General features: G+C 40.1%; 2 protein-coding genes and 3 pseudogenes across 2 annotated transcripts; 1 reads left to right on the top strand and 4 right to left on the bottom strand.

Moving 5' to 3' along the window:
* Positions 1–2,541: 2,541 nt before the first annotated feature.
* On the bottom strand, positions 2,542–3,012 carry LOC102864968 (polyubiquitin-C-like). Its single transcript, XM_006900498.1, has one exon. It carries the CDS (start codon positions 3,008–3,010, stop codon positions 2,549–2,551), a length of 462 nt encoding a protein of 153 aa, XP_006900560.1. The 5' UTR covers positions 3,011–3,012; the 3' UTR covers positions 2,542–2,548.
* A 4,652-nt stretch (positions 3,013–7,664) lies between these two features.
* LOC102850415 (zinc finger protein 18-like) lies at positions 7,665–21,345 on the bottom strand. The gene is made up of 6 exons (XM_006900515.1): positions 20,959–21,345; positions 20,325–20,514; positions 19,792–19,883; positions 16,632–16,716; positions 15,879–15,986; positions 7,665–8,611 (listed from the first exon to the last, which is right to left on the bottom strand). The coding sequence occupies exons 1-6, from the start codon at positions 21,343–21,345 to the stop codon at positions 7,665–7,667; spliced, it is 1,809 nt and encodes a 602-aa protein (XP_006900577.1).
* A 19,668-nt stretch (positions 21,346–41,013) lies between these two features.
* On the bottom strand, positions 41,014–57,074 carry LOC102850825 (annotated as a pseudogene).
* On the bottom strand, positions 46,656–47,097 carry LOC102865369 (annotated as a pseudogene).
* On the top strand, positions 50,055–51,548 carry LOC102874556 (annotated as a pseudogene).
* Positions 57,075–58,909: the final 1,835 nt, after the last annotated feature.

A 58,909-nucleotide genomic window follows, 5' to 3' on the forward strand; every position in this document is an offset into this window, starting at 1 on the left:
TCTCTCCCCAACCCCAAGGTCAGTCCTGTTTTACAACAGTGGCACCATGCAGTATTTGTCCTTTTGTGACTGAGATACTTCACTCAGCCTAATGTCCTCCACAGTCACCCATTTTGAATAATATTGTATGAGTTCCTTGTTTTTCAATGCAGCATAGTATTCCATTGTGTGAATATACCACAGCTTCTCTAGCCATTAGTTTGTTGATGGGCATTTAGGTTATTTCCAACTTCTTGCTATTGTGGACAAAGCCACAATAAACACAGGTGTGCATATATCTGCTTGGATGTCAGTTATGGTCTCTTGGGGTATATTCCCAGTAGTGGAATTGCTGGGTCGAATGGTATCTCTATTTGCAACTTTTTGAGAAAGTGCCATACCACCTTCTATAGTGGCTGCACCATTTTACACTCCCACCAACAGTGAATAAGGGTTCCAGTTTCTCCACAACCTCACCAGCATTTGTTGCTTGCTGTTCTGTTCAATTTTGCTCTTCTTACTGGGGTTAGATGATATCTCACAGTTGTTTTAATTTGCATCTCTCTTAGAGCTAGGGATTTTAAACATTTATTCATATGCTTGTTAGCCATCTGAATGCCTTCTTTGGTGAATTGTCTGTTCATATCCTGTGCCCATTTTTCAATTGGATTATTTACCTTTATCTTGTTGTGGTGGGATGATATTCTTTATATCATCCCACAACTCATCTGGTCTTCGATCATTGGTGTTCAATGCTTCAAACCTATTTGCAAGATGATCAAGAAATTCAGATGGAATTTTTAAAAAATAATATCTAGGTTCCTGCAGGCTTATTTTAATTTCCTTCAGCCTCAATTTGAACCTGCATGAGTAATTGATGATCTGACCCACAGTCCACTCTGGCCTAGTTTTGACTGCTGATATTGAACTTCTCCAATGATTTCTTCCACAAAATGTGAGATTCAAGTGTAAAGTTGTCATTTGTGTCTTTTAAAAAGGTATTTTCAAATTAAAGAATTTTTCTTTTACTTTTCAAAGATAGGAGTGAACTGGGGGGAGGGGTGGGCAGGGAGAAAAATGCAACAATGAATGAATAAATGGAAATCCAAAGTCTCTGTAAACGTTCATTAAAGTTAATAAAAAAGGTATTTTCAATTAATAAATACTTTTAATTACAAAATTCAGTCATTCTATTTCCAGTCTCATTTCTAGCCCATATTTTCTAACTACTATTCCTTCTTGACTGTTTCCTACTTTGGCATTCCAGTCACCAGTTATCATTAACGCATCTTGATTGCATGTGTGGTCAGTTTTGGAGAGTAAGATTTGGTAAAGCTCTCAATCTCTTCCTCTTTGGCTCTAGATATAGAAGAATATATTTGAATAATACTCATGTTAACAGGTCTTCCTTGTATGTTCAGAGATATTATCCTATCACTCACAACACTGTATTTCAAGATAAAACTTGAAATTGACTTTTTGACTATGAATGCAACACCATTCTCCTGTTTGTCATTCCATAATCCTAAATTTCTAAATTGTATTTCCAACTCATAGGTCATAGTGAAAGTAACTTCTTACCTAAGTATTAGTTGAAAAGCAAAAAGACCTGAATAAAATATTAGATGTCTTTTTTTTCCCTTTCTTTCTTTTGAGGATAAAATAGAGCAGTATCATTTGACATGAAGCAATCCAAATCCACTGACATGGTTTCTCACAGACACCCAATGACAGAGAATGGCCTTGTAAATTTCCTGGGACTGTAAATTTTATGGACACATCCATATCTTGACCCTCATAACAGCTGGTGTGTTCCACCCAGTGACCTTTAATAGCTGAGCACTTATGCTCTGTGCCAAAAGCCTGCTGATTTAGTTATAGTGTTAGAAAAGAGTTGTAGTGTTGTTGTATACAATAGTCAAAACCAACCCATAGCTGATCCTCTGGTGGGTTTCCAGTTGCACAAGAGGAGATTGCTCATCCTTCTCCAGTGGAGTGGCTGGTGGCTTCAAACCATGTGACTTCAAGATTACATTGCAGCTTCTTGCCACTAGGCCACCAGCACTCCTTTAGAGAAGAGTACTGAATACATTTCCAAAAGAACAAACAGAAGTGTCTTGGAGAAAGTGCAACCAGAAAGTTCCTTGGAGGCAAAGACGACAGATCTTGGGATGACATATTCTGAGCATGTTTCTTGTTGTTATGTGCCATCAAGTCGCTTGCAACTCATAGCAACCCTTTGTACAATAGCCCTAAACTCTGCTCTATCTCTTGCTAACCTTATGTTCTCTGACACACCTATCCCCATAACCCAGGTGACAGAATCAATCCATCTCATCGAGGGTCTTCCTCTCCTGTGCTGTCCCTCCAGCATCCCAAGCATGACGTACCTCTTCAAGGACTGATTCTGCCCTGCAACATGCCCAAAGTATGCATGTTGCTAGCAGAGGTTATGCCCAAAGTATGCATGTTGCTAGCAGAGGTTATTTCTTTTCTTTTCTTTTTGAATGCAACAATTTTATTGAAAGAAAGTGCAATGAAATTTCTTGATAGCGTAAGAGAGGGAAACTTAGACACCACCCCTCAAGAGCAGGACCAAGTGCAGAGTGGACTCCTTCTGGATGTTGTAGTCAGACAGGGTGTGCCCATCTTCCAGCTGCTTCCCAGCAAAGATCAGCCTCTGCTGGTCAGGGGGGATGCCTTCCTTGTCTTGGATCTTTGCCTTGACATTCTCAATGGTGTCGCTGGGCTCGACCTCAAGGGTGATGGTCTTACCAGTCAGGGTCTTGACAAAGATCTGCATGCCCCCTCTCAGGTGAAGCACCAGGTGCAGGGTGGACTCTTTCTGGATGTTGTAGTCAGACAGGGTGCGCCCATCTTCCAGCTGCTTCCCAGCAAAGATCAGCCTCTGCTGGTCAGGGGGGATGCCTTCCTTGTCTTGGATCTTCGCCTTGGCATTTTCAATGGTGTTACTGGGCTCGACCTTGAGGGCGATGGTCTTGCCAGTCAAAGTCTTCACAAAGATCTGCATTGTCCAAGCTCCTTGACAAAATGCTTTTTGGTTACAATTGAGGCTTTCGGGCTGGGCTGGGCTGGCACCGGGTGGTTGTTCTGAGGGGGCCTGGCGGAGGGATCAGCGCAGACGTGGACGCATCACTGCTGGGGGAGGGGAGGGCGGCAAGCAGGCGCCGATTGGGGGCATCCACGGGCGCAGCCCAGAGGTTATTTCTTGAGATAAGAGTATCAAGCTTGGAAAGATGGAGGATTACATGCTTTCAAAAGTGAATCAATAGGGACTGAACATTTTAGACAAAAATAAGATGAGGAGTCTACTGAGTTTACTTGAAGAAAGGGCACATCAAGTTCACATTGTACTAAGATATCAAAGAACACACTGAGCTCTCCAGTCCTCTATATTTGCTTACACTGCATCAGAAAGACATGCTCTGGAATCCTAGTAATAAAGGGCTGAGCTGATGTCATTCCTGTTAATAATTATAGCTGCTGTTAGAAGACATGAAACTCATTCCAAGGACCCAATCTCCAATCTAACTTCCAAGTTCGAAAACAATTGTAGGTTCTCCCTTTTCAATCTATTAAAATACACAGATAAAGAACAGATTTTAACAGATTAAAATACACGGATAAAGAATCCTTCTGCATAGGATTTCAAAAGTTCAACATTTGTCACTGGACTGACACACAGACAAGGGTTAAAAGATGGGATCTTTCCTGTCCATCAAAATTTGAGCTCTTGCTGAAATATTTCTCACAGCAGCAACATACTAACTTTCCTAATAATCCCCATAATGGTGAATGTGGTTCTGTGGGTAGCTTTTGCAATGGATTCACACCCTAGAGAACAGGAAGCCTGGTGTTGGAATTAGAAGCAGGTATAGGAGAATGGGGGAATATGTTGAGTCTCTTGGGAAATGTTTTTATGATCCAGAACACTTGATCGTTCTAATGTGAAACTTATACTTGGACCAGGAGGCAGGCATCAGAACAGAGCAAGGGAACACAGCATGGTTCAAAATTGGGAAGGGCGTATGCCAGAGATGCATCCTATCTCCATACCTTTTCAACCTATATGCAGAACAGATTATCCAGGAGGCTGGGCTCTATGAGGAGAAATGTGGGGTCAAGATTGGTTGACGATTTATCAACAAACCTGCGTTATGCGGATAACACAACCCTGCTTGCTGAAACTGAAGAGGACCTGAAGTGCCTGCTGCAGAGTGTCAAGGACTGCAGCCTACAATATGGATTGAGGCTCAATGTCAAGAAGACAAAGATTCTCACCACTGGACCAATTGGCAGCATCAGGATGGATGATGAAGAGATTGAGATTGTACACAGCTTTAGTTTACTTGGCTCTGTAGTCAAGAGTCTTGACACCAGCAGCCAGGAAATTAAAAGGCGCATTGCCATGGGAAAGTCTGCTGTTAGGGACCTCTCCAAAATACTGAAGAGCAATGGTGTCTCCCTGGAGACTAAGGTGTGTCTGATAGTCCTTGGAGAGGGACATCATGCTTGGGAGGGTGGAGGGACAGCACAGGAGAGGAAGGCCCTCTATGAGGTGGATTGATTGAGTGACTGGGATAATTGGGATGGGAGTGTCAGAGACAGTGCGATTGTCACAGGACAGAGCGGAGTTTAGGGCTTTTGTACATAGGGTTGCTATGAGTCGCAAGCGACTCGACAGCACATAACAACAACAACAGATACTGTTGATGGGGACACTTACCCATTATGGAGTTAATCGAAGTCAGAAATGGCTGTCTACCACACTTAAGGTTTCTTAGTGACCACATTTAGGCAGGAATCTGACTACAAGCTCACCAAGGAGCTCAACTCTCATTTGGAGTCTTCTGTGAGAAAACACATTTTCAATGTGAATTAACACTTCAGACACAAGTGAGATGAAGAGTGAATCTACTGAATTTATTTGAAGGGCACATCAAATTCACATTCTACCCACATCAGAAGAATGTCTATCTGTGTTTCATTGATTATGCAAAGGCATTTGACTGTGTGGATCATAACAAACTGTGGCTGACTCTGAGAAGAATGGGAATCCCAGAACATTTAATTGTGCTAATACGAAACCTATACTTGGACCAAGAGGCAGTAGTCAGAACAGAGCAGGGTAACACTGCATGGTTCAAAATTGGGAAGGATGTACGCCAGGGATGCATCCTGTCTCCATACCTTTTCAACATGTATGCAGAGCAGATTATCTGAGAGGCTGGGCTCTATGAGGAGAATTGTGGCATCAGGATTGGTGGAAGGTCTATTAACAATCTCCGTTATGCAGATGACACAACCCTGCTTGCTGAAACTGAGGAGGACCTCATGCACTTGCTGCGAAGGGTCAAGGACTGCAGCCTTCAGTATGGACTGAGGCTCAATGTCAAGAAGACAAAGATTCTCACCACTGGACCAATTGGCAGCGTCAGGATGGATGACGAAGAGATTGAGATTGTTCACAGCTTCAGTTTGCTCGGCTCCACAGTCAACACTCTTGGTACCAGCAGTCAGGAAATCAAAAAGCGTATCGCGATGGGAAAGTCTGCTGTTAGGGACCTCTCTAGAGTGCTCAGGAGCAACAGTGTCTCCCTGGAGACTAAGGTGTGTCTGATAGTCCTTGGAGAGGGACATCATGCTTGGGAGGGTTGAGGGACAACGCAGGAGGGGAAGACCCTCTATGAGATGGATTGATTCAGTGACTGGGGTAATCGGGATGGGTGTGTCAGAGGCGGTGCGGTTGGCGCAGGATAGAGCAGGGTTTAGGGCTGTTGTGCATAGGGTCGCTATGAGTCGGAAACGACTCGATGGCACATAACAACAACCCACATGTCAAAGAGGACACATGAACACCCTAGTCCTCTATATCTGCTTGTGCTCTATGTCAGCAAGACATGCTCAGGAATCCTAGAGATAAAGGGCTAATCTGATGTTATTCCTGTGAACGGTAATTACAGTTGCTCTGTCAGAAGACATAAATCACAAAGTTCACATCAAGAGCCCAATCTAAATTCCAAGCTCAAAAATAACTATAGATTCTCCCTTTTCAATTCATGAAAATAGAAATAGATACAACATGAAATTATGGAGGTTATTCCAAACATTCAATATTTGTCACTGCAGACACACAGATGAGGGCTAAGAGAGTCTGGCTATGGAGAAGACTTCCTCCTCAAATGAGATTCCTAATATCTGTCAAAACCTCAGCTCCTGTTGAAAATTTTCCCATAGCAGGAAGATTCCTAGAGTTTATCTATTATACAGGCTTTTGATGTCTAATAAAGATGTACTTATGAGATTTTTTTTTTTTGGTATATGTACTGTCAAATTGGATCTGACTGGTACAGGAGGAGATTGTTCCTCCTCCAGCAGAGCATCTGGTAGATTCAAACTGCACACCTCTGGGATTGCAGTGCAACTTCTTGTCACTAGGCCACCAGAGCTCCCTTGAAATTCTTTTTTTTTTTTACAGATGGGACATATATAGCTTTTCTGTCCTGTGTGGATCTAGTGGTGTCTAAAAAAGCCTGATTTCATTGATATGAAATGTTTCTCAGAGAGGACATTTGTAGGGTTTCTCTCCTGTGTGTGTCTGCTGGTGTCTATTAAAATCATACCTCTGAATGAAACTCTTTTTTTAAAAAAATACTTTTATTATTAATGATATTTTAATACAACATATATATTTTTACAGCATATTCTTTCCAATTTAATTTCCCCCCATTCATTCATTGTTGCACATTTTCCTCCCTGCTTAGCCTTCCCCCTCCTCAGTTCGTTTTTCTCTTTGAAGAAAAAAATATTCTTTCATTGTTATATAATCCCCCAGTCCACTTTAATAGGCAATTTTTTTCTGTAATTTTGTCATGAAAATAATACCTAACCCTATATTTCTTTTAAACAGTTCTCTCCCTTATCTGTTTCAATGCAGCATATATTATTTATCCCCTCTTTTCTTAGGTTACCCCCATCCCCGATGTCAGTCGCATTTTACAATAGTGGCACTATGCAATATTTGTCCTTTTGTGACTGAGATATTTCACTCAGTAGAATGTCCTCCAGGGTCACTCATTTTGTATGATATTTCATGAGTTCCTTGTTTTTCAATGCAGCATAGTATTCCATTATGTGAATATACCAGAGCTCCTCTATGCATTCATTTGTTGATGGGCACTTGGGTTGTTTCCAACTCTTTGCTATTGTGAACAAAACTGCAATAAACATGGGTGTGCATATATCTGCTTGGGTGGCAGTTCTGATTTCTTTAAGGTATATTCCCAGTAGTAGAATTGCTGGGTCAAATGTTAATTCTATTTCCAACTTTTTGAGAAAGCGCCATACCGCCTTTCACAGTGGTTGCACCATTTTACACTCCCACCAACAATAAGTAAAAGTTCCAGTTTCTTCACAACCTCTCCAGCATTTGTTATTTGCTGCTCTGTTGAATTTTGCTATTCTTACTGAGGTAAGATGATATCTTATAGTTGTTTCTATTTGCATCTCTCTTGGAGCTAGGGATTTTGAACATTTCTTCATGGGCTTGTTGGCCATCTGAATGTCTTCTTTGGTGAAGTGTCTGTTCATATCCTGTGCCCATTTTACAACTGGGTTGTTTACCTTTATCTTGTTGTAGTTGAAGCTCTTCACAGAGGGAACATTTACATGTTTTCTCCTTTGTGGACTTGCAGATGTCTATAAAATTTGGATCTCTCAATGAATCTCTTTTCACAGATGGGACATTTATAGGGTTTCTCTTCTGTGTGGACCCACTGGTGTCTATTAAAGTGGCCCATATGAGTAAAGCTCTTTTCACAGAGAGGACATTTATAGGGTTTCTCTCCTGTATGTACCCGCTGATGAATATTTAAGGTAGACATGTAGCTGAAACTTTCTTCACAAAGAGAACATTTATAGGGTTTCTTTCCTGTGTGTACACTGTGGTGTCTGTTTAAGGCACACTTGTTGCTAAACATCTTTTCACAGATGGGACATTTATACGATTTCTCTTCCATGTGGATCTTCTCATGGTGGTGTAATCCAGAAAAGTCACTGAAGCCTGTCCCACAATGATCAGATATGCAAGGTTTCTCTCTGGTGTGTATTCTCTGATGCTTCACAAAATCTGAACTCCATAGAAAGGCTTTCTTGCAGGTGGGGCACTGAAAATATTTCTTTCCAGTATGAGTTCTCTGGTGAACCACAAGCTGATAATTTCTACTGAAGGTTTTCCCACACTCTCTGCAGGTGAGAAGCTTCTGGGTCATCGGAGGTCTCAATTGGTCCTTCTGGGGGGTCTGTTGCTTCTGCTTGAACAACAGTGCAGTTAGGTATCTTGGGTGAGAATCAGGCAAATCCTGGTTGACCTGTTTAGCAGGAACCTTTTCCTGAGAAGACAGCTGTTTCCTTCTTTCCTCACTTTGGATGTGTCCCTGTACCTTAGTGAGATAATCTTCTGTAAAACATCTTTGTTCATTTTCACCAAAGAAGCCATTCAAAGAATCCTGAGAAGAGGCCTCTCCTGAGATGTAACAAAGAGCAGCTGGAGGCTTCTGATCCCAATAGGTTTCCAAGTTTACATTCTCTTTGCCATTCTCCTGTTTGTCTCCTAAAAGAAGAAAGAAGATCTGAAATACTGTAGTAAATTTTGTAAATTTTGTTTTCTTCTTCATATGCCAAGTAAAGAGTATCAGAATATCAGAATAGAACTCTTTTTACCAAGAAGACATTAATGAGCAAGGTGGTAAAAACCATCATGCATACTAAAGGCCTGGCACTAAATTCATATGTCTGCATTCTAGATTAAGGTTTCCACTCTTGAGAGGAAGGAAATTTCTGAGAAACACATCAGGGCCCATAGGAATTTACTTATCTCCTCCACAATTAAACAGCATGGACCTAATTATGAGGCAGAGAATGAAAATTGTATTATTAAACACATTGATACTGTTCTTATTAAATGGCTGGTATTACATGGTTAGACATTACAGAGAAATACCATTTAACAATTTTTGAAGAGTTATAAAACTATGCAGAAGATTCCAAAATCACCCACAATCACATTCTAAGGAAAAATGATTAGTAACATTTGCTTCCTGTCTCTTGTCAAAAGTCCACATCTGTTCTTTTTTCCAATGGTACTGGGATTGTAAATACAGTTCTTTTTAAAAAACAGATCAACAGAAAGTAAATATGTCATTCATAAGTTTTATAGACATTCTCCCATTCACATATAAACAAATAACTAAGCAAATGTAGCAATTTGTCATTTTACCAATAGGAAGCTTTATTATGGTGAAGTTATTGCATAAAAGTGAATACATTGCACTGTGGTTTAATCCAGCATTCATATCTATTATTAACTCTCAGAAAACATGAAATATATTTCTATCCTAACTCTGGTTTTGGTTAGTATCACTAGACAGTGATGTATACTCTAGATTTCTGTTTTTGTGGCACAAAGACTTTTGTCCATTCTATTACTCTTGGATATCTAAAGAAGCTGTTTACCTTTTTCTTCCATGTATCAGTGTCTTTCATGGCTAACATTAAGAACTAGGCCTGAATTTGTTAACCTAAACATTTCTTTTAAAAGGCAAAGGTATTTTCATTTTCATGTTTATAAATATCCTTTTGTAAAGATTGAATAAAGATCCATCATGGAAATGTACTATACATAATTGCTTATGAATTTTCTAACTGTAAAAAGTTAATTTCTTACATTTTTACTAGTATTAATAATGGTATTTTTCTTCATAAGTCTTTCTTTGCATTTCTAATTAACACCTTAAGGAAGGTTCCTATCACTGGTGTGACTATGTCCTCACACATGCATGGTAAGGCTCCGGATACCAACTACCAATTGATGTGCAGTTTACTCCCATCCACATTGTTCTACATGTGTTAGAGCAAACTACACTCCTCATGATTTTCAGTGGCTTAATTCTTCACAAGGAGATATCTAGGCATTTTTCAGAGGTACTGCTTAGTGGACTCCTATTTGACCTATCAGTTGCAGCTGAGTGTTCTCATAGTTCCCATCACTCAAGGCTTCAAGATCCACATACTTAGGGTCAGCCAGTTTCTGGAACAATTGGGCCATCTTTTGGTATAATGCTCACTATATAAGTATATAGGCGGCCTAGTGGCAAAAACTGTGCTGCAACCGTGAAGGTAGGCGGTTCGAGGCCATCAGCAGCTCCATGAGAGAAGGAAGAGCAATCTCCTCCCACGTGATTAACTAACTGCCTCTGAAAACCTACCAAAGGGTCAATTATGGGTTGGTTCTGACTCTATGGTAAACAACAACAACAAATAAAAGTACTGATTGTTTTAAATTCAAATATTTGTGATTCAGTTAGGTTAAAGCTTGTTTTGCATTGTTTTTAATATTAACTCCTTAAGTATTCAAGGATGAAACTACTGTTCATTTTTCATGCTTCAATGCTTCTATTTTTCTTCAAGTAATTTTTTAATCAACCTTACCTCTTTGCATATTAAATACAAATAAGCGATGACTGGTAGGATTCATGCAAAGCTTTCTACCAATTTCTGTAATTTTTAGGTTATATTTTATATGCAGAGAAGTTTGGGGTTTTTTTACAGTATTATTTTTGTTACGCACCATCTAGTCATATGTGCTTTGTAATGACCATCGTATAATAACTGTGCCCTATCATGAAACAATCTCATTGTCTCTGACACACCTACCCACATTAGCTCAGTTACTGAGTCAATCCATCTCAACCAGGGTCTTCATGTTCTGTACTGTCCTGTCCTTCCATGCTTCCAAGCATGATATCCTTCTCCAAGGACTGGTCCCTCCCAGCAACACACCCCAAGTATGTGAGACATGAAGAAAGAAATGAAGTCCATATACATTATAGAACATGGATCAACCCTAAAATCACTGCAGTGAGTGAAATAATTCAATCACAAAAGGATAAATACTGTATCTCAACTCAATGCTATCAAGATGAAACTGACACAGAGCTGATCTTCCAGGAAGTTTCCAAGGGTGTAAATCATATGAGAGGATATTGACTACCTTTCTCCTGAGGAGGCACTGGCAGATTCAAATCATCACAACTCCCTAGAGACAACACCACAAAAGCTCTAATATTACATAATCTCACTAATATGAACAATCTGTGGTGTTGTTCAATGCTGTTGAGTTGCATACGACTCATAGAACCCTGTAAACAACAGACTTGAATCCTGACCTATCATGTGTCATCCTCATCTCTGATACACTTGAGAACATTACAGCAGCCATGATGTAAAACCACATTGTTAGGATTCTTCCTCTCTTTTGCTGACTATCCACCTACCTTTCCAACATGATATTTCTTTCCAAAGAATGGCCTCTTCTAGCAACATGTCCAAACCACAAAGAGAAAGCTACGTCACCCTAGCTTTTAAGGAGCATTCTAGTTGCACTTTTTCTAAGACATAGCTGTTTGGTTTTTGGTAGTCTGCAGCTTTCAATATGGATTGAAGCTCAATATCAAGCAAACAAAGGTTCTCACCACTGGGCCAACTGGCAGCATCATGATGGATGGTGAACAAATTGAGACTATAAACAACTTTAGTTTGCTTGCTTCCACAATCATCATTCTTGGCACCAGCAGCCAGGAAATCAAGAGACGAATTGCTTTGGGAAAGTCTGCCATCAGAGAACTCTCCAAAGTACTGAAGAGCAATGATGTCAGTCTGGAGACTAAGGTGCACCTGATACAGGCCATTTGCTATGCACCAGAAAGGTGGATAATGACTAGGGATGACAGAAGGAGAATTGATGCCTTTGAGCTGTGGTGCTGAAGAAGAGTATTGAATATACCATGGACTTCTAAGAGAACAAACAGGTACATCCTGGAGAGGGTGAAACCAGGTTGCTGACATACTTTGGACATGTGGCAAGAAGGGACTAGTCTTTGGAGAGGGACATTGTGCTTGGGAAGGTGAGGGACAGCACAGGAGAGGAAGACCCTCGATGAGATGGATTGATTCAGTGACTGGGGTAATGGAGATAGGTGTAACAGAGACAGTGAGATTGGCACAGGATAGAGCAGGGTTTGGCACAGGATAGAGCAGGGTTTAGGGCTGTTGTGCATAGGGTTGCTATGAGTCACAGGTGATTCAATGGCACATAACAACAACAACATGGACTATTCAGTGGTAAGGAGTTGCACTGGACACTTAAAAGCACTTGAATTAATGAACTATTATTGTTGTTGTGTACCAACAGAAACAACCTGCAGTTGACCCTCCAGTGGGTTTTCAAACGCAGTAAATTACATGGCAGGAGAATGCTCATCTTTCTCCCATGAAGCATATATGGATTCAAACCCTGTACCTTTGGAACTATGGGAAAGTTTCTTATCACTATGCCAGTAGGGACAGAGAATTACATAGAGACCAAACTTTATGAGTGGTTTCCAAAGATAAGGAGAAGGCAGAGTAGTCATTTTTGCAAGCACACAATGCGATTGGCACAGGATAGAGCAGGGTTTAGGGCTGTTGTACATAGGGTCGCTATGAGTCGCAAATGACTCGACAGCACATAACAACAACAACAAGTTTCTCTTGATGGTGATGGGAAACATGGCAACAGATTTTGGTGACAATTGTGCAACAGCATTCATATAATGATGCTGCAAAATGTACAAATGAAAACTTTAAACTGGGAAAAGTTATATATTTTTTTACAAAAATAACAAAATACATTAACATTCAAATATTTATACACACATATATATGAAACTGAAATTTCCTAAAATATCCATAATATCTACCCTTACTGCTTTTTGTGGCATTTCCTTTTGCTATGCATCTGAGAGGTGGACAATGAATAAAGATGACAGAAGAAAAATTCATGCCTTTGAGCTGTGATGTTGGAGAAAATTACTGACAACCCCATGAACTGCCAAAAGAACAAACAAATATGTTTCAGAGAAAGTGCAGCCAGAGTGCTTCTTGGAAGCAAAGATGATAAAGTTTCATTCTCATGTACTTGAGGCATGTTGCTAGGACAGGCTATTCCTTGGGAAAGGACATGATGCTTGTCAAGGAAGAGGGTGAGTGAAAGAAAAGATACTCAACCAGATGGGTTGACATAGTAACTGCCACAATGGGCCCTAGTAAGTCAGGATGTGGGAGGATGGCACAAGATATGACAGGGCTCAGATCTGTTGTTTCTAGGGTTGTGATGAATCTTACTCAATTTGACAGCAACTAATAAAAACAACCACTGCTTTTGAGTTATTCTGGTATCTTCTTATGCATTTATTGTCTTATAAGATAAATCTGCCTCCACTAAATCTATTCCTTAGCCTCAATGGGAAGCTGAAATATACTCAAACGGAAGTTAGAAAAATACTCCTTTAAAGCTCTCAAAAAACCCCTCCTAATTGCTGTCAAGTTATCAATGGACAAAAAGTACAGTTTGTCATACAATTTCTAGCCATTGTTCTTTTTGTCATGGTATTAGGGTTTATGGTATATAACAAAAGGAATATTGCACGCATATGTTGTTTATGCTATATGACTACCAGTTCCAGTAGCAACAGAGTTGATTCTGATTCAGAGACACTCTAGGAGCATCAGGATAGCACTGTATTCTTTAGGATCTTAAACTGCTGATTTTTCTGAGGTAGACCACCAAGTTTTACCCTCAAGTATCTCTGGATAATCATATATTTTGGGCATGTTGCTAGGAAAGGCTATATGTTAGAGAGGGACATCATGCTTTAAAAGATCAATGAAAAGGTCAATGAAAGAAAGGAAGACCCTTAATGAGATATAATGACACAGTGACTACAGCAGGTGTATCAGGGATAATAAGGATGAACAGGAAAGGACAGGGCACAGATCTGTTATTTATAGGATGGTTATGAGTTGTACTTGACTCAAAGGCCCTAACAACAAGCTCCACCTCTGGAGAGACCCGAAGAAGTACCTGCTTGTTAGTAGCCAATAAACAGGTTGGACAGCTGTATGGTTCAGAACTGTAATGTTGTACAAAGTGTGCAGAAGGCAAAAGGTGTGATACTTTACAAAAGAACAAGTTCAAGTTTCTTATCCAGCATTAAAATGTTTGATTTATATGAAGAATTTCTTGTTGGTATTGCTTATTAGAAATAAAGTGATATTAGAGGGTCATATCACAATTGGAGAATAACCAGTCAACACCATGCATTATGTAGATTGCAAAGCCCTATTTGCAGAAAATGAAGAATACTTCAAGCACTTGTAGAAAATGTTGTTGTTATGTTGTTACGGCTATTGAATCATTTGCAACTCATAGGGACCATACGTACAACAGCCCTACACGCTGCTCTATCCTGTGCCAACCTTTTTTATCTCTGACATACCTACTCCAATTACCCCAGTCACTGAATCAATCCATCCCTCCTTGCACCATGCCCAAAGTATGTCAGATGATACTTCAGAATCCTTGCCTCCAAGGAGCAGACTGGTTGTAGAAGATACATATGGATTTAATATGGATTGGATCACAACATCACAATTTACAACTTTAATATGGATTGGATCACAACATCAAGAAAATAAAAATCTGGACAACCACAAAAGGATAACATTGATGATAACCTTCTAAAGATGTAGTCCTTGTGTACATCAAAAATTTATTCCAACTGAGAAAGATCAGATAATATATACTGCATTGAAACATGAGGGAGAGACTGTTTAAAAGGGATATGTGATTAGATATTATGTCATAACAGCAGTCCAGAATGAAGGCTGCACAGTGGAATGGACTTGGGAAGATGAATTGTATAATAATGAAAGGATTTTTCTTTTACTTTTCAAAGAGAAGAGCGAACTGGAGGGGGAGGGGGTAGGCAGGGAGAAAAGTGCAACAATTAATAAATGGAAATCCAAAGTCTCTGTAAATTTTCATTAAAATTAATAATACTTTTTTTAAGAAGTTAAAAAAAATTTATTCCAAAAGGGTGAAAAGAAAACCTACTGATTGGGAAAAAACATTTGGCAATGACATCTCAGACAAGAATCTCATCACAAAAATTTACAGAATACAACAGGGCTTCCACAAGAAAGAGACTGATAAACCAATTACAAAATGGGCAAAAGGTACAAAAAGACATTCCATAGAGGATGACACTTGGATGGCAAACAGACACTTAAAGAAATATTCAAAATCACTAACAATAAGAGATGCAAAGCTTAACCACAATGAGAGATCATCTCACCCCCAACTGCAGTAGCAAAGTTTAAATGACAGTAAGCAATAAATGTTGGAGATGATAAGGAGAGGTTGGAATTCTCATAGACTGTGGTGGGATTGTAAAATGGTAGAACCACTCTGGAAGGCAGGTTGACATTTTCTCAAAAAACTGAATGCAGAGATTCCATATGACCCAGCTATTCTACTTCTAGGCATGTACCTCAAGGAAAAAAAGAACTGAGACAGAAATGGAGATTTTTTTAAATATGCAAATGTACATAACAACATTATTTACAATAGCAAGAACATGGCATATCCTCCAAAGAGCAACATGACTTCACTCTTTCCAGGACAAACCTGAATAGAAGACTACTTTGAGCAATCTTGCCAGTAAGGAAAATGCCAGCTATTATATAACTTTTAATGGAAGTTTACTTTTTATAGAAAAGACTGAAGAGAAAAGATGCACATGAATGTACTGTTAAAACATGTGTCAACCGCTCTAGAAACAGTGATGAAGAGATCCACCATCAATATTAGAACTGAGCTGACCCATCCACGGCTAGTTATTACAAAGGAATAGAAACCAAAGGGTAACCATGTCAACCACCACATCAGCCTTAACAAGGGAAAGTCAGAAATGTCTCAGGACCAATAGAAGCTGACTCACCACTGTAGGTGGATGGTAGAATTTTCTCAGTGGCATCAAGGGGGAGTTCTGCCAGCTCTTCTCCATACTCTGCTGAATTAGCTGAGTCAGGTTTTGGACTGGAAGTACCTGGTACAAAAAGAGATCAGCTTGTGACACTGTAACCAGGGAGAGCATGCTGTGTCTTTCAAAGGATTCTCCTAACATGAAAGGAACCATGTAGGCCCTGGATAGGACACTCATCTGAAGGACATGGGCCTAGCAGACTAGTACTCACAAGATACCAGGAAATATGCTGAAAAGGAGGAAAAACAGAGTCTGAGATGGTAAGCAGAAGAGTCTGCAGACCACCTGTGAGGCTTGGCTAGGGTCATGACTGAAGCCCATGCTTATTTTCGAGAGGCAGTGTGGTCCAGATGAAAAGAATATGGACTGCAAGCCAGAAACTCTGAGTTCCAATCTGACTCAGCACTTAGGGGACACAAAGCTAGTAACTTGTCTTTACACTTTCATCATATTCAATATGGGACATATACACTTCATAGTCCTAATGAGGAGATACAGTGCACACACTAGAGCTCCAAGAATTGAATGCAAAGATGTTCTTGTTATATACTTCTGCTAGCTTCCCCTGACCTTAGCTCCCAATTGTGTTCCTAATGATTTCCCATCCTGAGTACTTCAAGGTGAACATGTGTCTATAAAAGAGTATAAACATCGCCTAAGAACTCTTGGCCCTTCCATCTCCTACCACTGGGTAATCTATGCCCTCACCTCCTGAGATCATTTTCCCATAGTTCTCCAGCATGAGGTTCCAAAAGTGCTCCTTCTGAATAGAATCCAGGTATCTCCATTGTTCCTGGAAAAAATACAGTTATGACCTTAAACATGGTTCCAAAGGAAGATACTTGACACTTTTCCAAGAGGAAAAGTGAGAAGGAATGAATGCGCCAAAAGAGGCTAAGTATCAGAAGATTTGAGAAACCCTGGAAGAGAGATGAACAGAGGAAGAGGCTGAGAGTAAAACTACAATCCCTGCTGCATTATTTCTTGTCCTGAGTAGAAAACATTGAGCTTTTGACTTCTGTATGTATGTTTTTAAATTGTATGACTTTAAGGATAAAAACTCTTTCTGCTGAATGTAAAACATACCAGAGGTATGTTTTTCAATCTCCTCACATCATTTTTTTTTTACTCTTTAAATCACTTAGTTTTAAAAGACTGACATTCCCAATATTGAAGTTAAATCTAGAAAGTCCAAAGTATAAAGAAATAAAAAAAGAAATTGTTGGCAGTGCAAATTTGCAAAACAGAGAGAATCATCAACACTGAAGTTGACTGTGTTTAATCCCCATCCAGAGAAAAGACTGGTATATTCAGAAAAAGGGCAATACACCTCTGTAATCTCTTAAGAATTCTGAGTTTAGGGTATAACACTCATTCAATGGATGAGTTGTCATGAATAAGGTAGCCTCACATGTCATCTAAAGGAAAGTTTCCTAATGGCTTAGTGGTAATGAATTGTACTGTCAAACCAAAGGCAAGCAGTTAAAATCTAATAGATGAGCAAGCCCTTCCCATTTGATTTACTGATGTTAAAACCCCATTGAAGGGTCAACTATGAGTTGGTTCCAACTAGACAGTTCATAACAACAATAAATGGAAGTAGAAGAAATTCTGGTGGCCTACTCTATACAGAACTGTGCTGCCAAGCCAGAGGTGGTGCCTCTTCGGTGGTTGAAATCCACAATCAGTTCCCTAAGACAAACATGGAGTCTCCTCTCATGCAATTTACATTTTCCAAAAACTTGCAGAGAGTTAACTATGAGTCAGTTCAGATTCAAGAACAATGACTTTGAGTTTGGAGCTGTGCAGAACTAAAGACTCAAAAGAGGAAGTCCTACTACCTTCTGGTTCTATGACCTTCGGCAAGTTGTTAAGATTTTCTGAGTCTTGGTCCTCACCTAAATTCTCATCAACTACAGGGAAAAATAAAAATCAAGTTTAAAGATCCTTCATGATACATCATCTGCTTTATGAAATACTGTATGTTTAATTCAAAGTAGTCATCAAGTTGTTGTTATCTGTAGAGCTCATCTCATAGCAATTCTATGAATCAGGAAGGAGTGGGGGAAATATAGGGAGTTAACAAATAAAGGCCAAAAATTTCTCCAAATCTCCTGAGAACTAAAATCTCACAACCAAGCTGAATGAATCCCAATCACAAAATGCTGCTCCAAGGTACACTGCAATCAATCTTTTAAAATCAGAGAGAAAGTGAGAAAATAAGTTAAAGACAGAAGGAAAACATTACATGCAGAAAAAAGAGAAAATATGGTCTGATTCCATTTTATATAAAATCCTAGAAAATGGAAACAAATCTATGACGACAGAAATCAGACCAGTAGCTGCCAGAATGGGAAGGAGAAGGGCAGAGAAAGGAAAGAAGGCATATAAATGCCTAAGAGGACAAGGTAGAGACGATGATTATGCTTATCATTGTTGTTGTTTGGCTTGGAGTCCAGCATGACTCTTAGCGACCCTATGTACAAAAGGCCTGAAGCCCCTCTACAACTGTCAACATCTATCAAAGTTCATTGAATTTATGGAGGAATGCTGTTTAGGAAGTGGATGCCACTATCATAGTTACAGTACAGACCAATGGATGACATTAAGAAAAAAGCCAGACGTCCGAATTCAGGACACAAGTGCCACAAGAAAGTTTCCCCATCAGCTCTGGGGAAAATTCCTTGTCTCTTCAATATGTGGGCCAGGCATTCCTGGGTGATGTGCCTGTGTCTGGGCCACTCTTTACCCTAGGTCTATGAGGTTCTCAGCACAGGATCCAGATCTAAGGTATGGTCTCCACTCCTGGCTCTTTGTTCTTGGTGTTAGTGAAGTTTCCATCTCTAACTTGCTTCCTTTTCCTTTTATCTCTCAAATGAGTATTGTGAATTCAAGATAAGACATGGGTTGTTGTTTTTTAATTTCATTTTACTAGTGTGTGTGTGTGTGTACTGTCAAATTGAATCTGACTGGTACGGGAGGAGATTGCTCCTCCTCTTCCAGCAGAGCATCTGGTGGATTTGAACCACACACCTCTGGGATTGCAGTGCAACTTCTTGTCACTAGGCTACCAGAGCTCCTGAGATAAGATGTGTTTTATCACAAATCTTTTCCATCCTTGTTCAGGATCTGGATTCCCTAATTCTAAATGGCAATTAGAATAACATTTTATCTGAGACAAATATTGAAATTCAAGTTTCTCTTCCTGTGTATGGTTCCTGTTATCATAGCGAGGCCCTCTCCTCCATTGCACATCGGAGAAGGCACTCATTTTAGTCCTTTTAACCAGCAGTCAGGAAATGAAAAGACAAACTGCAATGAAGAAACCTGTTGTCAGGGACCTCTCCAAAGTGCTAAAGAGTACTGATGTCAGTTTAAAGACTAAGGTGTGCCTGATCCAGGTCATGGTCTTTGCAATCACGTACTATGCATCACAGAGCTGGACAATGACAAAGGATGGCAGAAGAAGAATTGGTATCTTTGAGTTCTAGTGCTGGAGAAGAGTAACATGTTCATGGGCTGCCAGGAGAACAGATAGGTCTGTCTAAAAGAGGGAAAAACCAAGTTTCTCTTTGGAGGCAAGGATTTTGAAGCTCCAGCTCATACACTTTGGCATGTGTGCCAAAGGAACCAGGCCTTGGAGGACATCATGCTTAGAAGGGTGAAGGGACAGAGCAGGAGAGGAAGACTCCAGATTAGATAGATTGACAAGGTAACTGGGAGAATGGGATTAGGCGTGTTGGACTCAGTGAGAATGGCTTAGGATGGTCGGTGTGAGTCACAGGTGACTCAGGGCACATAACAACAATTACTGGTGAATGCTTAAAACTGGTTTGAGAGGCAAGAAAAGAGGAGAAACCAGGCTAACCTGAGATGATGCTTGGAGAAGGGAGCCTCTTGAGTCCTGGTTGCTGAAGAGCCTTTCCTCAGATTGGGCAAGAAGCTGGGGAGCAGTTATTACTGAAGTGAGAAACAGGAAGTTTTATGAATCTAAATGCCCTCCTCAGTCATTCCCCATAGGATATTAATTTTAAAACAAAACAAAACAAAACAAAAACTCACCTCAAACAAACAGAAAAGCATTGGCAAGTTAGAACTGATACTTCCATTCACAATTTCAAGATTTGTACTTGCATCACCAACAAAGTCCAAATCTGAAAGACCCTCACCCACCTATTCTCTCCTTTCCTTGTTCAAGTCCAAAATCCAAATGCTCTAATGCAGCTATAAAGTGGTTGAAAATGCAAACATGGAATCTCCTAAACAGAGTGACTTGTGCACATCAACCTTGTTCCCAAACATGGACACTGCTATCTGAACACACTTTTAACTCAGATAGCCAAGAGCCTAATTTTCTCCAAGAGGCCCCCAACACCACCATGAATAATAACTGGCTCTCACCGAATTCAGGCTCAGTGTCAGCTTCCTCTTTGATGATGTGGCTCAGTTGCTCTCCAGGCCCTGAGGTTGAATTCTCAAGTCCCAGCTCCTGAGGCACCACTTCAAGACTGGACTCTTCCTCCCTTACTTGGCAACTTGCAGATTCCACCTTCTCTGGTGAGCTTTCCTGTCCCAGTACCTGGCTGCTGATCTAAAGACAATTTATTACAAATTACTGTGGGATGCTGAGTTGGGATTCCTGAAATCAATGAACTGAATCTTTTACAACAGATTGTAAGACAGTCCTTAGGAACAGGTAACAAGGAAAAGATAGTCACCTTCATTTTCTCAGCCAGCCAGTATTTCCAGCCATTTATGGAAATATCACAAGAGAGGCCAACTGTTGGCACTGTCCCAGACCTCCAAGACCTTCAAGACAGGCCTCTAACATGGGGTTTCAACTGGACAGTCTGTCCCAATTAAAAATTTAACCAAATGGAAACGCTGGAGCATTAAGTTAGAATGGAACCACAGATTGGTTAGTAGTCAAGTACAAACCATTTATATCAATTATGGACCTGACAGGCACACAGAGCCATAGATGAGGCAAGAGGACACTCCAACAGGACCCTAGATCCCAACACCCTCTGCTTACCCACTGCCACAGTCTCTGTGGGTCACCCTTCAAGCTCTCCACTAGCGTCACAGCCTCCTCTCCACTGCTGGGACGCTGTGTGCGCACCCACATCTGGATCTCCCCAGGCAGGATGGTCAGGAACTGCTCCAACATGAGGAGCTCCAGGATCTGCTCTTTGCTGTGAACCTCTGGCTGCAGCCACTGGAAACAGAGCTTCCGAAGTTGCATTAAGGTCTCGTGAGGCCCAGACACCACCTGGTACTGAAAGTGTCTGAAAAGCTGCCGGGCAGCTTCAGGGCTGGACAGTTTCCCTGAAGGGACATCAGCTGCTCCAGTGAATAGAGCGTCCTTTGCCTTTCCCAGTGGTAGCACATGGACCAGTGCCTGTTCCAGCTCCAATGGCATTTTTGGGCTTTTCTAGCTCTTTTAAGTCAGCAAAGTCCTTCTGGATGGAACAGTTCTCTGAGGAAAACCAAGTCGTCACAAAGCCTCTTGCAGGTACACTGGGGAAGAAAGGAATTCCAGTGATGCAGAGAACAGCATGATTTTAGAAACAAACACATGCCATGCTAAGAAGCCTTGGACTCAACCATGATCTCTGAAACTTCCCAATGGATTTATAAAAAGAAAAAGAGTCAGTACTGAGACGGTTCCAACTCCTATGGATGCCATGTCTCTCAGAGTGGAGTTGTGCTCCACAGTGCTGTCCACAGCTGGCTGTTTACTCAGTGTTAATCACTGAATCTTTCTCTCAAGACATTTCTGGGTACTTCAACTTCTTCTTGTTCTTTTTGTTGTTGTTAAGTGCCATGGAGTCACAGGCGACTCATAGTGACCTCAATGCTTGGGTGTCTTTCATCCTCTCTCCAGGTTCATAGGGTTTCCGGAGGCAAGCTATTACGGAAGTGGATGCCACTCCTCCTTCCAAGCTTGTTTTAATCGGGGAGCTCCACCCCACACTGTCTACATTGGGTAACGAACCATTAATGAGTTTGACACACCAGTGTCACAGTGTTCAGCCTCACAGCAACCACAAGTTACCTCTGTATAGCAAGTGGCCTCACCAGGGATATACGATTTTTGGCTTACATTCAACTACCCACCTGTAATTCAACAGCAAAGGACTTAAAATATTTACACAACCCAGGGGTCCAAAGATGTATTCTTTATTTTGAAACAATGTAAGTTTGTAGCCACAGATCAAACCACCAACATCCTATCTAAACTGTCACCATCATCATATATACTTTATAACACTGTTGGTTGGTTGTTCTTCAAATGTCCACACCATCTAGAAAAGTGTCCTCCGTCTCAGGAAGCATTTTCACTATAACTCTTGCCCTTTGATACTGAAAATTAAAGCTGGACACATATACCAGTGCCCTATAAGTAAATCCCCATGATGCTTCTAGATAAACAAAGTTGAAGAGATAAAAACACTCTTTTCCAAAAGGTGCAATGAAATTCCTAGTGGCCTCCTTTCAGTGCCATGTTGGAAAGTGGGCTCTTTGGGAAGTGAAGTCACACAATTTTAACCTTGGGCTCAAAGGATATTTGGAACAAATACTGGCTCCCTAAAATCACATCTATTGTCTTGAACTAACTAACCACTACTTCATGGACAACATTAGCAAAATTCCCAAGGTTTCAGCCAAGGTATAGAAAATAAATATAAAATATTAAATTAAAATGATAGACCTTTTGATGATGTTTTAAGGAGTATTATCTCAAAATTTTAAAACCCTTCTCTCAGAACATGTAGATCTGAAAAGGAAAAAAAAATCAATTATGATATGGAAAACTTAAATAGCACAATTAACTGTCTTAATCTTAGTGAAATTTTCTAATTACTAAACACATTCAACCACACATAACACATTCAATAAGACAGATCAAATGCATATTAAATATAAAATCCTAGGGTAGTATAGCATATTTTCTTTGACTATAATGTAATTACATTTTAATTCAATAACACATTCCAATATATAAAAATTATTAACACTAATAATGCAGGCTCAAAAAGGAATCATAAAATAAAATGAATGCTTAAAAAGGAGTTGTAAAGTAAAACCAAAACTGAAAAAAAATATTATTGTGAAAAATAGCCGAAGCTTTGTTTAGAGGGATTGCTGTTGTGTGCCCAGCAGTTGGAACACACCCATGGCTGACCCTTCAGCAGGTTTTCAGAGGCTGTAAATCACAGTTCAAATCCCTCTTTCCTGGAGCAGCTGGTGGATTTAAACCTCATGTCCTTCTGATTGCAGAGCAGCTAGGCCACAAAATCTGTTAGCCTAGAGAGATATACAACTAGGCTACAAAAGCTGTTAGCTTAGAGAGATATACAGCTATTAATAAATGTGGCTGTTGCAACAATGAAGGATTGGAAACCCAAGTTCTTTATAAACTTTCATTAAAATTACAATTAAAAAAAGAAATACAGTAACAAACAAAACACGAAAATTTTTGACCAAGAAAAACCACTAGAAACAATGAACACTAAAAAAAAAAAAAGTGGTTGTTAGGTGCCAACAAGTCCAGTAGGACTCATAGTGACTATGAGCACAACAGATCTGGCCCTTGTCCTATCCAGTGTCTGAGCACCCAGACCCACCAGCATCCTGCAGACCCAGTGGGCTGAGAGGAGAGGCGGCACCGGGCACCCAGATCCCAAGCACCCTGACTCACCTATAACACGCAAACCCAACGGGCTCAGAGAAGCGACTGGCAGGAGCTTGGATCCCAGAACCATAGCAGACCACGGGTACTTACATCAACCTCCCCCACAAGCAGCCACTCCTACAAAATAAAGGCCCCTGGGAAGGCGAGGCGGAGCGAGGCCACTAGGATGAGGACAAGGCCCGGATTGGCTGACAGAGCCACCCGTCCCACCCTACGTCAGCACACTATGCATCCATTTCTGGAAAGGCAGTTGGGTTTTTTGAGTGGGTTTTTTTTTTCAAAGTTTATACATTTTATTTATTAGTAAGGTCAAGATAAGAAAGGAGTTTGGGTTCTAATTATAAAATGCAGCATCTTTCTCTGATTCTTTTGGCTAAACTTTTTCCCCCCATTCTTTTCTTTCCATCTTCATGACTCTTAATTTCCCTCAGTAAGTCAAAAAATACCTTGTCAACATTAGCTCTCGTCTTAGCAGACGTTTCCACATAGTTTACATTTCACAGAAACCTGCCTTTTATCCTCTAAATCTGATTTGTTACCAACCTGCAGAAGTGACTCCTCCTCCTCCTCCTCTTCCTCCCGCCCAGGCTCCGCTCACGCCCAGCATACTCTTCCATTTCTGCTTACTGGTGCAGGACCTTGCTGAGGAGGAGGGCTGAGCGCTCTAGTCGGGGGCAGTGCAGCTGTGGCTTCTGGAGACCTCGGAACAGAGGACAAGCTCGCAGTTCAGATTTCTTCATCCTTTGGTGAAAACTCTTTAACCGAAGACCGTGGCAAATAAGCCCAAGGGTCAGAATTCTCTGGCCTTGCACAAAGTTATCATGACGGGCAGTGGTAGTGTGGAGAAGAAGTCAGTCGGCTCCGACCCTGCCGTTCATGTATGATGACTTTGTGGAGGACTGTGAGCCTACCAAAGAAGACAGCTATAAGAAGAAAGTAGCGCTGGATGGGGAAGAGGTCCAGATTAATGTCTTAGATACTGCTGGGCAGGAGGACTATACTGCAATTAGAGACAATTACTTCTGACGCAGAGATTTCCTCTGTGTCTTCTCTATTACAGAAATGGAATCCTTTGCAGCTACAGCTGACTTCAGGTAGCAGATTTTAAGAGTTGAGTGTTTTTTTTTATTCATTCTTTTTTTTTAAAAAAAAAAATGACATTTTAATGAAATTTTACAGAGCAGAGACTTTGGGTTTCCATTCAAACATTGTTGCACAATTTCCTCCCTACCTACTCCTACCCCCAGTTCGATTTTCTCTTTGAAAAGAAAAATAAAAATATTGTTATACAATCCCCCTCCACCAGTCCACTTTACAACGCAGCTCTAATTCTGGACTCTTATCATGAAAATAATACCTAATCATATATTCCTTTTAAATAGTTCTCTCCCTCATCTGTATCAATACAGTATACATTATTTATCCTCTCTTTTCTTAGGTTCCCCTCAACCCCAATGTTAGTCCATTTTACATTATGCAGTATTTGACCTCTTGTGACTGAGATATTTCATTCAGCATAATGTCCTCCTGGGTCACTTATTTTTTATAATATTTCATGAGTAACGTGGTTTTTCTTAATGATTTTTAGTAATGTGTGTGTGTGTATTTTTTCTTACTATTTAATCTTTTTCTCATTAATTCATTGTTGAACATTTTGGTCCCTGCCCACCTGGCCCCCCAGTTCATTTTTCTCTTTGAAAAGAAAAAAAAAAAATCATTATTATACAATCTCCCCTCCCCAGTCAACAGTCCAGTTTAACATGCATTTCTTTTTCTGTAATCATGTCATGAAAATAATACCTATAATCCTTTTAAATAGTCCTCTCCCTCATCTGTTTCAATGCAGTATACATTATTTATTCCCTCTTAGGTTCCCCCAACCCCAATATCAGTCCAATTTTACAACAGTGACACTGTGCAGTATTTGTCCTTTTTGTGACTGAGCTATTTCACACAGCATACTATCCTCCAGGGTCACCCATTTTGTGTAATATTTCATGAGTTTCTTGTTTTTCAATGCAGCATAGTATTCCATTGTGTGAATAAACCACAGTTGTCTATCCATTCATTTGTTGATGGGCACTTAGGTTGTTTCTAATTCTTAGCTATTGTGAACAAAGCCACAATAAACATGAGTGTGCATATGTCTGCTTGGGTGGCAGTTCTGGTTTCTTTAGGGTATATTCCCAGTAGTGGAAATGCTGGTCAAATGGTATTTCTATTTGAAACTTTTGGAGAAAGCACCATACTACCTTCCACCATTTTACACATGCACCAACAGTAAATAAGGGTTCCAGTTTCTCCACAATGTCATCAGTATTTGCTGTTTGTTGCTCTGTTGAATTTTGCTATTTTTTTTAAATTTTGCTATTCTTATTGGGGTAAGATGATATCTCCAGTTGTTTTGATTTGCATCTCTCAGAGCTTGGGATTTTGAACATTTCTTCATGTGTTTGTTCGCCATCTGAATGTCTTCTTTGGTGAAGTGTCTGTTCATATCCTGTGCCCATTTTACAACCGGGTTGTTTACCTTTATCCTGTTGTAGTCCTCAAGTATTTTATAAATTATAGATGTAAGTCCCTTATCTGACATGTCATTACCAAATATTTTTCCCAGTCTGTGGCTTCCCTTTTTACCCTGTTGGAGAAATTTTTGGATGTGCATAGGGATTTTATTCTTGGAAGATCCCATTCATCTATTTTATCCTCTCCTGGTTGCAGATTTTTCAGGATACTTGGAAGACTTTATGTTGTGGATTAGAACTTCTAGAATTTTTCCAAGATTTTCTTTAATGAAGCTTATAGTCCTTGGTTTTAGTCCTAGGTCCATGATCCAATTTGAGTTGGTTTTTGTGTATGGAGTGATGTGTGGATCTTGCTTGAGTTTTCTGCAGATAGTTTTCCAATTTTGCCACCTCTATTTGTAGAAAAAGGCTGTCATTTCCTCACTTGACTGATTTCATCTCCTTGTCAAAAATCACCTAATTATAGGTAGATGGGCTAATTTTGGGACTCTCAATTCTATTTCACTGATCTATGTGTCTGTCACTGTACCAGCACCATGCTATCTTGACCACCACCATGACAATGTACTAGGATTTGAAATCAGGGAATGAGATGCCTCCTACCTTGTTTCTATTTTTAAGGAGTGCTTTGCTTAGTCAGGGTCCCTTTCCACTCCAAATGAAATTGGAGATTGCCTTTGCCATCTTGTTGAAGAATGGTATTGGTATTTGTATTGGGATTGCACTGAACACGTAAATTGCCTTTGGTAGTATTGTCATTTTCACAATATTGAGTCTTCCTGTCCATGAGCAAGGGATATTCTTCCACTTCTCCAGGTCTCTTTTTGTTTCTTGTAGTAATGTTTTGTAGTTTTCCTTGAGAAGCTCCTTTGTGCTTCTGGTTAGATTTACTCCCAAGTATTTAATCTTGTGATTACCTATTGTGAAGGGTATTGATTTTCTTAGCTCTGTATTCTTTGTCACTGTAGAGAAATCCAACTGATTTTTGTATGTTGATATTGTATCCTGCCACTTTTCTGAATTGGTCAACTATGTTCTGTAGTTTTCTTGCTGAGTCTTCAGGGTTTTCTAAGTATTCTATCATATCATCTGCATAGAGAGATAATTTAACCTCCTATTTGCCAATTTGGATACCTCTTATTTCCTTCTCTTGTCTTATTGCTATCGCTAAGACTTCCAATACAATATTAAATGAGAGGTGACAGTGGGCATCCTTGTCTAGTTCCTGTTCTCAAAGGGAATGCCTTTAATCTCTCTTGATTGAAAACAATGTTGGCTCTTGGATTTGCATATATACTTTTTACTATGTTGGAGAAATTCCCCTGTAATCCTAGTTTTTTGAGTGTTTAATCAGGAAAGGGTGTTGAATTTTGTCAAAGGCCTTTTCTGCATCTATTGATAGGATCATGTGGTTCTTGTTCTTTGCTTTGTTGATATGATGAATTACATTAATTGTTTTTCTTATGTTGAATCATCCTTGCATACCTGTTATGAATCCCACTTGGTCATGGTGAATTATTTTTTTTATGTATTGTTGGATTCTATTGGCCAGTATTTTATTAAGGATTTTTGCATCTAGTTCATGAGAGATATTGGCATACAGTTTTCTATTTTGGGGGTGTCCTTTCCTTGCTTGGGTATCAAGGATATATTTGCTTCATAGAATGAGTCTGGGAGAAATTCCATCTTTTTCTATTTTCTGAAATAGTTTATGTAGAATTGATGACAGTCCTTCTCTGAATCTTTGATAAAATTCACTTGAAAACAATCTAGTCAAAGGGATTTTTTTTGTTTGGAAGTTGTTTTATTACCTGTAGGAAGCCATCCTGAGTAGATCTTAACTCTGCCACTGATAACACTTTTTGACATGCAGCTGCCACCCCTGTCCATCTCTGGGACTATGCCTACCTCTTAAATCAGCACCTGTAAATCAACACCTTGGGGTATGCCCCTCCCTCTCTTTTGTAAACTGATAACCTAGGGCTGGGTTCCCTGGCAGCCCGGCCTACTCCGCTGCCTATTTATAGCAGAATTAATCAAATAAATTTGGGCTTGATCAGGAATCTTTGTCTTGCCCCAATCTCTCGTGTCCCTGTTCCTCTTTTAATCCACACAGACTCCACTCTAGAACACATATGAACCCACAGGTTGGTTTCAGCCGGCGGTTACAATTACCTTTTCAATTTTTTCTTTTGTAATGGGTTTGTTCAGGTGTTCATTTTCGGTTGGTGTCAGTTTAGGTAGGTTGTGCATTTCTAAGTATTTGTCCATTTCCTCTAGGTTTTCATATTTGAGTATAGTTTTTCATAATACTCTAATGTTAGCCTTTTTATTTTAGTTGGTTCTGTTGTGATGCTGCCCATTTCATCTCTTATTTGGATTATTTGTGTCTTTCCCTTCTTTTCTTTTGTTAGTTTTGCAAATGGTTTGTCGATTTTATTGACCTTTTCAAAGAACAAATTCCTAGTTTTGTTTATGGTTTCAATTGTTTTTCAGTTTTCTATTTCATTTATTTCTGCTCTAATTTTTAATTTAAGGGTTTTTTTAGAGAGTGTTGGATCTTCTTGCTGTTCTTTTTCAATTTGTTGGAGATGTTGGGTTAGAGAGTCAGTGGTCATTTTTTACTGTCTTTTGATGTGTTCATGTATTGCTATAAGGTGACCTCTGATTACTGCTTTGGCTATTTCCAAGAGGTTTTGGTAAGTTGTGTTTCCATTGTTATTTGTTTCAAGAAACTTTTTAATGTCATTTTTAATTTCTTTAATACCCACTCATGTTCAAGCAAGGTATTGTTCAGTTTCCAAATGTATGGTTATCTCTTTTATCCTCTTGATATTAATTTCTAATTTTGTAGCATTGTGGTCTGAGAAGATGATTTGTATTATTTCTATGCTTTTGAATTTACTGATGCTTGCCTTGTGACCTCAAATGTGATTTAATCTGGAGAATGTTCTATGCACATTCGAGAAGGTATACTGTACCTTTTTTGGGTGCATTAGCCTGTAAATAACTGTGAGATCGAGTTGGTTTATTGTGTGGTTTAAGTCTTCAGTATCTTTGTTGAGTTTCTTTCTGGTAGCTTTATCTTTTCTTGTGAGTGGTGTATTTAAGTCTCCAAGTACCATAGTAGTGTTGTCTATTTCCTTTTTCAGTTTTGTTAATGTTTGCTTTATATATTTTGCAGGTCTTTCATTGGGTGCATAGATATTTATTATGTCCTCCCGCTCTATTGACAGTTTAAGCATTATGTAGTGACCTTTGTTGTCCTTCGTGATGGTTTTTGCATTGAAATGTATTTTTTCAGAGATTAATATCACTACTCCTGCCTTTTTCTGGTTCTGATTTTCCTGGTATATTTTTTCCACCCTTTTATATTTAGTCTTTATCTTCATTTTACAGGTGTGTCTCTTGTAGACAACATATTGATGGATTTTGGTTTTTAATCCAATATGCTACTCTCTTTTCTCTTCAGTGGTTCATTTAAAGCATTGGTTTTCGGTCTGATTATTAAGAGGAAAGGTTTTATTGCTATAATTTTGTTGAGTTCTTCTTGGTGTTGTTACTGGTTACTTTGGTCCATGCTGCTTTCTGTGGCACTTCTGTAAGAAGGATGTGTCTCAGTGTTTCAAGCAACACTGGCCTTGTTTTTACAAACTCCCTTACATTCTGTTTTTCTGGGAATATCTTGATCTTCCCTCTGTATTTGATGGAAAGTTTTGCTGGGTACAGTATTCTTGGTTGACAGTTATGTTCTTTGAGAGTTCAATGTATGTCATACCACTGTTGTCTTGCTTGCATGGTTTCTGCTAAGAAATTGGCACTTAATCTTATTTACTCTCCCTTATAGGTTACTCTTTGATTCTCCCTCACTGCTCAGAATTCCCTCCTTGTCTTTAGTTATGACAAATATGACTATGATATGCCTTTGTGGTTTCCTTTTGGGGCCTATTCTGTAGGGTGTTTGCTCAGCTTCTTGAATATATATTCTCTCATTCTTCATTTAGGAAGCAGGAGTGGCATCCACTTCTGTAATAGCTTGCCTCCAGAAACCCTATGAACCTGGAGAGGATGAAAGACACATAAGCACTGAGGACTCTCCTTCACAGGATCACCATGAGTCATGTGCGACTCAACGGCACTTAACAACAACAACATTCTTCATTATGCCTTGGAGATCGTCTTCTAGTAATTCTTCCACAACTTTTTCAGTGCTCCTTTCTTGCTCCTCCTGTTCTGAGATTCTGATGATACACATGTTATTTCTCTTGGTTGTGTCCCACATTATTCTTAGGTTTTCTTTATCCTTCTTTTTTGATTCTGCTTTTTGCTGTAGCAGATCAGTGGTGAAAATTTTATCTTCTATTTCACTGGTTCTGTGTTCCATCTATCTCTTCAACTCTGTTCATGTGTCCCTCCATCATGTTGACAGCATCTGAAATCTTGGAACTCATATTTTGGATCATGGTTTCTTGTTTTTCCAGTGCCTCTAATGCCTCATTAGTTTTACCTGCATTGTTTTGGATTTTTTTTTTTAGCTTCTCCTGATTTTTGCTTGCCGTGTCCTGTAATTCTTTGAGTTTGTCTTTCATCCACTGAAAATATTCAATCATTGTTCTTTTGAATTCTGTGTCAGAAATTTCCATCAGACTTTTTGGCTTCAGGAAATCCATTGCTACTGAGTCACTTTCAGGGGGTTATATCTTGTGTGGGGAGTGAGGTAGTCTGCTTCTTTTGGGACATTGCTGTGGTAGAGTGTTTCATGACTGAGACAATCGCTGGCTCTTGATCTGACGTCTCTGCTCCAGAGGAAAGTTGGGCAGGCACACAAACAGATGCACAGATGTAGGCTGGGTGTATGTGCAGACGCACACTTGGGGAGGGGGAGATGCGCACACAGATAGACATGGGAGGGGTGTACGAGGGAGACCTCACTCAATTTCCCACTGTCTTGCTTCCTCCTGGTGGGTGGGGCCTGCTGTGGCTGACTGCTCCCTACTGTTGCTTGCTGCAACCCACAGAGGCTCACTGTACCTGCTTGATCCTGGCAGGTGGGTCTCACAGCAGCTTGGTAGGTGGATTCTGGATGAGACTTAGCTTGCACCTTCTGTTGGGGCCCACAACTCGCTGCTAGCTAGCAGTTACCCCACCCCCAAACAACTGTGGAAGCAATGCAGGAAATGCCGTCCTGTGGTCCCATGTTTCCTGCATTCCAACACTTCCTCAGAATAAATATTTCTAAATATTTCTAAGATTATTCAGATTAAATTTTTTTGTGTGGGGAGTGTTGATAATACATTTTCTTTTTTAAAAGTTCCTGATCTGATCTATTCCATCTGGCTTTTTTTTAAAAGAAAAGACATTTTATTTTATATTGGTTTGCTTAAGCTTGTATACATTGTGTTTAACACAATCTTTAATTTACATTTTTTTCATACAATCATTCCCATTCATTATATTTTATAAAATTAATAACAATGCTCACCATTACCCTGTTTTTCCAGATCCCCACTGGATCTTTCCCATTTTCTTTACTCATCTCTCCCTCCACACATCAAATTGTGCAAGCCCATGATTTCCCCTATCAGTCCAGTGGCAAGAATCTTTGTTTTCTCAACATGAAGAAGCAATCCATACCGAAGTTTGCATTCTTTGATCTTTTTCAACATGTGCTTCAAGTCCTCCTCACTTTCAGCAAGCTAGGTTGTGTTATCTGCATAACACACGTTATTGATGAGTCTCCCTTCTATCCTGATGCCACACTCCTCTTCATAGGAGGACTATGAACAACCAAGGAAAAAACTGAAAAAGTGGGAAAAAGATTTGAAATTATAGATAAAGAGGTACTAGACCTTAGAAAATTATCACAAGACAGAGAAAGTACAGCCAAATAGTACTGGAAACAACAGAAACACATGAAAGAAAACAATCCAGACTATCAAAACCGAAATAACAGATGCTTCCAATATGATGGAAGGACAAAAAGCAGAACAGAAGAGATGAGCTGGAAGACAGGAACCACAAAGGGAACATACTAAGAGAGAGGAGATGGAAAGAAAATGAACATTAGAATCATGTGAAATAACATCAAAAGAAACAACATACATATGATTGGAATTCCAGAACACGAGGGGGAAAACATTAAGAAAATTATGAGAGAGATACTGGAAGAAAACTTGCCAGGTATTAGGAAGCATGAGGAAATTCACATTCAAGAAGCTCAGAGAACCCCAAACAGACCAGACCCCAAAAGAAAAATTCAATAATATCACACAGTCAAATTCTCCAAAAATCAAAGAAAAGGATACGATACTAAAAGCAACATAAGACAAATAAAGAGTGACCTACAAAGAAAATTAAGTTCTGATTTCTCAGCAGAAACCATGCCAGCAAGAAGACAATGGGATGGTATATATAGAAGGCTGAAAGAAACTGGGAGTCAAGGATCCTGTATACAGTTAAACTGTCCATCAAATATGAAGGGAAATTATAATTTGCAGAACAGTAGTTACTTAAGAAATCTGTAAAAAGAAGATCAACTCTACAAGAAATTCTATGGGAAGTCTTTCACACAGAGACTCCAAAGAAAAGATGGATGGACCATAGTAACCAGAAACAGAGACAAAACTAAATGGCAGTGATAAAATCTGGCCTATCAACAATCACACTAAAATGATTGGCTTGAATGCACCAATTAAGAGGGGGGAAAGTAGCAGACTGGATTTAAAAAAACAAAGTCGATCAACATGTTGCCTGAAAGAAATGTATCTAAGAAATGAGGGAAAAGACAGCTAAATATTAAAGACTGGGGGAATATACCAAGTATACACAAAAAAGTATGCATGGCAATAAAAATCTCTGATAAAATGATCTTCAAGATGAAAGACACCATAAAAGATATAGAAGGACACTACAGAGTGATGAAAGGCACAATTGATCAAGAAGATAATTATCTTGGTCAGCACCAACACATATATAAAACAATGGTTAACAGATTTTAAAAACTAAACAGACAATAATACAAGAATGGAAGGAGACTTTAATACACCACTTTCAACAAAGGATAGATCAACTAGAAAGAAATTTAAGAAAAATGCAGAAGATCTAAACTGTACAACTGACCAAGTCAACTTTGTGGATATAGACAGGGTACTGTACTCAATTAAAAGTTAATTTATTTTCTTCTCAAGTTGCATTCTCCAGAAATTATCACATATTGGAAAACAAAGCAAGCCTCAAAAAATTAAAAAACATTGAAATAATACAAAGTCTTTTTGCAGACCACATGGCATAAAACTAGAAATTAATGACAGAGGATAAAGACTAGAAAACATGAAAGCTAAATAACATCCTGCTAGAACATGATTGGGTTATGTTGTTGCTGTGTACACTAGAGTCAGAACTGACCCATAGCTGACCCTCTTGTAGGTTTTCAGGGGCAGTTAATCATACGGGAGGAGACTGCCCATCTTTTTCCCACAGAGTAGCTGGTGGATTTGAACCTCCTGCCTTTGGGACTACAGAGCAGCTTCTTGCCACTAGGCTATCAGAGCTCCCTATAAATGAAGTAAAACATTTTCTTGAAACAAATGACAATGAAAATACAACATATCAGTCTTCAGAGGGCAGTTCACAGTAATAGGCAAACACATTAAAAAGGAAGAAAAAAGCAAAGTTAAAGACCTAAATCAACACCTCCATCAAGCAGAAACACAACAATCTAACTCCATCTCCTCTAGAAAAAAAGAAATTATAATGGCAAGAGCTGAAATGACAGAAAACAAACAACTGAAATGATCAACAAAACCAGGAGCTAGTTTTTTTTAGAGAGTCAAGAAAATAGACAAACCACTGGCAAACTTAACAAAAGAAAAGACAGACACTAATAATTTTAATAAATAAAAGACGTCAGAACAGAACCAATTAAAATTAAATCGATAATAACAGACTACTATGAAAACCTATACTATGGCAAATTAAAAAAGCTAGAGGAAATGGACAAATTCCTAGAAATTCACTGTATTCAGACTGACAGACAAAAAACACTTGAACAGATCCACCACAAAAGAAATTCAGCAGGTCACAAAAAGACTCCCCCATGAAAAAGGTCCTGCCCAAGACGACTTTATAGCTGAATGCTACTGAATATTCAGAGACAATTCTACTCAAATTATTTCAAATAAACAGAAAAAGAAGGAATATTCCCAGAGTCATTCTATGAAGCAAGCATAACCCTAATACCAAAGCCAGACATTACCAAAAAAGAAAACTATAAACCAGTATCTCTCATAAATATAGATGTAAAAATTTTCAACAAAATCCTGGCCAATACAATCTACCAGTATATTAGAAAAATAATTCATCATGACCAAGTAGTATTCATAACAAGTATGTAAGGATGGTTCAACATAAGTAAAACAATCAAAGTAATAAATCACATTAACAAAGCAGGGCACAAGAACCACGTGATCCTATCAACTGATGCAGAAAAGGCTTTTGACAAAATCCTATGCCCCTTCCTGATTAAAACACTCAATAAGATAGGAATTTATAAAAGAATTTCCTCAGCATAGTAAAAAGTATAAACATAAAGCCAAGAGCCAATGTCATTCTCAATGTAGGAAGATTAAAGGTGATCCCCCTAAGAAAAGGGACCAGACAAGGATTCCTACTTTCAGCACTTATATTCAATACTGTATTAGAACTACTTGATAGGGCAAGATGATAAGAGAAGGAAATATGAAGCATCTAGATGGGAAGTGTGGAAACCATAGAACAATATCATTGATTTCACATGCAAGCAGGATTCTGCTGAAGATTATCCAAAAACAACTGGAACAGCACATCGGCAGAAAACTGCCAGAAATCCAGGCTGGGTTTAGAAGACGTTGTGGTACTATAGATATTGTAGCTACTGTTAGATGGATCTTAGCTGAAAGCAGAGAATACCAGAAGACTGTCTATCTGTGTTTCATTGATTATGCAAAGGTGTTTGACTGTGTGGACCATAACAAACTGTGGCTGACTCTGAGAAGAATGGGAATCCCAGAACACTTGATCGTTCTAATGCTTGGAAACCTATACTTGGATCAAGAAGCAGTCGTCAGAACAGAGCAAGGAAACACTGCATGTTCAAAACTGGGAAGGGTGTACGCCAGGAATGTGTCCTATCTCCATACCTTTTCAACCTGTATGCAGAACAGATTATCCAAGAGGCTGGTCTCTATGAGAAGTGTGGTGTCAGGACTGGTGGAAGATCTATTAACAATCTGCGTTATGCAGATGACACAACCCTGCTTGCTGAAACTGAGGATCTGAAATGCTTGCTGCAGAGGGTCAAGGACTGCAGCTTTCAGTATGGGTTGAGGCTCAATGTCAAGAAGACAAAGATTATCACCACTGGACCAATTAATTGGCAGCATCAGGATGGATGGTGAAGAGATTGAGATTGTTAACAACTTTAGTCTGCTTGGCATCATGGTCAACACTCTTGGCACCAGTAGCCAGGAAATTAAAAAAAACATATTTTGATGGGAAAGTCTGCTGTTAGGGACCTCTCCAGGGTACTGAAGAACAATGGTGTCATTCTGGAGACTAAGGTGGATCTGATACAGGCTATGGTCTTTGCATCACTTGTTATGCATCAGAGAGTTGGGCAATGACTAGGAAGGATAGAAGGAGAATTCATGCCTTTGAGCTGTGGTGCTGGAGAAGAGTATTGAATGTACCATGGACTGCCAAGAAAACAAACAGACTTATCCTTGTTGTTTAATGAGTAGACAACTCATTAACAAACAGATTTATCCTTGTTGTTGTTGTTGTTGTTTAATGAGTAGACGACTCATAGTGACCCTGTCAATGAACAGCCTGAGCACTGTTCATACATAGAGTTTCCAGAGGCAAGCCATTTTGGAAGTGGATGCCACTCCTGCTTCCAGGCTTGATTTAGTCGGGAAGCTCCAGCCAACACTGTCCACCATGGGTGCCCATTACCACGATTGGCACATCACTGTCACAGGCTTCAGCAAACAGATTTATCCTAGAGAGGGTTAAATCAGGCTACTCCTTGGAGGCAAGGATTCTGGGACTTCGTCTGACATACTTTGGACATGTTTAAGGAGAGACAGGTCTTGGAGAGGGACATCATGCTTGGGAAGGTAGAGGGGTGGCGCAGGAGGAAAAGACCCTCTATGAGGTGGACTGATTCAGTGACTGGGGTAATCAGGATGGGTGTGTCAGGGGCAATGCGACTGGCACAGGATAGAGCAGGGTTTAGGGCTGTTGTACATAGGGTCGCTATGAGTTGCAAGCGACTCGACGGCACATAACAAGATAGGAAAAGAAGAGGTAAAACTTTCCCTGTACACAGACAATATGGTAGTGTGTACAGAAAGCCCCAAGGTCTTAAAAAATTGTTAGACCTAGTAGACCAATTCAGTAGAGTGGCACATCAATATACAAAAAAACCACTGGGATTCCTCCACAGTAACAAAGACAACCCAGAGAAGGAAACTGAGAAAGCAATACCATTTATAATAACCAACCACAAAGTGAGGTACTTGGGAATAAACCTAAGAAACACAAAAGACCTTTATAAAGAAAACTACACAACACTATTGAGAAACAGTAAGAAACCTAACTAAATGGGAAAATGTTCCTTGTTCATAGACACAATAGAGTGAAAATGGCAGTCCTACCAAAAGCACTCTATATGTTCAACACAATCAGAATAAAGATACCAAATTCATTTTTCAAAGATATAGAAAAGGCGTTGTTGCTATGTGCCATCAAGTCACCTGCTACCCCTAGTGACCCTAGCATCTCTGAACCCTGCCTTGTTCTGAGACTAAGCGTGCTCTGCTGTACAGAGGATTTTCAAAGCCTGTTAGAAAAGGTAATAGGCAATTTTATTTGGAAAGGAAAGAGACTAAATAAGCAAAGCACTACTGAAAAACAAAAATGAAGAGGGAGCATAACACTCCTGATCTTAAAACTACAGTCTCCAAGTCTTATAACCCAATTATAAAATGGGTAAAAGATATGAAAAGCCTTTTCACAGAGGACACATTAGGATGTCCAACAGACACATGAAGAAATGCTCAAAATCATTAAATAAGAGATGTAAATAAAAACCACAATGAGGTATCATCTCATCCCAGTAGCAGTAGCAAAGTTTAATAGGACAACAAGCAAGAAATGTTGGAAAGGATGTGGAGACACTGGAACTCTTGTACACTGTTGGTGAACTGTAAAATGCTACACTCTGGAAGGCAGTTTGGCATTTCCTCAAAAAGATGAACACAGAGATTCAATAAGACCCAGCTTTACCACTGTTAGGAATATATTCCAGTAGGAGGAAGAAAAAAAAAAAAGAACTGAGATACAAATGGAAATTTGTATACTTGATATTCATAGCAGCATTATTCACAATAGCAAGAACATGGAAACAGCCCAAATGTCCTTTAACAACTGACTGGATTGAGAAACTGGTACAATCACATGATGTAATACGATGCAGCATTCAGGAGCAATGATTTTGAAAAATACTATAGAACATTGGAAAGGCTAGAGAGCATTAGCTTAGTGAACTAACTCAGGCACCTAAGAATAAATAGTGTATAAGACCATTATTGTAAAAACAGAAGGATAACCAGTAAGATGCATATGACTATCCAAAGAGGGAAGAAGGAACAGGGACGTTGTGGGTACGAAGTGGGGGAAATCTTGGGGTCGCTGTTTGGTGGATAGAGGGAGAAAGTGAAAACAAAACAACCAAAACCACAAAAAAAAAATCAATGTGCATGAAACACAATTTTAAAAAAGAAAATGACTTATGGGAACAAAGTCCTTCAAGCACTTTTAGGGAGAAAACAACTTCTATATAGCCAGCTCAAGTCCTGAAAAGGTGGAAATGAGTCCCTAAATTATTACGTGACAGAGACTGGATCTTTCAGGACTATTTTTGAATTTCCATGGCCAGTGATTTATTTAAAAGAATCCCTTGTTGCTTTTTTTTTTTTTTTTTTACTCAGAGTTGTAGGCTACCATTAATTTATCACTCCATGTCTGCCTCTGTGAAGTAGCTTTCCCTAATAATCACCTTTTTGGGCTCGCACAGTAAAGTCTGGACTCTAGTTTTTCTTATTTAACAGGAAAAACTTTGTGGTGCAGCACGTGTTGTTCAAAATGGCTATCCTAGCCCACTGCCTTCCTCTTTGTCACATGACTGTATGGGAACATAAAACAAGGTGTACTAGTCTGCGATGGGATTGATCAGTTTCACCATTATGCCAGATTGAAATGAAGTAGGTTCAGAAGCAGAAATTTTGGGAATCTCACTACTAGTAAGAAGCAGTAGCAGAGACTGTAGTGCATAGCCTTCGAGATTTCTACACCAGCCACATTTACAGAAGAGCAGCAGGTGCAGCAGAGAAACAGCGACCCAACCAATGTTGACACAGCTGACCTGAAACTGCTACATGCAGCCAGCATCAAGGGCCTACATCCAAGATTGCTGGAAATTTGGATGGGGGTATTTATCCTAATTAGCAGTACTAAGACAGTTTTTAAAAACTGGCCTAAAGCTGCAAAGCTGGAGGGCCTGCAAGGACACTTCACAAGTTTTCCTGGTAATAGTATATCCTATTGCCAAACCATCCTATGCATACCATCAGGTGAAATCCATGTGTATAGCCTGCGCTTATGTTTCTTATAAAACGTATCTGCAATGAATAGGTCATTGACTGTGCAAAATTCATTCTATCTCCAGCTTCATTTCCCTCATCAAGTCCATGTTTTCCAACTACTGATTCTTCTTCTCTGTTCCCGACTTTTACATTCCAGTCACCCATTATTATCAAAACATCTTGATTGCATGCTTGATCGATCTCCGACTGTAAAAGTTGATAGGAATCATCTCTCTTCTTTGGCTCTGGTTGTTGGTGCATATATCTGAATGATAGTGGTATTCACTGGACTTCCTTGTACACGTATGGATATCATCCTGTCACTCACAATGTTGTACTTCAAGAAGGATCTAGAAATTACTTTTTTAACTATGAAAGCAACTCCATTTTTCCACGCCTTTTCATCTCCGGAGTAATCTATCATATGACTGTCTGACTCAAAATGCCCCATGCCGGTCCATCTCATCTCTCCAGTGCCTAGTATGTCAATATTTATGTGTTCCATTTCTTTCTTAACAATATCTAATTTTCCTCCATTCATGGTTCTCACATTCCATTTTCCAATCACTAGTGTCTGCTTACAACTGTTCCTCTTCCTTTGTATTTCCATACCTGAAAGGTCAGCCTCAATTGTCCTTTCTGTTATCTACATGTGTTCTGTTGTACATAGGGTTTTTGGAGGCCTGCTATTTCAGAAGTGGATGGCCAATCCTTCTTCCTAGTCTGTCTTAATCTGAATGTTCAGATTTAGGAGTATCTGACAGACAAGCACTTTATAGAACAGTGAATGATAAAATCCCTCATTGTGGAGATAACCATTAGTTACAGTGTTGTCCCTGCCCTTGGCCCAGTGTGTTGACCCACTTATTTTCCACATCCACCCTCCACCAGGATACCCCTTCACTTCTACCGAATCCCTTCAGCATTTATCTTCCATTGTCCAACCCTTAATCTTGACAGTTTGTATCTGAAGTTTTCTTGGCTTCTGTGATTCCAAATATGTGAGCTGCTGACAATTTCTTATGCTGTGAACAGTGTCTCTTAAGTTTAGTGGTAATGTTTCTGAGGGAGGTTGATGTGTTCTGTAGAACTGGTGTATAGATTGTATTTTTTTCCTTCTTGGCCTGAGGGCTACAGGCCTGAATGATCTTGGCGCAGCCTGTGGGTGTGGTAAGGCTTTCCCCACAAGTCACTTCTCTATTGTTTGGCCCTGCTTCTGCCTGTGCACTGATTCCTGTCTCCCCCGCTCGGCCCACTGATCCCTCTGTCTCCCATCTACGCAGCCCTGGAATGATCTTGCCAAACATGAGTTGCATCCTGATAACTTTCCTAATAAACCCCATAATCTTGAGCATGTTTCTGTGAAGTGCATGTAGCTATTGCAATGGACTTCAGACTCTGGAGAGCAGCAGGATTGGTGTCAGAATTTAAAGTAGGTGCTGGAGCATGGAGGGAGTGGAGCAACTCATGGGTACTGGTTTTGTGCTGTAGATACTCTTGATGGGCACACTTACCTACTGTGGAGTTGAGGTTAGAAATGGCTGTCTGTCCCCATGCTAACCTCATTCTTTGCACTAACCGCATTTAAGGAGTGCATTGGAGACATTTACTCTGCAACCACATTCAGGGAGTAGTCTGACTCACAAAATGACAGGCTCACCAAGAACTCAACTCTCATTTGGGATCTTCTGTGAGAAAATATTTTCAATGTGAATCACAACATAGTAAGTAACATTTCAGACACAACAAGGAGTGGCTCTACTATGTTTATTTCAAGAAAGAGCACCTCAAGTTCCCATTGCATTCACACATCAAAGAGCAATCATGTGCTCCCTAGTCTCCATATCTGCTTGAGTTTTAGACCAGAACTACATGCTCTGGAATTCCATTTATTAAAGGCTGAGGTGAGGCCATTCCAGTGAATAGTAATTATACCTACTCCATTAAAAGACATTAAGCAAACATGAAGTTCACTCCAAGAGACCAATCTAACTTCGAAGTTCAAAAACAATTGTAGGTTCTCTCGTGTTAAACCATGAAAATAGACAGGGATAGAACAGATGTAATTCTGCAGGTAATTCCAAAAGCTCAATAGGTGTCACTGGACACATAAAAGGGTTAAAGGACTCTGGCCATGGAGAGGACTTCTTCCCCAGATAGGGTCTCTGATGTACAGGAAATCTTCAGCTCCTGTTGAAACTTTCCCCACAAAGGAAAATTTATAAGGTTTCTCTATTATATGGACCCTCTGATGTTTAATAAAATTGGACTTATGAAATTCTTCTCACAGAGGCGCATTTACACAGTTTCTCTCCTATATGGACCCAGTGGTCTCTAAAAAAGCTTGAGCTGTCACTAAAAACTTTTCTCAGAGAGGACATTCACAGGGTTTCTCTTCTGTGTGGACTCGTTGGTGTCTATTTAAGGTGGACCTCCAAATGAAACTCTTTTCACAGATAGGACATTTATAGGGTTTCTCTCCTGTGTGGACCCGCTGATGTCTATTAAAGTCAGACCTCTGAATGAAACTCTTTTCACAGATAGAACATTTATAGGGTTTTTCTCCTGTGTGGACCCGCTGGTGTCTATTAAAGTGGGACCTGTAAACGAAACTCTTTTCACAGAGGTGACATTTATAGGATTTCTCTCCTGCATGTATTATCTCATGGTGGCATAATCCAGAGAAGTCACTAAATCCTTTCCCACAGTGATCACACTTGTAAGGCTTCTCTCTGGTGTGATTTCTCTGATGCTTCTCAAAGTCTGAAGTCTGCTGAAAGGCTTTCTTGCAAGAGGGGCGCTGAAAATATGTCTTTCCAGTGTGAGTTCTTTGATGAAACACAAGCTCAGAATTTCTATAAAAGGTTTCCCCACATTCTCTGCAGGTGGGGAGCGTCTGGGTCATGGGAGGTCCTAGCTGGTCCTTCTGGTAGGCCTCCTGCCTCTCCTCTACCCACAGCACAGACAGGTCTCTTGGGTGAGAATGAAGCAAACGCTGGTCCAGCTGTTTAGCACAAACCTTTTCCTGAGGAGAGAGCTGCTCCCCTCTCTCCTCACCCTGGGGTTGTCCCTGTACCTTAGGAAGATAATCTCCTCCAAAGCATCTTTGTTCATCTTCACTAAAGAAGCCACTCAAAGCTTGCTGAGGGGCCTCTCCTGAGATATGATAAGAGGCACCTGGAGGCTCTTGGTCCCAACAGGTTTCCAAGTTTAGGTTCAACTTGCCATTCTCTTGACTGCCTCCTAAAAGAAGAAAAAAAGATCTGAAATACTGCAGCAAATTTACACCGTTTTATTCTTCATACACGAAGTAAAAAGCATCAGAAAACAATGATTCTTTTTACCAAGATGACATCAATGAGTAAGGTGGTAAAAACCATCAATCATACTGAAGGGCCTGGTACTACATTTGCTTGCCCTCCATTCCAGATTAAGTTTCTGCTGTTGAGCCGAGGAGAATTTGAGAGGGAAAAATGAGGGCTGTATGAACTTTAAAAGCCTCTTACCCATTAAACAGCATAGATTTTCTTAAGGCGCAGGATGGGGAAAAAAGTGTATTCTGAACATACTTATTTTTTCTATTAAATGACTAGTCTTAATTGGGCTATATATTAAGGAGAAACATCATTAAATGATTTTTGAATAGGCACAAAAATATACAGAAGAAAATAAAAATCAACCTCAATCACATCCTCAGGAAAAACTATTAGTAACAGTTGCTTCTTATATCTTCCTTTCAAAAGACCCCATCTGTTCTTTTCTCTCACAATACTGGAATTGTATTGCAAATACATTTTTTGGTTAGTAAATATGCCATTTATAAATTTTATAGACATTCTCCCATTCACATATAAACAAACAATTATTCAAATGCTGTAATTTATCATTGTATGTTCAGGAGGCTTTATTGATGCAAAGCTATGGTATAAAATGGAATACTCTGGGCTGCGGTTTAATCCAGGATCCATATCTATTATTAACTCCCAGAATATATTCAAATATATTTCTATCCTAACTCTGATTTTGATATCATCACTATGTAATGATACTTTAGATTTCTGTTTTAGCAGAACATCTTCTCAGACTTTAGTCTACTGCAGGAAGATGAGACTCAGGGGAAAGGAGGAAACACCCTAATTTAGAGGAAAAACATTTACCTGACAAGCTGGCAGAACAATTCAGCAAACCCAGGTGGCAAAAAAATGGCTGGAAATCCTCAGCCCGCTTTAGATTCAGCTTTTTAAAGGGAAACAGGTTAGAGTCTGGAGAACTTGGAAGTACCATCTTGGCTTTTCCTGAGATATGACCACATCAGATTTCCAACCACTGATCTGTTATGTACAAACCTCTAGATTCCTTCTAGGGAAGATTCATCAACATGAACAGTTTTATTCCACCCAAGTTCTTGGACCTTGCCAACCAGAAGCTGCTGCAGAATGAGGCCTGAGTCATTTCCGCTCTGGAGCAACTGCCCACGAAACACTTCTCAACGCCGTTTGTGGCTATTGTTGCGGGGAGACATAGGCAGACATTGAAGGCAATTGTTCAGGTCATTCTCCTACTTCTTCCTGGGGGCTCTGAAGGCTCAATGTTATCACAAGAATATCATAGAAGGTGTGAATTCATTGATGTCCTTGATGAATAGCTTCAGGAGATAAAAACTGAAAAGAGCTGGATTCTAGGGAGAATACTCATACAAACTTCTGCAATGTACAGTCTAGGAACCAGACACTAGAGATTGCCGAGTACACGACTAAAATGGGGAAAATGGATTATTTAAGGATGACAGAGAAGCAATCTGTGGATATGTTTCTAAAGTTGTGCCTCAATGACACTTTCTAAGATATTGGCTTACTACGTTATTTTAAGAAACCCAGGAGAGCAAAGATCAACTACTCTTGAACAAGATGAGGTTGACTATTGTTGCAGTACCATTACAGAATACTGAGGGGATCCTGAAAATAGTATCCATGGACTGTGCGCCAAGATAAGTAGAAGTGCAGTGTCACTGGAAAAGGTCTCTTCTGTCAGATTACTTCTCACTTGGTTGAATCCATCTCAGTTCCTCAAGCCTGCACCAGCTCTATCGCTACCTGGATTCTCCTTTTTTCAAAGTCACCTGGGAAGGTGGGATTTCTCTGCATACTAAGGCAAGCCTTTCTTCCTTTCTATCAACCTGCCTGGACATCTACTGGGTCCTGCGGTGTGGCAGTGAAGAAGCAAAACATGAGCATGTACTCACACTGTCTCTTCTGCTCTCTCCCCAAGTGTGCTGTAACACCACCATCTATATAAAGCAATTTGATATAGATGATCTAAGAATGTTGTCGGGTTCTATAAAGTCAACTACAACTCATAGCATCCGATGAATAGCAGATCTGAACTCTGCTCTATCCTGCACCATCATCATTTCTACCATACTCAAGCTCACTGCTGGGGTCACTGTGTCAATCCATCTTGTGAAGGTCCTTTCTGTTGCCCTTTACCTTTCCTAGCGTGATGTCTTCTTCTAAGGAAACAGAATAAAGCGATATAATTTCTGCAAAAATAAGTAAAGAGAACGAGAAAAGGGATTTCTCATTTGTGGGTAAAAACTAGCAGTAGAAAAAAACAGCAATAACTCTAATAAGAAAATTAAAAGACTGCAGTCATGGAATGGGAGACACCCCACTCCTTACAGATAACTACATTATTTGCAAGACTGGGAAGCACTTCTCCTGCCCTGGGAATTCTCCTCAGGATAGGGAAGGAGCTCCATATTCAAGTCCATTCTTTTAACTCCTGGAGATCTGAAGAAGCTATTTACCTTTTTCTTCCATGAAATGTTACTTACTCAACAGCTGGGCCTAAACTTGTCAATCCAAATCTTTCTTTTAAATAGTAAATGTATTTTAACTTGCCTGAACAGTGTTCATAAATATATCCTTTTTATAAAGGGTTAAAATAATGATCCATCATTAAATGTACAATGTACTACACAGAAACTGTTTATGGATTCTTTGTAGAAAATTATTTCTCTTTTCGCTAGTATAAATAATGCTGTAAGAAGTAATTTTTTTTTTCTCCACTACTCTTTCTCTACATTTCTTTTTGTTTGGGGTTTATGCTTGTTTTTAATTCATTGCTGCCCATTTTCCTCCCCCCAAAATCCATTCCGCTTCCCCCAGCCCACCCTACAATGCACCCCTTGTATCAGATTGTTGTTTTAAAAAAAGCCTAATCATATATTCCTTTTAAACAGTTCTTTCCCTCACCTGTTCTAATGCAGTCTCTCCTTAACGCTCCACCCCTCCCCTATCCTATTTTATAACAGCAGTGTTATACAGTATTTGTTCTTTTGTGACTGAGATGTTTCACTCAGTATGTCCTCCAGGCTTCCCCATGTTGTATAATTTTTTATGAGTTCATTGTTTTTTAATGCTGCATAATAAACCATTGTGTGGATGTACCATAGTTTTTCTATCCATTCTTTTGTTGTAAATAATGCAGCATGTGTGTGCATACATCTGTTTGAGTCATAGCTCTTGATTCTTAGGGTATATTGTCAGAAGTAGAATTGCTGGGTCAAATCAAAGGTCTACTTCCAACTTTTTTTAAAAAAAACACACAAACGAATTACTTTTATTTTGGTATGCACCTGCATTTCAGCATTTAGTGGTCCTCTACACAAAGATGGAATAAACGCAGCAATTTGCCAGGAGGTCAAACTCGCCAATTTCAGGATCTTCGACGCACACCAAGTTCTTTCTGAATCCCTGCTGAGGATCGTGAGACACAGCAGCACCAAACCAAAGTGTGCACCGGATTCCAGGTTCTTGTTCAGCTCTAGTTGTCAGACTATAAACCAGACCCAAATGATTGCAAGTATGACAGAATGAGAGCCCTGTTTAAAAAGTCTACCATTTTTAAAAGCAAAAACAACTACAGGGAGGGGGGGAAATTCAGAGGATCTATGTGTGTTTACAAGTGTCTTCATGTGGCCTTTCTATAAGCTTAACCACCAAAGACTTTGAGAGCTGGCAGGTCTGAGTAACCCTGGTGACTGTTTTGCCACCATATCAAAATCTGAGCTAAAACAATGCATCAGCTGACGACAGCAGAGGGTGGCAGGGATGAGGACCCCGTGTTCATGTCCCAGACTGGTGGAGAGGAAATGAGTGTGTTTAGAATACTAAGCCAGGGAGCTCAAATTCTCTTTCCAACCTTCCCTGATGGCTTCTGGCCAAAGCAAGGAAGTGTCACGGAAAATGTGGGGTGTGACGGTACAGGAAGGGGCTCTGGAAAAAGGAAAGCAGAAGCAGCACCCCTCGATCCGGTGGGGAAAAAGAAGATGTGGGGAAAGCTCTGAATTCCTCACCAAAGGCCAATTTTAGAGGGGAGCACAGTATATGCTTCGGCCAGGGGTGGGAGTGGAGGAGAGTGAGGAAGGATGGCTAGGAATGGGGACACCATTTAAGACTTATGCACTGCACATACCCAGCAGTAGTTCCATGACTCGAAACCTTCACAGCTATTCTAAGAAGCCTCCCTGAGCTGGAGGGCTGTTGCAGGGAGAGGGGGCTGGAGGCAGGAGAGAGGGAAGGGGAGAAAGCAGAGACAGCAAGGTGATTTTGTGACATGGCTTTTCACAGTAGAGTTAGATGTGCCCCACCATTTACAATGGAGAATCTATTTAAATATACTTTCTTGAGTCCCATGGAGAATGGTTACACTTCACTGGATGACTTGCTAAAAGCAAAACTCAGATATTTCAAATGGACCAAAAAAAAAAATATTAGCTTACATTAAATAAGAGAGGCGGAGGGCCTGTGGGTTTTCTTTCTGATTAATTGCTGTAACACTGTCCTTACAGTGGTTGAGGGAGTTTCATATTTTCTTTAGACTCATCAGGCATCAAAGCTCCTGCAGGACTACTTTGATGTTATAGGAATTCTGTCACTTTGCTAGCATGGAGATGGCTCGTGGGTCCAGCACTCCATTAGAACTATTAACTCCATTCATATTAATTTTTGTTACAAATCTTACAAAGGTGGGTGCTTCTGGGTATTTGGGTCCACATTCTATTTTAAGGCTGTATATCTGGTTTCCATAAATTGTTCTTGGAGGCCCAATTATCATCCCTGTCCATCTTGTAAGTGTCATGTCTTCGTCATCTTCTAGACCCCAGCTAACTGTGCCATTTCCTACTCCTTTCTGGCCTCCTTCGAGATCTTCCAACAGTGGAAAATTGTGAGGAACTTTACTCCTGAGCCTGTGGTGGCTTGCATTGTTGTCGCTCTTTTTCCAACTTTTTGAGAAAGCACCAGACCTCTTCCATTTTACATTCCCACCAGCTGTGAATAAAGATTCCAATTTCTTCACAACCTCACCAGCATTTGTTGCTTGCTGCTCTGCTGAGCTTTGCTACTGTTGCTGAGTAAGATGGTATCTTATAGCTGTTTTGCTTTACATCTGACAGCTAAGAATTTTGAACATTTCTTCATGTGTTTGTTTGCCATCTGAATGTCTTCTTTGGTGAAGTATCTGTTCATATCCTGTGTCCATTTTGTGACTGGGTTATTTATCTTTTTCTTGTTGAGATGCTAGTTATTGTTATGTGCTATCCAGTTGCTTGCGACCTATAGCAACCCTATGTACAAGAGCTCTAAGTCCTGCTCTATCCTGTGCCAAACCTCACTGTCTCCGACACACCTATTCCCATTACCCCAGTCACTAAATCGATCCATCTCATCAAGGGTCTTCCTCTCTTGCGCTGTCCCTCCACCCTCCCAAACATTATGTCCCTCTCCAAGAACTGATCCTTCTTTGCAACATGTCCCAAATATGTCAGACGAAGCTTCTGAATCCTTGCCTCCAAGGAGCAGCCTGGTTTCACTCTCTCCAGGACAAAACTGTATGCTCTCCTAGCAGTCCATTGTATATTCAACACTCTTCTCCAGCACTACAGCTCAAAGGCATCAATTCTCTTTCTATCATCCCTAGTCATCATCCAGCTCTCTGACACATAGCAAGCAAATGCAAAGACTATGGCTCGAGTCAGGTGCACCTTAATCTCCAGCCTGATGTCTTTGCTCCTCAGTACTCTGGAGAGGTTCCTAACAGCTGACTTTCTCAATGCAATTCATCTCTTGATTTCCTGGTTGCTGGTACCAAGAGCGTTGATTGTGGAACCAAGTAAACTAAAACCATTAACAATCTCAATCTCTTCACTATCTATAATGATGCTGCCAAATGGCCCAGTAGTGAGAATCTTTGTTTTCTTGATGCTGAGCTTCAATCCATATTGAAGCCTGCAGTCCTTGACCTTCTGCAGCAAGCACTTCAGGTTCTCCTCAGTTTTAGAAAGCAGATTTGTGTCATCTGTATAACACAAGTTGTTGATGAGTCTTCCTCCAATCCTGATGCCACATTCCTCTTATATTGTCCCACGTCCCAGATGATCTGTTCTGCATACAGACTGAAAAGGTATGGAGACAGAATACATCCCTGGTGGATACTCTTCCCGACTTTGAACCATGCAGTGTCTTGTTTTGTTCTGATGATTGCCTCTTGGTTCAGGTATAGTTTTCGTATAAGCACAATCAAATATTCTAGGATTCCCATTCTTCTCAGAGTCAACCAGTTTGCTGTGATCCACAGAATCAAAAGCCTTTGCATAGTCAATGAAACCTAGATAGACATTCCTCTGGTACTCTCTGCTTTCTGCCAAGATCCATCTAACATTAGCTATATTATCCCTAGTACCATATCCTCTTCTAAACCTAGCCTGCACATCTGATAGTCCTCTATTAATGTGTTACTCCAGTCATTTTTTAATAATTTGCAGCAGAACCTTGCTTGCATGTGATATTAATGATATTGTTCGGTAATTTCCGCACTCTGTCGGGCCACCCTTCTTTGGAATGGAAACAAATATTGATCTCTTTGGAAAAAGATATCATGCTAGGAAAGGTAGAGGCTAATCTACAGAAGATAACCATCAGAAAGGAAGGTTCAGATCTATATTTCGCAGGATGGCTATGAGTCATAGTCCACTTGACAACAAATAAATACTACAGCAGCAATGCTTAATAAAAGTTCAACACTAGCTAAAACACTTTTTCTACTTATTGCTTTGTTTTACTATATATAGAGTGAGTTGGTTATTATTCATTATAACTACAATATGAAAAGACTACTTTGGATAATATTGCCATAAGAAGAATGCTGGCTATCATATGTTGTTGTCTGCTTGTGACTCATAGCAAATCTATGTACAACAATCCTAAACCCTGCTCTATCCTGTGCCAAACTTACTGTCTCTGACCCACCCACCCTCATTACCTCAGTCACTGAATCAACCCATCTCATCCATAGTCTTTCTCAGACGAAGCTTCAGAATCCTTGCCCCCAAGGAAGTCTGGCTTCACCCTCTCTAGGACGACCCTGTGTGTCCTCCTAGCAGTCCATGGTATATTCAAGGCTCTTTTCTAGTACCACAGCTCAAAGGCATCAATTCTCCTTCTATCATTCCTAGTTACTGTCCTGCTTTCTCATGCATAGCAAGTAATTGCAAAGACCACGGGCTGGATCAGGACCATCTTTATGTCTAGACTGACATCGTTGCTATTAAGTACTTTGGAGAGGTATCTGAAAGCAGACTTTCCCAATGCAATTCATCTTTTAATTTCCTGGCTGCTGGTACCAAGAATGTTGATTGTGGAGCCAAGCAAACTAAAGTTGTTAACAATCTCAATCCCTTCACCAACCATCATGATGCTGCCAATTGGTCCAGTGGTGAGAATCTTTGTTTTCTTGATATTGAGCTTCATTCCATATTGAAGGCTGCAGTCCTTGACCTTCTGCAGCAAGTGCTTCAGGTCCTCCTCAGTTTCAGCAAGCAAGGTTGTGTCATCTGCATAATGCAGGATGCTGTTGAGTCTTCCTCCAATCCTGATGCCACATTTGGAGAGCTTCGACTTATGGGTGAGGATTGCTGTGAGGAGTCACCTGAGGTCTGGGTCCAGGGTGAGGCAGCCATGCGTGGGTCAGGGTCAGGACAGGGTGTGCTGGGGGCATGGGGTCTCGCTGTTGCTACAGGGACCTGCCTGGGGGCCCACCAGCCCTGTTGGTTGAGCAAGGTTCCCTGCAAGGATGACTGGTCAGCTGTGAATGGAGAGGTGGTAACTGAAAAGCTTGTGAGCAATGTTGTGATTCTGTGAATACACCTGTGTGGTGGCCCAGCATGGATGACTACACTATCCTGCCCGTAACTGGCAAGGGCTCCTTTGGCAGAGCTCTCGGTTCAGCAGGAAGGCAGTAACTGGATGTTCGCCATGAAGGAAATAAGGCTGCCCAAGTTCTCCTCTGATACACAGACTTCTAGGAAGTAGGCCATTCTGTTGCCAAAATAAAACATCCCAATATCATTACCTTTAAAGAATCCTTTGAAGCTGATGGACACTTGTATATTGTGATGGAATATTGTGATGGAGGGGACCTATGCCAATGATCAAACATCAGAAAGGGAAGTTCTTTCCTGAAGAAATTATATGGAACTGGTTTACTCAAATGTGCCTGGGAGTAAATCACATTCATAGGAAACATGTGTTATATAAGGATATTAAGTGCAAGATTATCTTCTTCACCCAGACTGGAAATATAAAACTGGGAGATTTTGGATCTGCCTGTCTCTTTCCAACCCTATGGCATTTGCTTGTCCATATGTGGGAACACCCTTTATTATGTGTCACCAGAAATCTGGTGAAAACATGCCTTATAACAATAAAAGTGACATCTGGTGCTTGGGCTGCATTCTGTATGAACTCTGCACCTTTAAACTGTTTCAGGCTAGGTGGAAAAATCTTATCCTCAAAATATGCCAAGGATCCATCTGTCCTCTGTTATCTCATTATTCCTGTGATCGTAGGGTCTAATCAAGCAAATATTTAAAAGGAATCCCTCTCATCGCCCTTCAGCTACTCTCTAGAGGCAACTCATCCAGAAGTGACTCTCCCCAGAGACCGTTCTAGAATATGGTGAACAAGTATTAGAAGAAACCAGAAAATCTAAGGATATTATACCAATGAGAAAGGACTCCATCAAACCTGGAGTAACTTTGGGAAATGAAGCAAGTTTGATGCAGGAGGAAGAACAAGTTAGAAACTGCTGTCAGACTGATTTAGAAAGTATTAATAAAAAATTGGTTGAAAATGCTCTGAGGAGAGAAAAAAACAAGAATCTGATAATAAATCAGTACATCTGAGGAAGACCAAGTCACCAAGCCCTCACAGGTGACAGTGGGATAAAAACATTTCCACGACAGCTGTTACTGCTTTGCAAAATGCATCCATTTTGAGCTCCAGATTAACAGCAGAGGATAACAGGGGTGGTTCTGTAATACGGTACAAAGAAAATAATACCTGGAAGCAGTAGCTCAAAGAGACCCCTGAAATCTTGTTAAATATCCTTAAGAATGCTGACCTCAGCATGGCGTTTCAAACATACACAACATATAAACCAGGTTCAGGAGGGTTCTTAAAAGGCCTGCTGTCTGTCTGAAGAAACAGACACTTCAGATGATGTTCAAAGAGTTCATGATTCTGTAATCTTGGATCCTCAGAGACTTGAACCTGGACTGGATGAGGAAGATACAAACTTTGAAAAAGAAGATGACAATCTTGACTGGTAGTCAGAATTGAAGAAGCAAGCTGGATTACAAGAAGTAACTGATGGATAATGGCCATGGAAATGTTTGCTAATCACACTGATTAGATTTTTTGAAATGAGGAATACTTGATAATAGAAGAGGAGGGAAGGGGACGGGAGGAGAAGAGAGGGGAGGGGAGGGGAGGGGAGGGGAGAGGAGGAAAAAGGAGGGAAGGGAGGGGAGAGGAGAGGAGAGGGGGAAAAAAGTATGGAGATAGGACACATCTCTGGCATACACCCTTCCAAATTTTGAAACATGCAGTGTTTCCTTACTCTGTTCTGATGACTTACCTTATGGTCCAAGTATAGGTTTTGCATAAGCTTGATCAAGTGTTCTGGAATTCCCATTCTTTTCAGAGTTAGTAATAGTTTATTGTGATCCACAAAGTCAAATGCCTTTGTATAGTCAATATAATCTTTCTTTTTATGGAATTTTATATCTGTCTCAATCTAAATTCTGACTAAACAAAAACAATCACAACTATTTTAAAGAAAAATATTTAAGAAAGTACATCCAATGAGGGAGTTTTTCTTTTGCTTTTCAAGGAGAGGAGCAAATGGGGGGGAGGGGGGAGGGGTTTGTGCGGGGAGAAGGGTGCAACAATGAATGAATGGAATCCCAAAATCTCTGTAGATGTTCATTGAAATGAAAAATAAACAACCTAAATTTAAAAAAAAAAAAGTACATCCATGTGAGCCTATTCTTCAATTGTTTAATACACGTGTCAACATCTGTAAAAAAAGTGGTAAGTAGATCCACCATCAATATTACAACTGAATGGAACCATCTATGGCTAGTTATAACAAAGGAATAGAAACCCAAAGCTAATCACTCAACCACCACATCTCCCTAAAATGGAAAATCAGAAACATCCTAGGAGCTATGAAAGCTGACTCACCTCTGCAGGTGGGAGCTGGGATCGTCTTGCTGGCATGAAGGGGGAGTCCTGCCAGCTCTTCTCCATACTCTGCTGAATAAGGTGGGTCAGGTTTGGAACTGGAAGAGCCTGGCACAGAGATCAGCTTGTGAGCCTGTGAGTAGGGAGGACTGGGAGAGGATGCCATTGTCTTTCAAAGGATTCTCCTACCCAAAGATGAAGGGAACCATGAAGGCCCTAGACATGACACTTATCTTAGAAGTACACAGGGCATGTCATATGAGTACTCACAGGATGCCAGGAAATATGCTGACAAGGAGGTAAAGCAGAGTTTCAAAAGTAGAACGATCTGCAGACCACCTGTGAGTCTAGGGGTATAGGGTCAAGACTGAAGCTCATCTTCATTTGGGAGACACTGTGTGGTCTCGTAGAAAAGAGCATGGACTCCAAGGCAGCTACATTGTGTTCCACCCTGACTCAGCAATTAGGAAGCACTTAAGGGCGCAAGTTACTCAACACTTTCAACATCTCTACTTCATAGGGCTGACACAGAGAAAAAAGAGTTATTATATGCAGTGCACCCATTAATCAATTACTAGGAAGTTCCTTGCTATCCCTCTGCAGGTTTTCACTCACCCTAGTTCACAACTATGTTACTAAAGACTTCCCATCCTGAAAACTTCAAGGTGAACTTCTGTCAATAAAAGAATATAAACATTGCCTAAGAATTCCTAGCCTTTTCACCTCCTTCCACTGGCTAAACCATGCCCTCACCTCCTGAGACCATTTTCCCGTAGGTCTCCAGCATGAGGTTCCAGTAGTGCTCCTTCTGAGTAGAATCCAGGTGTCTCCACTGCTCCTGGAAAAATAACAGTGTCATGACCTTAAACATGGCTCCAATGGAAGGTACCTGACCCTGCCTAGAGGAAAAGTGAGAAGGAATGAATGTGCCAAAGGAGCCTAAGCATCAAGATCTGAGAAACTCTGGGAGAGAGATTAATGGAGGAAGAGGCCAAGAGGAGAGCTGCAGTATTTCTTGTCCTGAGAAGAAAACATTTAGGTTTAACTTTATGAATATTTTAAATTGTATGCCTTTAAGGAAAACTCTTCCTGTTGAATAGAGAACATACTGGAAGGCATGTTTTTTCAACTTCACATTCTTTCTAAACTTAGTGTAAGAGTCCAATATTTATGTGAAATCTCGACATTGAAGGGAAAAAATAAAAAAGGAATCTGTTGCCAGTACAAATTTAGAAAAAAAGAATAATCAACACTGAATGTGACTTTTGTGTAAGCCCCATCCAGAGACAAGATTTCTGTAATCAGAAAAAGGGCAACACAACCCTGTAATCTAAGAATTCTGAGTAACGCTCAATCAGTGGATGAGTTGTCATGAGTAAGGTAGGCCTCACATATCTTCTCTCACAGAACGTTCTCTAGTGACTCAGTGTTAAGGAATTGCACTGCCAACCCAAAGCAAGCAGTTCAAATCTACTAACTGCTGTTCTGTAGGAGAAAGATGCGCAATCTCCTCCCACACAATTTGCTGATGGTTCATAACAACAAATGGCAGTAGAGGGAGCTCTGGTGGCCTACTCTATAGGGAACGTGATGCCCACCCAGAGGTAGAGCTTCTGGTGATTCAACTTCACCAGGTGCTCCACAGGAGAGAGATGGGGAGTGTCCTCCATGAGATTTGCAATTTCCAAAAACTTGCTGGAGAGTCAGCTATAACATAGTTCTGCCTCGACATCAAGGAGTTTGAGTTGTAAGCTATGCAGAAAAAGACACTCAAAAGAGGCTACCTTCTGGTACTATGACCTTCAGCAAGTGGTTTAGTTTTTCTGAGCCTTAATCCTCACCTAAATTCTCATCAAGAACGGGGGAAAAGCTCAGGTTACAGATTTCTTAAAGTATAACCTGCTTTATGAAACACTGTACTTTTAATTCAATATTCAACAAATTATTGTTGTAGCTTTTATCTTTTGAGTCCATTACAACTAACAGCAAGTCTATGAAATAGGAGGAAGTGGAGAAAAAGAGGAAGTCAAACAAAAGTAAAAAAATTTCATAAATCTCCTGAGAAGTATAAACTCACACCTAAGCTGAATTAACTCCAGACATAAGATACAATGAAAAGATACAAGTAAAATTATTTCCAGGTACATCGCAATCAGTCTTTTAAAATTAGAAAGTGATAAAGTTGTTAAAGAATGAAGGAAAACATACCACATGCAGAACAAAGAGAACATATGGTATGATTCTATTTTATAGAAAATCCTGGAAAATTCAAACTAATCTACGGTGACAGAAATCAGATTAGTAGATGCCCAGAATGGGCAGGGGGACAGGTAGAAAGGCAAGGAAGAGGGATTATAAATGCACAAGAGGCAATGTAGGAGTGAGGCATATGTTTATCATAGAACAAAGACCAGTGGATGGCTTTAAGAACAGAAATTTATTGTCTCCCAGTTTAGGATGCCAGAAGTCCAAATTCAGGGCACTAGCTCCACAAAAAATATTTCCTCTTTGTCCTAGGTGTATGAGGTTCTCAGTACAGGAACCAAATCCGAAGCACACTCTCCACTCTGGCTCTTCATTCATTGTTCAATGTTCTCCCTAACTTGCTTTCTTCTCCTAGCATGTATCTCATCACAGGTCTTTTCCACCTTTGTTCAGAGCCTAGATTCCCAATTCCAAATGGCAATTGGAAAAAAACACTCTGCCTTGAGAAGACCTGAGAGAAACACTGAAAACCAAGTTTTTCTTCATGTATATTGTTGCTGTTCTACTAGCAAGTCCCTCTTCTCTACTTTACTTGTGAGAATGCACTCATTTCAGCCCTCCTGACTACTGGTGAATGCTCAAAACTGATTCAGAGGAAAGAAAAGCAGAGAAGCCTGGTTCACCTGAGACAAAGCTTGCAGAAGTGAGCCTCCAGAGTCCTGGTCACTGATGAGCTTTTCCTCAGATCGGGCAAGAAGCTGGGGAGCAGTCATCACTGAAGGGAGAAACAGGAAGTTTTAATAATCTAGACGTCCTCTTCACTGATTCCCCAGAGAGTATTTATTAAAAAAACAACAACAAAACAAACCCAAACCCCACCTCCAACAAAAAATTTGGCAAATTAGAACCAATACTCCCACTGACAATTTCAAGACCTGTACCTGCATCACTAACATCACTAACAAAGTTCAAATCCCTCTAACATCCCCAAGAGCCTCACTCATATAGTCTCTTCCCTCCTTACTGAAGTCCAAAATCCAAATGGTCTAAATGCAGATATAAAGTGGTTAAAAATGCAGACACTGAATCTCCTAATCAGAGTGACATGAGGACATTAACCTTATTGCCAAACTTTCCAGGGACACCCCAATCCAAACATTTTCAACCTCAGACAGAACCTAAGTTTCTACAAGAGGCTCCCAACACCACCATGAATGAAAACCGGCCCTCACCTAATTCCGGCTCAATGTCAGGTTCCTCTTTGATGACTTGGCTGGGTTGAGCCTCAGGCTCTGAGGCTGAATTCTGAAGTCCCAGCTCTTGAGGCACCACTTCAAGATGGGACTTTGCCTCCCTCACTTGACAGCTTGCAGATTCCACTTTCTCTGTTATGCTTTCCTGTCCCAGAACCTGGCTGCTGATCTAAAGAGCATATATTACTAGTTACTAAAGGATGCTGACTCGGGATCCCTGAAGACACGAAGTGAATATTCTACAACAGATTACAGGATAGCTGTTTGGAACAGGTAATGGGAAAGAAGAAAACCCAGCTTCATTTTCTCCGTCAGCAGGTATTTCCAGCCACTAATGAAAATACCACAAGAAGGGAAAACTGCTGACATTGAACTAGGCCTGCAAACTCTTCAAATCAGGCCTCTAATATAGGGTTTGAATTGGACAGTCTGTACCAATTAAAACTTAAACACATGCAAACATTCTAGTGTTAAGTTAGAGTGGAACGGGAGATTGTATCTTTAATTCCTAACAGCTACAGAGTTGACAGTCAATAACAAAGGAAAACAAAACAAAGCTGCTGCAGAAGGGTTCATTCCAACTCACAGCAAGATCATCTTTAGGTTTTTCTTAGCAATAGTCTTCATCAAAAGTAGGTGACAAGATCTTTTTTCCTAATGATGTCACTTGGATTTTAAAGCACTAAATTCATAGTTAGTAGAACAGAAGAAACCATTTACACCACTGAGGAACGTGAGTGCCATACAGAGCCCAAGATGAGGCATGAGGACACCTCAATAGGACCCTAGTTCCCAAAGTCCTCTGCTTACCCACTGCCACAGTCTCTGTGGGTCGCCCTTCAAGCTCTCCACTAGCATCACTGCCTCCTCTCCACAGCTGGGACGCTGTGTGCGCACCCACATCTGGATCTCCCCAGGCAGGATGGTCAGGAACTGCTCCAACATGAGGAGCTCCAGGATCTGCTCTTTGCTGTGAAGCTCTGGCTGCAGCCACTGGAAACAGAGCTTTCGAAGTTGCCTCAGGGTCTCATGGGGTCCAGACAGCACCTGGTACTGAAAGCGTCGGAAAAGCTGTCGGGCAGCTTCAGGGCTGGAGAGTTCCCCTTGAGGGGCAGCATCTGGTCCACAGAGTAGAGGGTCCTCTGCCTTTGCCAGTGGTGGCACCTGAACCAGAGCCTGTCCCAGTTCCAATGGCATCATCAGGCTTATCAAGTTCTTTCACGTCCACAAACTCCTGGATGGAATAACTGTCTGGGCAAACTGTGTCTTCACACAGCCTCTGAGGGAGGAAAGAGATCCAGTGACACAGAGAACACAATTTTAAAAACAAATTCACATGCCCTGCTAAGAAACCTTGCACTCAAACATGGATCTCTGAAACTTCCCAAGGACTGACAAAAAGAAAAACATTTAGTTCTGAGATATCTCCAACTCAATATGGACCCACATTTCTTGGAGTGGAGTTTTGCTCCACAGTGCTGTCCAGTGCTGGATGATTACTCAGAGGTAATTATTAGGTCTTTCTCTCAAGACATTACTGGGTACAGTCAACTTTCCACCTCTAAATCAATAGCAGAGGACTTTTAACTGTTTACATCACCCAGGGGCTCAAAGCATGTATTCTTCAATTTGGAAAAAGTGTAAGCTTGTACCACAGAGCAAACCACCAACACCTTATCTAAACTGTCACCATCAGCCTATCCACTTGATAACATTTTTGCTTGGTCTTCAAATGTCCATACTGAGTAGAGAATGCTATCCGCCTCATAAACTATTTTCACTACAGTCTTAATACATCTCCTGCAGCTAACCCTTCTGTTTGGAGCCTGAAAAGTAAAATTGGACAAGCACACCAGTGCCCTACACATAAAGTCCAATGGTGCTTCTAATGAAGTAATATTAATGGATTCTGGATTATGTGAACATATAAAACTGACATCTTGTGCCTCTAGCCTGCAAAACTGGTCTAGACCTCTTATTTATTTGTTTAGTCCTGGGACCCTGCTGTAACTTCTCCATAGTCATACAGAATACCTTAAGCTGTCTGTTTCCCAGCAAGGGAAATGCACCTTTCATGGAATTAACATTTATCTTTTCTCAGTCATTTGTAAACTCAATCCCAGGTTGTGTGTTAGCTAGAAACTGTATGTGAGAATCTTGAAGTTATAATATCTTCAATAGCATGTAAATTGTACCTTAAGCTGTCAGTTTACCAGGAGGGGATATGTATTTTTCATAGATTAACATCTATGTCTTTAAAACTGTTATTCTCAATCATATGTTAAATATATTATCTCCTAACCCAATTTTACTAGTAACCATAAACTGTTCTCTTTAAATGTAAAAATCCTGTAGCTTTAAACTACCAGTATTAATGTGTTAGGTAGGTTAATACCTAGCCCAACTATAAAACCAATGACCACTCTTAGACAGGGAGGCAGTTTTTGAGATGACTCTCACTGCTCTCCCAGACGTGCAATAAAGTGCTTTATATGTCTCTCTTATTAACAATTGATTGAGGAAACAACTCCTTGCATTCAGTAATACTTCTAGAATAAGATGATGTTGAAGAAAACAAAATACCCCTTTCCAAAAGATGCAATGAAATTCCCAGTCACCTTTTAGTGACATGTTTGGAACTGGTCTATTTAGGGATGATAAACTTGACACCCAGTTTTAACTTTGGGATCAAAGGACATTTGGGACAAACACTGGCTACTTGAAAGCACACTTACTGCCTTAAACTATTTTATGGATAATAGTAGCAAAATACCCAAGGCTTCAGCCAAAATACAGAAGAGAAATAAAAACTGATAAAGGGAATGGAAAACCTAAATAGCATCATTAACTGTCTTGGTCTTAGTGAAATTTTCTAATCATTAAGCCCAGTAACTGTAGAAAACACATTTAACAAAACAGATCAAATGCATATTAAAATAGCAAATCTTTTCAAAGAACCAACTCCTAGTTTTGTTGATAGTTTCAATTGTTTTTCTGTTTTCTATTTCATTTATTTCTGCTCTTGTTTTTATAAT

The sequence above is a fragment of the Elephantulus edwardii genome, unplaced genomic scaffold (assembly GCF_000299155.1).
Source record: "Elephantulus edwardii isolate Elephantulus edwardi_28Jun2011 unplaced genomic scaffold, EleEdw1.0 scaffold00286, whole genome shotgun sequence".
NCBI lineage: Eukaryota > Metazoa > Chordata > Mammalia > Macroscelidea > Macroscelididae > Elephantulus > Elephantulus edwardii.

Excerpts from the sequence above, each read along its gene's own strand:
- LOC102864968 (XM_006900498.1), bottom strand. The coding sequence starts at position 3,010 with ATGCAGATCTTTGTGAAGACTTTGACTGGCAAGACCATCGCCCTCAAG.
- LOC102850415 (XM_006900515.1), bottom strand. The coding sequence starts at position 21,345 with ATGCCATTGGAGCTGGAACAGGCACTGGTCCATGTGCTACCACTGGGA. Across the intron at positions 20,515-20,958 it reads CACAGAGACTGTGGCAGTGG|ATCAGCAGCCAGGTACTGGG; the intron begins GTAAGCAGAGGG and ends AATTGTCTTTAG. Across the intron at positions 15,987-16,631 it reads TGGGAAAATGATCTCAGGAG|GTACTTCCAGTCCAAAACCT; the intron begins GTGAGGGCATAG and ends TTTTTGTACCAG.